Raw genomic sequence first — 72,089 nt, forward strand, 5'->3', positions numbered from 1 at the left:
CGGTACCAACTAGAGAGCATTGGAAATTGATAGCCGATCGTTTTGAGTCAATTTGGAATCTCCCAAACTGCATTGGAGCTCTGGACGGGAAGCATGTACGAATAGAGAAATTTCCCAACGCAGGTTCACAAAATTATAACTATAAATCATACCATTCTGTCGTTTTAATGGCATGCTGCGATGCAGATGGTTTATTCACGATGATAGAATCGGGATACGCGGGAAGAAACAGTGATGGAGGCATTTTTAAAGCTAGTGCAATGAAGTATTGGATTACCCACGGAGGTTTCGACATCCCTTCACCTTCCCCGTTAACATATGATGAGACAAATAGTCCATTTCCATACTACTTTGCAGCTGATGAAGCATTCCCGTTATCGCAGTATTTATTGAGGCCTTATTCCAAAAGGACATTAGACAATGTTAAAAGAATATTCAACTATAGGTTAAGCCGTGGACGGAAAACTATTGAATGCGCCTTTGGCATGGCGGCAGAAAAGTTTCAAGTACTAAATAGTCCCATACGATGTCGAAAAGTAGAATCAGTGAATGACATTATTAACCCTTAACTTGGTATTGTATCCTATGAGATACACTCACTTTTATCATTTTTAAATAATTTAAATATTTATTTTTTCTTTATACATTTTAACGTTGTTAATAATGCTACACTGTTTGATTACTATCATATTTTTATTTCCCGCACAAATGTTATCATACTTTTTCTGTTAAGCATTACAAATCGAGTATTACCCTGTTATCAAATATACAAGGATTCGCATATTCGAAATTGTCAAAAATCGTTATTTGTTAGACAAATGCACGAAAGAAGGTTGAAAAACTATTAAAGGAAGTATTTATGATATGATTACATATATTTATTTGATTAAAATATTGTATAAATAGTTTTAAATGTCATTTGAATCTTATGTATCCTATAAGATACATTGCTACAACGCCTGTAAGTTTATACATGTATCTCAGAAGACACATTACCACAACGCCTATAAGTTTATACATGTATCTCAGAAGACACATTGCCACAACGTCTATAAGTTTATACGTGTATCTCAAAAGACACATTCCTAGTATTTTTGTATTATTAATAGACGATTTTCGGAATAAAGGAAGATAACCAATTCATAATATTAAATTATTTTATTTTATATTATTAAACTATTATTATAAATTATTCGAAATGGGCTCCACGTGGAGCCTTATTGATTAATTTCATCACATTGGCCAATGAAATAATAATATTATGTTTAGTTATGTGTCGTTTTTCTTGGATAAACACGTCTTTATTTCTGTACAATTATTATAGGTATTATAATATATTACCGTTCTGTGCGATACAAATATGTACCTCACCGGACAGTCGCCCGGTTCAACTCGTGCTGCAATCAACGCGTTAATACATATTATAAATTATTTTATAAATACCTACGTGTTTAGATTTTAGAAATGTTTTCTAGAACTAGAAAAATGATGGCTTTGGCCTTACCTCCGCTAGATAGTGGATCTAGTTCGGAGTCGGAAATAGATGAACAAAATATACCAGAGATTGACAGGCTCTTGGCAGAATTTGAAGAAGAGAATGAAAACAATGTAGGTTTCTTTTAATTATTGTATTTTACTATATTTATATTTTATATAAATAATATAAAATAAATATAAATATGTTATATTATAGAAAATAATATATAATCAAAATTATAATATATATAAATTAATTATATAAATGTATAATAAATAAATTACATTTATATTTTATTATATTATATAATATAGGATTGGAATGAAGAAGTGTTTGAAGAATTTGACGCTCAGATAGTACCAGAAGAAACTGAGATGTTAAGAGATGAAGCTGTTTCAGAAATAAGTATTCATTTACCATCTCCAAATCAAGTACCAAGTCCTGCAACACCTCTTCCAACAGCATCATTATCTGTAACACCCGTAAGTTCATCATCACGGCGTTCAGCTCGAGTTCATAAAAAAACAGTAATTGAAACTCCGGTCATCACTCCTGTTCACCATCCAAAAAAAAAAGTGCCGTTGAAACATATAGATTTCAATTGGAAATCAATAAATAAATTTAATTTTGGTGTTGAGGCTCCAGTTGAACAAAACTATATTATTAACGATACTATTTTAACGCCCTTAGATTACTTTATGAAAATTTTTTCTAATGAGGTAATCAAATTGTTAGTTGAACAGTCTAATTTGTTTTCAATCCAAAAATTTTCGAAACCTCTTTCTACAACTCCTGAAGAAATGAAAGATTTATTAAGTATTAAATTATGGATGGGTATAGTTAAAATGCCGTCATATATTGATTATTGGGCACAAGGCACTAGATTTGGACCCATCGCAGATATTATGCCACTAAAAAAATATCAACATATATTACGATGCTTACACCTAACAAATAATGAATATGATAACAACACCGATCGATTTTTTAAAGCAAGGGAATTCATTGAAAAAATTCGTATTAACTGTTTAAATATTTCTCAAGGAAATAAGTTTTCAATAGATGAAATGATGGTGCCATACAAGGGCAAAAAGGCTGGTTCACGTAGGCAATATATGAAAAATAAACCGAAGAAGTGGGGCTTTAAACTATTTGTCCGTGCTGGAATCGATGGAATGGTGTATGATTTTTTCCCATACTCTGGCGAAAATACATTCCAGAATGTACAGTTTTCCGATTATGAAAATAGTTATTTCGGTTTAGGACCAAAAGTAGTTATTGTATTATGTAAAACTATCCCTAATAAACCACTCAGTACGGTTTTTTTTGATAATTTTTTTACAACACCAGAGCTTATTCATTATTTAAGACATGAATATGGCATTCTTAGTCTTGGAACATTAAGAAAACAACATTTACGTGGATGTGATATAGACGATAAGAAATTAAGTAAAATGCCACGGGGTACCTTCTTTAGCCAGTGTGATAAAAAAAATAAAGTAATTATTGTTAAATGGTTGGATAATAAAATTGTTAGTTTGGCAAGCTCTTATGCAGGGGAAGAACCCGTACAAACAATTCAAAGATATTCAAAAACCGAAAAAAAAAAGTGCCTGTCCCTTATCCTAAAATAGTACAGGAATATAATACTCATATGGGTGGTGTTGATCTTGCAGATATGTTTATAGCGCTTTACCAAACTAACATGAAAACACACAAATGGTATATGGCATTATTTTCGCAGATGTTAGATTTATCTGTAAATAACGCCTGGTTATTGTATAGAAGAGATTGCAAAAATGAAAAAAACACGATGAGGTTAAAAGAATTTAGAAAAGATATTGCTATTGCGTTGGCTTGTAAAAATAGGCCAAGAGTTGGTCGTCCTTCTTCTTCGATAACAAAAGAAAAACAAAAAGTAAAAATAGTTCAAACACCGGTTACACCAAGGCCTCCACAAGAAGTGATTCAAGATAAATTAGACCATTGTCCAGCATTTACTACAAAAGGCAGATGTAGGTATTGCAAATCAGGCCAAACTTCTGTTATATGTCTTAAATGTAAAACTCGTCTTTGTTTTGTGGAAGGAAGAAATTGTTTCCAAAACTTTCACTACACAAAATAATTGTATATATTTTTATCTATTGTTTTGTTTCGATTGAAACTCATTAAGTAATAATAACATTAAAGGAAGTTCCTATACATTTATTTTTTATTAAAAAATTGTTTATTTATATTTTAAATGTGTTAAAGTTATGGTTTTATTTTATATAATATTAAATATACTATTATGAATTAATTTTTTTGTATTTCCTGAATCACTGCCGACGGTTCAAATTATACACATGTTCTTGGTAATGTATCTCCCTAGAAGCAACTCTTATAATACGAGCTTATGGCAATGTATCTCATAAGATACACAGTGCATATCATAAGAATATGGCAATGTATCTCACCAGATACATAGTACATATTATGAGGTTATGGCAATGTATCTCATAGGATACATCTTATAACTTAAAAAGTTTAAGTCCTAAAATTTATTTTTTTATTTTTTTGGGATCAGTGGCCTCAAAATATAAAGAATAACCAAACTTCATAATTTTCACACCAATAATGTACACTTGCCAAATTAAGGGTTAAAGCGGTTTGCATTCTACACAATTATGTACGTAAACGAGAGGGTATCGTCTATAAGCCCACAGACACGCAAGAAGATCATGAAATAGCCGCAGTAGGAATAGACACAATAATACCAAGACAGGTAACAATAAATGAAAGATCTTCAGCGAATACTATTAGAAATTATTTATCTAATTATTTTCTTTCTCCTCGTGCATCTCTACCATGGCAATGGAAATACACTGTACCAGAAATAAGAAATACGATACGCTATGATACGACAACATGATTATTATTATATTATTATTATGTAATTATACTTATAATTATAATTTATAAATAAAATCAAAGTACAATGTAGTACAATAGTACATAAACAGCTAGTATATCATGTTATTTTTAGACACTTTATTATTAATATAGCTTGGATAAAGATAAATACAATCCGTATAGGGAAATATTATTTTTAGAACAGCTGAAACGTAATAATTCATATTGAATATACTATTAATATATAATATTGAAATGTGGGAACAAAATAATAATAATATTGTAATATAATATAATAATTATAATATTATATTACGACTTAAGAGTGTATTGTCATTGTTCAGTCTTGGCGATACTGTAATCGGTCGCCACAAAAGACAGATAAGCACGCTGGACGCGCTGCGTTGATTAAAGGACACATTATTAATTTTAGTCTGCCGACAACTGCGACCGAATACAGTGTCAATCGCCAAGGTTTCTAAGTGCGACAAGTCAGAACCAATTATAAAAAATATATTTCAAATTGTACGTTTAATAAATAATTCAAAATTTAACCTAGTTTGATTTATATTTATTTTTCTAAACATAAATAATAATATTAAAAACCGTTCAAATTACCGTGCGTTCGATTGTGCAACAAATTACAATTGCCGTACGACCCGAACAGTCATTAATGTGTTTGTATTTGTATACTTGTAATATACATTTATAACCAGCAGATTATTAAATTTAGTATTAATAGTTTCGAATGATTTATTTATATGAATATAACGGTATTAGGTATGTAAAAGGCGGCATTTTAAAATCTTCCCCCAGGCGGCATATTCGTTAACCCGGCACTGAGTGTATATAGTTACATAATTATTATATAGTTTATATAATTTACAAATTATATTAATTACATTTTTTACATAGATACCTGTCATGTTTACTTTGGCTGCTATCTCGTGCCATGCTTTTTCTGTCAGGTCTCTTCTTGAGTATCCAGAAAGATTATAATTATATAAAAGTTCGTGTTTTTCTACCTCCTCGACAAATTTAATGTTTGCCAACTGCTCATTCATTGTGAATGAATTATCAATTTATCAAAATATAATATTCAGGTATTATATAATAATTATAATAATAAAATAATAATTTTAATACATTCTAAGTAATAAATTAATCATTTATTACAATGCAATCACGCAACTGAAACCGAAATTCGACCTGCAAGCACAGTTGCACGCGACCAGTTGGAAACTGATTACAAACCGATTAGGTTTTGGTCGACAAGTGTGCGGTTTCCTATTATGCTAGACAAGCAAAATCGCCAAACGGTTGCTCGCGCAACTGATTTGAGATTCTCATTGCAAAACAGTTTTACCGTGTGCGGAGGGCCTTAGGGTTATTAATAGGTTCACATTTATGTTGTGCGCAAACGAGTCGTCCGTTTCAGATTAATGACGGTATTCGTTGTGCGCAAACGAGTTGCACCGATTCGGCGACCGACGTTCGCATTTCGCATTTTGCACAGAATAAAATCGCATTTATTTTAATTTATTTGAAATTGTTTAACGATTTGTTGGTAATCTTAAATCTATTCTGTATTTTATACCATTCTGTGCTTCTATGATTACTTCAATAGTTCAATAATGCCTGTTACTTGTTCTGCACGTGGCTGCAAAAATCGTGCTCAAGTAGGCTCTGGTTTACATTTTTTCAGGTAAGCATTTATAAGGTATGTAAAGGGCGGCATTTTAAAATCTGCCCCCAGGCGGCATATTCGTTAACCCGGCACTGGATCAACATAAATTAGAATTGTGGGTTAAGGCAGTTGGCCGTAAAGGTTTTATACCCAATAAAAATAGTCGGTTATGTCATGAACATTTCAAGACTTCAGATTTTTATGAAAATCCTGGTGGAAGCTACAAATTGATATTGAAAAGTGATAGTGTTCCATCAATTTTTCAATTGTCAATTCCTTCAACATTAATTCCTACAAAACTGTTTTGTAATGGACTACCACTAAAAAAAAAAGAAAACAGATAATCCTGCGACAGAATTGTGTACTATGAGTGATGAAACATGTGAGTAATTTAGTACTCATTTTTGAACTGAGTTTTTAAGCATTAATTGTTTGTTACTTATTATTATATAAATATTGTTTAAGTTGAATGAAAACATAATTTATTATTCTTATTATCTTAAAGATATAAAAACTGAAGATCTAGTTGTTGAAGAAATAATTGTTGACAATGATTTTGAATTTGAACAAACTATACCACTGTTAACAACAGTGGCGTAATTGTGAGGGTGCAAGAGGGAGCACTTGCCCCCCCTGACAATTTTTTGAAAGCTAAAGGTATATATTTTAACCGGGGGGAGGGGTGTCAGGGTTTTGATAATAATAAATATATTACATTCATTATACATTGCCCCCCCTAGATTTTTTCCCAGTTACGCCATTGGTTAACAACATCATGTTATACAGCTTCATGTTCTCTCATTAAGAGGACGCCACACTAAAAGTGAAACGTATACAACGGCCGAGAGAATGCGCTGTTAAGTGTTTTCGCGATCCGCATGCACGCGACGTTTTAACCACGCCCACTACTAGTAGTCGGCGGCCTGGTTACGATTGTGTTTATACGGGAGCGATATTTATTATTATATGAACCTTCGTCTATGACGGATCGCGCGTAAATATACACGTAAATGGGTATATTATGCAGCTGTAATATTTTTAATATCCGCGGGTACCTACGTGATTTGTATTTAATACGTTATTAGATACTTACTTCATAAAATATTTATTCATTAAATAATACCTAATTTATAACAATAATCTAAACTAATATTATCTAAATATCTATAAATATTAATTTTGTAGTATAGTTATATACTTAGGTAAATGTACCTATTGCGTATACATTTTACGTTATACTTTAGTTCATGAACCTGTTGCCACTAACATATTTTTTTGGTAATTCAAAGAAAAATAGAATATTGACTATTGAGCACAATAACCTGTACCTACTTACTTACACACACTTAAAAATTAAATACATTATTTTATGTAGTTATGTAGGTAGGTATAAAGAGTTAAAACGATCTAAAACTAAAAACATAAAAAGATTAGCCCACCAAATTCAAGATTACAATAAGAAATTAATATGTATAAAGATTAGTAGTATAATAGTATAGATATTTACAATATAATATAATAATATATTATACTATAGTATAGTATATTAGTATACCTAGTCGCTAGTCTACTTATTGCAGGTATATAGGTGGTACATTTATATTTTATTTAATTGTTAGTCGCTCGTTTATTTTTTCTTTTATATAAGTGGGTTCTCTTATGTCTGATATAAGAAGTCTTTTCCCATACAGTGGATCAACAATTTCGGGTAAAATACATTCAGTGTAAAACCTAAAAACATACATTTATAATTTTTTCATGATACAAATACATTTAACTCGATAAAATTTGAAATTCCTTACAAATTTAACTTTTTGATCATTTTTTCTTCCCAAAATGTTTTGTCGTAATAAATATGTTCCACACTTATCCATTTTTTGGCGTAAACAACAAAATAACATACATTTCTACGTGTTATATGAAGTTGACCCATAACTTGATAATAATACTGATGATCATTTTTTAACTGAAGTTTATTTTCTTGTGTTATATTACAATATGACAACTAAATAAAAAAGGGTTCATTCTTATGATACATATTACATATAAATATTTACACGATTTTATATGTATAAATATAATAGTATAGTACTATAATTAAAACACATAGATATAGCTTACAAGTTTATTATTTACGGCATCAACACTGTTTTCGCTATCTTTTGCTGTGTATGGGCATTTTATTTCTACAATAGCATGATCCCCAACCAAACCATCTAAAACAAACAAATGAAAAATATTATAATATAATGTTATTCATTATTGATATTATTATTAATTATATAGGTAAATGTGTAATTTTTATCGGTACTAAATGAATACTTAATTAATTTACGACATTTTTAATAACAAAAAATAACCTGGACTTGCTGCTAAATATGGAAAATTAGTATCTATAACAAGCCCGCTTAATTGAACGTCCAGCTTAATGATCTCCTCTAGTTTTTTTCTAGCTTCATGTTCCATATTATGCCCATAACTCATTTGTTTAGATGTAACAGGAGGCTTATACAGTATGTTATGGACTTTGGTCTTGCAGCTGGTGTTTGGTCGCATTTTGCAAATTTCACCAAATCGTGAAGCTGTCAACCTAATTTTTCGTTCTTGAAACCAATTGGGATTCAAGTTTTGATCCCTCGTATCGATTTCAATTTTTTTTAAGTCAACTGTATGTAGATATTGAATAAATGAATTTTTCTTTTTTCGTAGTTCATCTTCATCTAAAGTATCCATTAGAGGTTCAGCTAACCCATAATGACTGTCAGGACCTTTTGATCGGGCACTAACCATTTTCTTCCTATGGATTTTTTTACTATTGTACAATTTCCGTCGGTTTATAGTATTTAGTCTTATTCGATCAGTATTTTTCATGAACTTTTTACCAATTGTTCCTAAAATTTATGTAATACAAATATATATAAGTATGAAGACTATAATTAGTGTTTTGTATAATAAATATTAAATTGTGTACAATTTATTTTACTCTCCAAAGTGTTATCATAAAACCAAAATAAAATGGAGTATATAGGTCACTATAATGTGTGTATTAAATTTTAATGAAATGATAGGTATCATTGTATACGAAAAACGATTATGAACGGAGATGATTTGTCAGTCTAGTATATATTATATTTAAATTAAATATTGTTATATATTTTATTTTATTAAAAGTAATTTATTTTTCAATTAGGACGGTTTGGCGATTGCATAATATGGCATATGGTTAATCAATTTTTTCCCAAAAATATTGCATGTAGTTATCATAATATTATTTATATTATCATAGGTATACTATATAGTATCATAAAGTTACTGTAGAGAAAAGTCTAAAAATCGAAGCACTTTTACAGTTTTACCGCTCAAAAATGTGCCGTCAGGCGTCAGACGAAAAATAAAAATTATAACACTGACTCTTCATTCTCCTTCTAAAATCGAGCCTCGTTTCCATAAAACAAATTAATATTTATTGTATATTGTAATGTTTTAAAGGGTTCGTCCCGTAATGTAAATGTAAAATAAAATAAAAATAATAAAAAAAAAAACACAAATCATTTAAAATCAATACATTCATCATTCCTTCAGATTTCAGAATCTAAAATAAAATAGTTATTATTGAATGATAAATAATATAAAATATGTTTATTTATAATGCATTTAAATTTAAATACTTTCACATAAATAGGTACAATAGCATAAAAGAATGTATATATATGGTTATTGGTTAATTACCTGGACTAAAATTCATAATTTTCTTATGGATTGTGCTTAAATATGCTTTAGAATTAAAGGAAATAATAGCTGCTTTTATTCTGGTCGAATAATTATTACTTTGCGAAAAATTTATTCTTTTTCCACCCACGTATTTATTGATAATTGAGTTAAATTGCTCGCATATATTGTTATCTAGATCTTCAATTAAGCTGGAGCTATTATTTACTAAACGAGATGTAATTTTGTCTATTTCTAGTAAAATACCACATCGTAATGCTTCTGGTACCATGTTGATTTCACCTATTTTTGACCCTTTACAAAAATAAGAATTACATTCTTGGTGCTGTCCAAATCTATGATAAGGTGCATTCTTCAAATCGTTTTTAAGATCTGAAAACATTTTTATAACGTTAGTATGATTAATTTTAAAACGCACACAACTATATTATATACGAATTACCTGCAATTTTTTGATTCTTTGATTTATCCAATATATCTTTTTGATAACTAATTGCTTTAGTAACATCAGATCGAAATCTTAGGATATTAGTCACGATAAACTTTCGTATTGTTACTGGATATTCAGTTTTTGTAGCCAGCATTTTAAGTTTACTTATATAATTGCGCAGCAAGTGATTTCGACACTCGATCTTTTGTATCATGAATCTAGGGCCATATGGTAAAATCTCATTTAGTCGTTTCACAACACTACTGTCTCCGTCCCCTATTACAAAAATCATAAGAATATTGTTTAAAATGTCAGTATACTAAAACTAAACCATACTTATTGTATAAAATCAAAAACGATTTCTGAGCGGAGACTGAGCCTATACGTTTGTAAAAATGTTTGCGATTTTGACTTAGTTTTTAATAATTATTAATTTGAACTCTAAACGCTTATCTAGACTGTCTAGATAAAAAAAAAATCGAAATATTTTGAAAACTTTATCGTGTATATTGTATATATATTATATATATAAAGCTAATATTAACATTTAGTAAAAATGTCAAGTACAAACAGTTTTTCACTTTTGAGTTACAGCAAACCTTGCAGAATAACGCATTTTCAAGCTTTTTTACTCACAAATAAAAAAACTGTCTCTTATATATTTTAAAATATTGTTAATTTATATCAAAAACGGGTTTTGCATAAATTTTCTTGTTTATTTTATTTTTCCCGAATATTTATAAAATTAATAGCAACTTATTTTGATGGTCTGCCCTCCACACATAAACTAGTAATAATAATTATAAATAAAAACACATATATAATTGGAAAACCAATTGCTAAGCTCAGAATTCAAAAGCTTAGGAAAATAATTGTAATTCATTACATGGTAAGTTAAAATAATATATAATATTACCAATAAGCTTATTAAATTTGAGTCCATGCATTTCAACGCTTTTTGAAAAACCTTCCACTATACCACCGGCCTCCATTGCAGTGGACGCTTGTTTCCAATTAAGAAAACAATTATGTTTTGGAATTTCTTGGCTTAGAGATTTCGATCTCTGGCACACTGCACAGTACCGATTTTTAATGCCGACAAATAAAACTTTACCAGTTTTGTACCCAATTATTGTAGCCTAAAATTGAATTTTGTATAATATATTATTCCTACATATCATTGCACAAATTATGGTTATTATCTTACCGCTCCTGATAATGCATCGTACTTAGTTTTGTAGCTGCGTTTAGACCACTGGCCATCCGCAACTACAGTGCACATTGGTGTACCATCAACGTCAGTATTTCCGCATTCTAAAGCTAATTGTCTCTCTTCGTTCCCAGCTTTAATCATTTCATCCCATGCTGTATCCTGAACAGCATTTCCAACTTTTACTTGATATTTTGAAAAAGAAGTAGCTGAGAGGCAAGGTATTTCGAGGGAAGCCGAAAGTTCATTTAATTGAGTAAATCCAATCCCTATTTTTTTTTTAAATTTTAGTAAAATTATTCAAATACTATGTACTACGTTCCAAATACTAAACAATAAATATTTGCAGTTAAGCTTTGATGTTTTGTAGAAAACGGATTCAAAAGGACTAAATTGTCCCCAGCGGATCAAAATGTCCCCGAATCAATAAGTCCCGTAACCAAAAATATTGATAAAATTATAAACTTTTTAAAATATGCATCTAATAGTATAAAATGAAAGAAATACGCCCTAAAATCAAAAATAATTCGAAATATAAAATAAAAAAAAAAAAAAAAAATACAAAATAAAATTTCAAAAATAGCTTTGTGAAAGCATGAAACACATTTGTTTCATACTTTGCTTTTTTGTGATTGGCAAAACAAAAATACAAATACTAAAAGTTCTTTACCCTTGTAATAATATTTAAATAATTTAAAAATGTCACTCTACAGATTATTATTTATTGCTTTTCTTTACATACCAATAGATAAACTTCCACTAACTACCGCTTTATTTATTGGTAAGTAATTATTTTCTGGTACATCTTTTTCCGTAGTAATTGAACTACTTTTACAACACATTTTACATTTAAATATAAAAACCGATTTATATCCTCTTCTACATTCCGACTGAAATTGCATATCTATAAAAGTACAGCCAAATGCTGAATCGTGAACGGTGTTTTTAATTTGATCGAATAAGTGAGATATGTCTACTATTCTTCTGCCTTCAAGAGTGCTATAAAATAATTAATATAATTCTACGTAATTAATTAATTATACGTTGTTACGTTAATAATAAATAAAAAGAAAATATAAATTTAGTAAATAATATTATATATTTTTTTATTTATTATAAAATATAGTGATGATAGTGTACATAACATAAATTTAATATACTTAGAAATCACTGTATCGGCATCAGATGACGAATCTACACATAATTCATGATTTTCAACATCAGTCACATTACATAAGGGTACACCGAACATTAAACTATTTCCTGTTTCTGTAATATCTAATGAAGATCTAATAGGTTCTCTATAGGTAAAAAAAATATTAATATAATAATCATTTAATTTAATAAATAATATTATGTTATTTTATATTTATAAATTGATTAAAGGTAAATAGTGACAATAGTGCACACTCTACAGTCTACACAGTACACAACATAAATTTTATATACTTAGAAATCACTGTATCAGCATCAGATGACAAATCTACAGATAATTGATGATTTTCGACACCAGACACATGAAAGGGTATACCGTTTACTAAACTACTTCCTATTTCTGTATCCAATGAAGACGTTTTAGGGCAATGTGTCATAGAATCGAATTTTGGCGTACTAGTTAGCATCGGTTCTCTATAGATAAAATAATAAAACGTTATGGTTTTTTATTTTTTTAAATAAAAATATATGTAGTTAATCTATTTTAACTTGCATAAACGATAACGATGGTAAAGATCCTATTTCATCAGTTCCTAATAAGTGAATCGATGATGTGCTAGGTTCCGCTTCCCTGTTTAAAGTATACCTACGTATTTCAACTGTACTAAAATATGATAATTAAATAATTATACTTACCATGTCACTGTTTTTTTCTTAAAATTATTAAGTCTACCTAAATTTTTTTTTTTTATACTTGTACATCTCGACGGTGCTAGACGCTTCTTTTTGTCATTCCGACGGTCATCCATTTTTATTAAATGCACAAAAATCAAATAAGTAATAATTTTCGGATATAGCTAATAAACGCTGATGACCGATTGAAATTAAATAGTAAATTGATTACTGAAGTCTGGATTAAGTGTTCCCCCCGGCGCAGCGCCCGCAGTCTAACAAAACTATTTTGATTCAAAATATTATAATTTATATATTATATTAGTAGTAGACGATTCTTAGAATTTGTCGTATATAAGACAGATATAACTGATGGTGATACCATAGATCTCTATGTGTATACTGTATAATTTTTATAACCCATACAACGAAAATTTAATTGTATTATTGTAGATGTAGTATGTATTATGTATACGTATTTTCATAATTCAACGCAAACCACCGGGCGTATAGACATAGAGTTACCACAGATACTCAGACGCAGGAGTCCAAAACCAAATTATAATAATAAATAATTAGGTATATTATATTATTATTATTATTATTATTGCTCGACCCAATACGGGATCGTAGAGACGAGTAGACGACGTTATCGCTAATTTATATTCCGGCAGGCGGCAGTGCTATTTTTATTAGTACACACTACACAGAACGGACTGGTCTGGTTGTGTCATAGAGTGGGGCAGCGCCGCCGCCGCTAGAATTCACTGCAATGAAGCAGCCGCTAGGTGCGCCAGTGGACGGTGTAAGGAATTATACATTTTTTTTGGAAACAATGGAAACCCTTCTACGTACTTCAAATGCTACGAAGTCTTCAATGATCGTAGACTCATAAAAAATATACTGTTAGAAAGGCTATAATTTTTTCTATGTTTTGTTGGAAACCGATTTCTGGAATTTGCATTAACAAGCGAGCGTAACAGCATAACAAAATATCGTTTTATAAAAACGAATTTGCTTGTATTTTAGAAAATAAATTATATTTTAAATATCTGATTCCAACAAAACATAGTAAAAACTGTCACCTTTTAAACAGTGTATTACTTATGGGTCTACGACCATTATTTACTTCGTAGCATTTGAAATACGAATGCATTATTTTTGATGCAAAAAGACGGGTGTGGCGTCCTCTTAATGATACAAGTAAGTCACCGAGTATTCTTGATCCATCTATTATTATTATTTTTCTTTCCTATAGAAATCTAACTAATCTTGATTTTTTCTAATCAATGAATCATTATTGCAAATTATGATTTAATATTTTTCATCTCTAAGTTTAATATTTATTTATAAAAATGAAAAAAGAATGTATTATTTTTATCATAGGTAGTTACTAGCTGTTGATATAAATTAATTTATTATAAGGTATATAAATAATTAAATTAAAATAAAATATTTATATTATTCTTATTATCTTAAAGATCTAACAAGTGAAGATCAAGATTTAGTTATTTAAGAATTTGTTGATGATGCTTTTGAACAAACTAAAGTTTTATTAAGAACACCATCTAAATATAAATGTAAAAATAGAATGATGTACACAGCATCTCCACAAAAATATATTGCTAAGTCAACTCCTACCAAGTAATTTAAGAAAATTAAGTTATTGCAGCAAAAAGTTAGGAGACAAAACAAAGTTATTAATAACTTAAAAGACTTATTAAAAAATTTAACAAATAAAGGTATCCCTTATCATATTCAGAATATGAAGATATTTTGTTAGATAAGTTTGGTGGAATGTCGGCAGAACTATTTAAGAACCAGCTTAAAAACTTAGAGTGTAAGGCTAAAGGTCGACACTATAGTACTGTTATAAAAGAATTTGCACTTACGCTTCATTATTATTCGCCTAAAGCTTATGAATTTTGCCGGTTAGTTGGTAACACACTGCTTAGTACTTATTATAGTAAAATAATATATATTATTAATTCATAATTATTGTATTATTGTATATTTATATGTATTTTCTAGATCCATCCTAAGATTGCCTCATATATCAGCTATACGAAACTGGACCAGCTCAATCAATGGAAACCCTAGATTTTTAAGTCAAGTTTTGTCATGTCTTAAAAATTTGCCAACAGTTGATAAAGATTGCAATTTAGTGTTTGATGCAATGGCCATAAAGAAACAAATTGTATCGGATAAAAAACTTGATACATTTGTTGGTTTCTCTGATTATGGAAATGAATTAGATTTGGAAGGAAATAATACGCCAGCAACTGAGGTCCTAGTTTTCATTTTGGTCAGCTTGAAATGCTTGAATGGGAAATGGAAATGTCCTGTAGGTTATTTTTTTCAAAATAAAATAAATAATTCAACTCAAGCAGAGCTTATAAAAACAGCTTTAACAGTTACACATGATGCCGGTCTAAGAGTTTGGGGTATAACATGTGATGGGGCATTTGTTAATTTTTTAACAATGAAAATTTTAGGATGTGAGTTTGAAAATATAGATACCTATGATAATATAAAATGTTAGCCAGAAACACTCTGGGAAATGCGAGATTATTATTATCTGCCGAAGGAGCAATTAATTGGAATTATTTTGAAAAATTATACGAAGTTCAAACAAATCTTACATTAAAGTTAGCCAATAAAATAAACCAAAATCATATTATGTGGCATCAGAATAAAATGAAGGTTAAGTTAGCAACACAAATGTTAAGTAGTTCTACAGCAGACGCATTACTTTTTTTAAAAGATATTCGTATGCAAGGGTTTCAAAATATAGATGCAACAGTTAAATTTTGTCGCACTATAGATCATATTTTTGATTTTTTAAACTCCAGAAATCCTTTTGGTAAAGGAGTTAAAACCCCCATTACCACTTCAAGCATTTCAAATTTAGAGTCTGTTATTATACCATTAGTCAACTATCTATTTACGTTAAAAGTAAAAAATAAAAATAACACTATAAGTTTTATATACTAAACTGCTAAAAAATCATTTATAATTGGTTTTGCAGTAGCCATTAAGTCATTATTTTCAATAACTAAGTTAATATTTAATCAAAATCCACTTTATAGATATATATTAACTTATAAGTGCTCACAGGATCATATTGAAATTTTATTTGCTCGATTCAGACAAAGATTTGGAGCGAATAATAATCCTAACGTATTACAATTTAAATTTGCCCTCAAACAAATACTTTTAAAAAATGCAATAAAATGTAAAACAAATGGTAACTGTAATAGTTTCGATGATGATGTTTTTGGGGCACTGCTTGAGTTTAAATGGAATAAAAAAAAAGATAATACCAGTGAATTAAATTTTGAAACTATCGATGAAATTGATCAGGAAACATTGAATAGAAATATCCTACTTAATTGTACTAATTCGTCCATGAGTGAGGCTAAACAAAACATTCTTTATTACAGGGTATGTAGTTCGTAAAATTTCAAAACATATTGATTGTGTTAGTTGCATCCAATCACTACTTTTAAGTCAAACTTCTATTGACCATAATTATCCTATACCTCAGTTGTATACTAAATTAACTTCTTTCAAAAATTTTGGTGGCTTATTTTTATCTTCAAAGAGTTCATATAAAGTTATTATAGAGACAGAGAAATACTATTTGTATTTAACTAATAACTTAACAAAGATCAATGTACCCAATTTACAAAAAAAAAAAATATTTTTTATGTTATTAATAAATTTGCATTGGATTTTAATATTTTTAATAGCTTAAATTGTGAAAATGTAGGTTTATTAGACAGACCTCATAAAATATTTTTAATCACCCATCTTGTAAAGAGATTTTTAAGCGTTAGATTGCAATCATACGGTAAGCAATTTTCTAGTGACGTTTTAAATACGGTCAGTCAAAGACAGAAATTAACAAAAACAATATTATTTTATAATCAGTAATGTATATTGTAGTATATATTATATATTATTATATTTTTTATATTATAATTACTAATTATAAATCATGTGTATACCACCATTAACGTTGACTTAACATTACATAATATATTAATTTAATAATAATATGTATTGTATATTTGTATACTTGTTCAATGCTATTTTATGCAATATTTTTTACTTTGTTTTACTTTGGTTTGTAATTCTGTTGTTATTTAATAAAATATACAAAAATATGCATTTTTTTTAATATTGACATAATAACCATTAGCCAGAATATTATATAAAAGTGTTTTATATTATATTTTGTGGTGATAATATAATATTATATTATAATTATTATAATTTATAAATCAAATACCATAAGATTGTTATCTTGTTGTGTTGATAAGACAATTATGTAAACATTGACCTACAGTCTACACGCATATGGCGGCTAACTAGTTCTGTTTGTACAAACCTTGACATTTTGCATACACACGTCTGCTTAATATTTTTTTGTAGACATTATCTTTTTCAGCATCTTGGATGTCAGTAGTTGCAATCAGATTTAAGGTATGCACAGCACACCTCTGATGTTGAGGTAATGTCACATTAAACAAATCACCCACTCCATTTTCAAGTACATTTGATAATATATTAATTGGTCTTATTATGTTCTTTCTTGATCTTAAAAAAATATATAATACTTATGTACCTATAAAAACTATAAAATTGTAAAATAACTTTACTAAACTTACTTTTAGTATCATTACTGTTAACGAAAGGTATGGTAGCATTTTCATTCAATTCTTTTTTATTGTAGACTCTACAAATTCAACATATCAACATATTATAAAAATAATATTCAATATTGTAGTTGGGTTCTATTAATTGTGTAAAAAATATAATATAATGATTATAATGTAACAAGCACCACCCCAAATTACCATACCATATTAAATTATAGGTTGGTATAATAATAGATTAACTATCCTTAAAGTATATGGTGAAAAGATGTATTTTATTTTACGAAATTTAATCATTATAGAATGCAATTCAACTGTTTAACTGTTTGTATATTAAATGGATATTCCATTTAAGGTTACAGTAAAATAAAAGTCCCAAATATTTTATCATTTTCACTTTATTGAGTTACAAAAAGATGCGTTTGAACAATCGTGTAAAGTGACTTCATCAAACAGATGTAAAATTAAAAATATTATTTATTGAAAAAATCATAAACATTGTTTTGTTAATATTTAAAGAAAGTTTTATATTAATTTTATTTAATTATTTGATAATTAACTAGAGATGGAAAGTCTAGTTCAATTTGAAGAAAAGTTCATTAGTTCACAGTTCATTGAAGTGAATAGTTCAAATGAACTATTCAATAGTTCATATAGTTCACTAAGTTCATTGATTTAAATGATTCATACGGACATATGGTAACGGTATGATTTCACACAACCGAAACGAACTTTTCTCTTACCACTACAAATAGATTATACAAAAAGACAATTAAAATTTAAATGAAAAATACGAGATTACGAGAATAAAAGTATAAAACTATAAAAGAAAGAAAAAGCCGTGAAAGTGGACAGGTCTAATCTGGTCTAACTTAAGTCCCCTAAATTGGTGTTTTTTGTATTAATTATTAACTAATAGTACACTTGGTACAGAAATAGTCACAGTGTTGCACTATTCTATGAACATTGTGTTTGCTTATGCCTATGCTAATAATAAGAATAGTGTGTTCAGAAATTTTAAATTTTTATTAAGTTAAATTTATTTTTCATAGTTAATCCTCTTATACACTTAATTAGAAATTAAAATTGTATTTTATTAATTTAATATAATGGCCCCTCGTAAAAGAAGTGAAACGTGGAATCATTTTAGTGAGTTGGACAACAATAAAGCCAAATGTGGGTATTGCAGTAAAATATTAAGTACTGCTGGTGGATCTTTTGGTAATTTGAATCGTCATTTAAAAACGGTTCATCCTGCTGTACTTTTTTCAAAAGCAAAAGAGATAATGGACCTTGATGAAAATCTTGTAGATGATCCTGCTAGTCATGGTATATTTTATTCAGTTTTACTATTATTTTCCTATTATATATTTCTATGTACCAATTTGAGTTAAACTCCTTTATGTGGTAGTACATGAATACATAAGCAGAAACTCCAGTAGAAGCACTAAATGTTCCTGATTCGAGTGTTAATAATATTTTATCAAATACTACCCGCATCCAAAGTAACATTATGAGTTTTATGCAAAGTAAAAAACCTATCTCAATGAGTAGATCTAAGGAAATTGATGAACAAGTGACAAAAATGATAGTAAAAGGGTAACTAACTATATTTATTTAGAATTTATTATAATTATATATAAATACATGTTAAGAAACAAAAAGCAAATAATTATAATAACAATAATAATTATAAAAAGGGAGTCAAGTGGATGTCGCTCTGCTGTACAGTAGATTACAAGTAGGTAATGATTGACCCTGAGCTTTTATTATCTTGACATTTTACATTAATATGTAACTATAATAAATTCACATTAAAATACCAATAACTAAAATAAATTAATATATTTATGTATTATACAAAGTACAATATTTATTAATTATCAGTGAACTAAGCAATTTAATGAAAGTCAAAAATACATACTTATTTTTCTTATTTTATGATCTAGATTTTATCCATTTTCTATGGTGGATGACAAAGAATTTAGAAAACTATTAAAAATGTTGAACCCTCGATATGAGATTCCTTGCCGACAAACTATATCTAAGAATTTGATCCCAAAATTATACAATTTAACTTTAGAAAATTTAAAAAAAAAAGTTGAAACTGCAAAAGCAGTTTCGTTGACAACAGATGGTTGGACTTGTGTAAATAATAAAAGTTATGTTGCAGTAACAGCTCATTTTATTGATAAAGATAAAATGGTGTCTGTTTGCCTTGGTTGTGAACATTTTCCTCTACAGCACACAGCAATTAATCTAGCAGAGTATTTAAAAAATATAACAATTGAATGGAAAATCAATAATAAAGTTGTGGCTGTTGTAACGGACAATGCAGCAAATATGGTTTCAGCAGTACGTCAGTTACATTTTCGACACATAGGATGTTTTGCTCATTCCATCAATCTTGTTGTTCAAAACTCACTAGAAAACATTTCAGAAATAGTTTCAAAAGTAAAAAAAATAGTCGAATTTTTCAAACGCAGCAGTAACGCATTAACAAAACTCCAATCAACACAAGCTCAAATGGGTTTACCTTTATTAAAATTGAAGCAAGATTGTGTGACGAGATGGAACTCGACATTTGATATGTTGAAGAGAATTATTTGTAAAAAAGATGCTGTAATTTCAACATTAGCCCTATTACAAAGTAGTATTGATACTTTGACTCCAGAAGAATGGGATATAGTTGATAAAGCCATTCTTATATTACAAATTTTTAATGAGGTTACAATAGAAGTTAGCTCAGAAAAAACTGTATCTTTATCAAAAAAAATAGTTTTAGTTAGTTCCACGACAGCAACTGTAAATACTTATGTTGACGATATATCTTTGCCTCATGCAGTTCATCAAATGGCAGTTTCACTGAAAAATGAACTACAAAAACGGTTTAAAGACATTGAAGAGACTGAAATTGTGGCACAAGCATCAATCTTGGACCCTCGATTTAAAAAGTATGGTTTCACTGATGAAGTAAAATATAAAAACGCCTATACAAATTTAAGAACACGAATAGGAAACATTCGATTACCGTCAACACCATCTAACAACCTCGAACAAGCACCAACAACTTCAACATCACAACCTCCAGTATCTTTGTTATGGAAAATTTATGAAGATAAAGTTGAGAAATTCAAATCCACAGTGTCATCAACTGCAGCAGGAATAATAGAGTTAGATAAATACCTCGGAGAAACATTAATTGACCGTAAAGATGATCCGTTAAAATGGTGGTATGAACGAAAACATATTTATCCTCATCTATATGAATTTGCTATGAAGCGCCTCTGTGTGACAGCAACTAGTGTTCCTTGCGAGAGAATATTTTCAGAAGCTGGACAAATTATTACGCAAAAAAGAAATCGCTTGAACACAAAAAAAGCTTCACAGTTAATATTTTTACACAATAATCTTTCTTAAACCTTTTATTATAAAAAAGTTGTATTCTTCTTCTTTCTCTCTGGGCTTTTACAGGCCCTTAAGGCCCATCGCCGCAACAACATATTGTTTCCATTCTTCTCTATCATTTGCACTTTCTTCTGCGTTTCTTACGTTCAGGAGTTTCAAGTCTTCCTTTACTCTATCCACCCATCTTTGTCTGGGGCGTCCTCGAGGCCTCTTAGTGTCGGTTAAAATTGTATTATCAAAACTGTATTTAAGGTGAAAAAAAGCAATTATTTATAGTTATTATTTTTATTTCTGTAATATGTAACTAGTAACCACTAACTTACTAAATAAACTATCTAGTTGATGTTTTATTTTTCTTTGACAAAAATAACTTCCATTACGGATTATAGGTACTAAAAGTACTAAAAGTACTAAAGGTACTAAGGTACTAAAAGTATTTCATCTGATGACCATTGGTCACGGTATCACAAGTTAATATAATATTTTAAGAAATAAATTACATTAAGTTCAAATTATTACTGTTTGTTCAAATAACAATGTGTAGTTAACAAGCACAATTTTCAAATATCATATCAAATTATCAAGTATCAAGTATCAACTATTTTTTTTTTTTAATATTATCAAAATCACCTAATCAGTAACTATAGCAGTCATGTACAGCTGTTTTTGAGATTTTGGACGTGAACTAAATATTATTATCTGAAGTTCACGATATCACGATATCACGATCACGAACTATTTTACAATTTACAGTGAACAGTGAACACAATGTGACCAATTTATTTTATGAACTGTGAACTATTAGGTTACATGTACTGAAATAGTTCGGAATAGTTCATCAAAGTGAATAGTTCAAATGAACTATTCGTTCACGAACTTAACATCTCTATAATTAACTACTAAAAAAAATTAGAAAAAATATCAATTACTATAGTCATTTATAATTTTAAAAAAATAATAATAATTAATAGATACTTAAAATAATAATAAATAGATATAAGTTATATTTTATGTATTTAATTTATAGCAAATTAAATAGCAAATGCTAAATAAACAGTAATATACTAATATAGTAATATAAAATTTAAATAATATATTTATATATATATATAAATCATTTGTAAAAATCAAAATAGAATTTTAAATTTTAAATTTATGAAATTTATATTGGGGAAAAATAAATTAATTAACGTGACTGTAAAATAAATTAATTTGTTAAATTAGAAGTTACTTAAAAAAAAAAGAAACTCGTTAAGTAACTTAACTTTAATTTTTTAACTCGTTAATGCCCAGTCTTAAGTCAATAGGTATATTTATCGCTACACTCAGAATCTAAAAATAGTAATTTAAATTACTCCTATAAAGTGTTTAATTAAAAAAATATGTCATTGTAAAATGTATTCATAATTATTATTAATTAAAAATTATCATTCAGAATCAGAAAAATTAAGTACCTAGGTATTTTTATAATAACAGTCCAAAAAAATTATTATTATTTAAATACTACGTTTTTAAAATAATATTTATTTATTAATAAAAAAATATTAGGTACATTTGAATTAGTTAAGCTGGATAACTAAATTATATAAATGAGTTATAATTTATAATAAATAATAAATATAATATAAATAATATGTCCCATAGTATATCAATCATGCCGAGAAAAATGAGTATACCGTTTGATGATATAGTTGAAGCCCTCAATATACAAAAATACAATTTTTGACGGACATAAAATGGTAGTTGGTCCAACGCATCCAATTTGGGCAGATATAAAACAAAAGTTAAATGGAGAAATATCAGAGAAATCTCTATACACTATACTAAAGTGTACCTAATAGAAACGACGTGTTAAACAAAATGCATATAAAACCACGCGATGATGCTATGATGAAGAATGATACAAAAATGACATTAATGAATAACGATTCAAGTGATTTTCAAATTGAAAACAGCTTTGACAATGATATTGAAAATATTAATTTTAAAATAACTTTGAGCAAAGAAGAATGGGCAGATATATATGGTGAAAAAAAGTATCAGGCAAATAATTCAAGTTACCTAAATCGTAACTAAAACTTTGAATCCTGGAAATGGACATAAATAGTTCACAGCCATTTTTGGGAACAAACCAAAATTGCTTGCACAATCGTTTATAAAAGGGCTAAAATTTACGATTCTGGACTTCATTTCTGTGTATTTTACGGTAAATGTAAGTTATGTCACAGTGAATTAAAAGGGATATTAAATGTAAAACCACCAGTTGATAATAGAGCTATATTCTACTGTACTTATAAAGGAAATTTTCAACAATGTCACGAAAATCGAAAACGTCGAACCCCCTCTGAAAAAAAACAATATTATACTAATAAATTAGTGAACGAGAAAATGTCAGCTGATATGCTACGTAGATGTGAAGCGAATAATTTAATGGAGTTTGGTGATGATGAAACCAGTCATTTACCAACAGAAAATGCACTGAGGATATTAAAATGCCGAGTAATAAATCAACAGCAAGTGGACGATGATCCAGTTTTAGCACGATGCAAAATGAAGCATATGCATAATGCATCCATACTTAAATATAATTAAAGACATTAGATATGATCGATTTTTCGTTCATTATTGGACCGCTCTTGAAATTAATGTGTATAGACAGTATACAAAACATAACAAAATAACTACAGTATGCATCGACGCAACCGACAGTTTGGTGAAAAAACCGACGTCAGTAACCAATAGAACCACTAAAAGTATTTTATTGTATGAAACTATGAAATAACTGTGCATGATAAAAATATAATAAAACAGTATTCGGTGAGTCACATGCTTTCGGAGAGACATGACAATAATTCAATATATTATTGGCTTATAGAGTGGATTCGAGATGGAGCTCCGTGTCCTAAATAAGTAGTAACTGACATGTCTTTAGCCCTAATGGTAGCTGTAGTAAGAGCATTTACACAATAAAATAATTTAAAGAATTATATATCTGCATGTTTCAAAGTTTTGAAGAACGATGAGGAAGATTTGCCAATAAATTTTGTTAGATGTGATGTTGCACATGTAATAAAACTTGTGACAACTTGGAAGCCTCTTCAGTTAGTTGACAAAAGAGTAAAAGATTTTATAATCCGCTCAATAGCACAAATGATACTATCGGACAATTGATGATATGAAACAGCTTTTACAAAGTTTCTTTTGTCTGATTTTCGGTAAGACTGATGGTTGCTTAGAACAGCGGTTCCCAAACTTTTAGGATCACGGAACCCTTAGGAAATAGTTTGTGTTTTGCGGAACCCTAATGTCTTTACTTCCAACTCAACCCCATTTTTTTCTAAAAAAAAAACAGTACTACAAAAAATATTTTAATGATATTGTTAATGATTATTGTTTATTACAATTCGTTAAAAAACAATTTTCAATTAAAATTTTATTTATTTAAATAAAAAACATTTATTATTTAATTATCACAAATATTTATTTAAAAAAAATTATAATTAATTGGATTTTAAAATATACATACTATTAATATTTTTAGTGAGAAGAATGGAACTGTTTCATTGTTTAATTTACAATATTTTTAAAATTAGGTTTTATATCTGAAACTTGAATTCGTAGGTCTGGAGCGGCATTCAATTTATTTCTGTATTTATTTTTTGTATACGCAGAAGAGGAAAAACCAGCCTCACAACGGTAGGTTGTTACAAACGGTAATAGAGTAAAAATAGCTTTTTCAACTAGAGATGGGTACTCGTCCTTAAGTTCAATCCAAAATTCGTTTAAAGATCCAGATTCAAATTTCTGTTTTAAATATGACATGCTTTTAATTTCAATTAACTGCTCATATTCGAGCATGGATAACATTGCAGGTTTTTTTTGGTTCACAAAAGGGTTTTGTATCCAATCAACGTCATTATTAGTAGCAAGAAAATACTGAAACAATGATTTTTCGAGGTTTTCCAAATGTTCGATAACAATTTTTTTAATATTAGTTGTTAGTTGCAATTCGTTTTCCTTTAAAAAAATCCATCAAGAGAGGAAAGCATTCAAAATTTTTCTCATTTACACATGATATCCAAAAGTTAAGTTTGTTTCTAAATGCTATATTTTTGTCTCTGACCACGAATGTTGTTATTGTTTTTCCTTGCAAAGACTTATTAACTTCATTCAGTTTACTGAATATGTCTGCGAGATAAGCTAATTTTATAAGCCATTGGCCATCATGTAATAACTCGAAATAACTCATAGATATAAATAGATTTTGTCCCGAAAAAAAATATCTTTAAATCATCGCGCAGTTCAAACAATCTATTTAGAACCTTTCCTCTTGAAAGCCATCTGACTTCAGTGTGAAGAAGAAGTGAATAATGCTGACTACCCATTTCTTCACATATTTTTTTAAAAAGTCTAGACTGGAGTGGACGACTCTTAATATAGTTTACAATACATACAGCCTCATTAAGAACTTGTTTTAACTCCAATGGCATTTTCTTACTAACAAGAGCGTGGCGATGTAAAACGCAATGACTACTGTGACATTTTGGTGCGACATTTTTTATCCTTGTTATGGTTCCTTTAATTTTTCCAACCATAGCTGCAGCTCCATCACTACATATATCGATACATTTAACCCAATCAACCTGATGTTTATTCATATAACTATCGATGACTTTAAAAATTTCTCCACCGGTGGTATTTGTGTCCAAAGGAGTACAAAGCAATAAATCTTCTTCGATAGATGTTTCAAAAATATACCTCACGAAAACAAGCAGTATTGAAAGTCCAGCAACGTCAGTACTTTTGTCAAGTTGAATAGCAAACATGTTACAACTTTTCAACCTGTTTATTAGTTGATCTTCAATATGGTCCGATATTTTATGTATATCCGATCAGATATAGTGTTGTTGGAGCATTGAACAGTTGCAATTTTCTTAGCAGCCTCTTCTCCAATCATGCAGCGAACTATTTCAGTCATACATGGTTTAATTAGAGATTCAGCAATTGTATGTGGTTTACCAGCACGAGCAATGCTGTAACTCAAAATAAATTATGCTTCTGTTGCATTTTCACTGTCGTTTTTCGCGTATTTATGTAAGGCAGACAAGCTGCTATTATGTTTTTCTTTACGGTTTTTAAAATAGCCCATTTCCTTGTTCATCAAATTTGGATGGTTGGTTTCGAGGTGTCATTTAAGTTTTGCAGGTGCTAAAGAACTGTTCTGAAGAATTACCTTACAAATAACACATTGTCCATCAGGCCTTTCTACAGTATCAACAGGAATAAATCCAAATTGAAGGTAGGATTCATCGTATTTTCTCTTTTTCGAAGGTTTTAACTCAATAATTTCAGGTACAACTATACTTTTTCCGAAATATTACTATGAGAATTATTTTCAATGACATTAGTAATCTAAAATAAATTAAATAATAATAATGACAATATAATATTATACTATATAATTATAATGATTATAATAACAAGACTGGAAACGACTAAAAATTAACTAATTTTATTCAAATTTCTTACCGAACAACTAGGAATAGCATCTTTCAATATAACTTGTTGAGATTTTGTTGATGAAGACGCCACAGTCTCATCAATATTATTAATTGTTGTTTTGGCCAACAACCATCCTGTTCTAAGCCAATTATGCATGGCAAACTTTTTATTTGTAGTTATGTTGTATTTATAATAAATAATAATTAATAACGCAGTAACAACGTACACGAAGTATGTCGTATGACCAGTGGCGTATTTATGGGTGGGGGAAACCCCCCCCCCCCCCCAAAAAAAGAATTATTGAATGCGTCTGGAGACCTTAAATTTTAAATATATCAATAATATAATAATAATTATAGTAAATTATAATAATAAAGAAAAAAAATGTCACATTTAATTGAGTGTTCAATTTTATTTATTTATTATTATATAAAACTATTTAGTTTAAAACTTTTAATAAAACCAGTGTACAATAATATTAGGGTTTTCGGCTATGACAAGTTGAAATACGGGCAAATTATAAAGAAAAAAGATTACTAAATACTAATCATTTTTATTATTATTAGGCCCGGATCACACTATGTATTTTATCGGTTGTATACGTTTCCGCAAATTGGGCCCCGATAACGCGTTTTATATTATATTATAGATGTTGCAGATTTTATCTGTGTATTATTATGTTATTCGTGACGAATGAGTGACACACAACGTGTGGTTTTATTTTGATTTTATATTTGGTAGTTAATACTTACGGTTACCAATTTATACAGTGAAATGGAGCCATTAAAAAAAAAAATAAAGACTTTAGATGAACCGATTTTACTGACTTTAGTCAGACCGATGAAATTATTGATGAATTGGCAAAGAAAAAAAGAAAACTAGATTTTATAATATAATTTGTGATTTTTAATTTTAATTCTAAAATAACTATAGTTAATATAAAAATAAGTTGAATTGAGTTTAAGTATTTTATACTTTCTAATTTATAAATTATTTCATTATGATATGACACCCCCCCCCCCTAAAAAAATTGTAAATACGCCACTGCGTATGACAACTATATGCCAACTGAGTAATAATCTCTTAATTTTAACTCATTACGATTACGGATATAATGTATCAATCGTATCGAACGCGAACGCGTGTACATAAGTTATTTTTATAAGTTATCGCATAATTTACTGGCAATCGCGTTGACACGCTTATCTAAATTCTATAAATCTACGTCGTTAATGACAACGTCTATAGGTACATGAGTGTTATAATTTTATTCTGTTCAATTTCAAGTTATTTGAACCTGAGCCTTTGTTGCGCCTGTGACAAACAGTGTGTCTGTTTGACACCTGTCTTGTCACCCCGCTGACTATCCGACGCCGACGTGCGCTTGCGCGAACTTTGGCGACCGGCGTCGCTGACCACCGGTTGTCCATCGCCTGTTTTTTGTCTTTTACACACCGCCGTCCGGGATTGTTCGCCGTGACCGCGGGTGTTGGTCGTTGCATATACCACGTTGTTGTCGTGGTCGACCAGAACTTTGGCCGTACATTTGTTCCGATCGCCGAACCCCTTTTGCTATATTGTTGTTGTGTGTGCGGGGGTGATTCGCAGACATCACCCGTTGCGTGCTAGTTGCACGTGTCCACATTTTTCGTCTACGTCTGTTTCACGTCGCGGCGTTGTGACGAGTCTTGCGGGAGGTCGGCGACCTGTCCACTGCACAGTTGTTTCGGGACCTGTTTTTGGAGACATCGCGGAAATCGTCGTGGGATCCCGACGCCAACCAGCTGTGATCGGCGGTATCGTTTAATCCATTATATTATTATTATTTATATTTAGTAATCCATATTGCACATCTGTTGTGCCTTTTTATGTTTTAATATTTAATCTTATTGTATATTATTATTATTATTATTTATATTGCAAGCGTTCGAAGAGACGTCTTCGGCGTTGTAACATTTTATATTCTTTATATTGTGTGGTGACATTTCACTTGATTATTATATATATTCTTTGTACCACAATCCATTTTTGCTTGTTCTAATTTTGCTCCCACACATCCGCGAGTCGTTCAGCAAACTGCTTATGTAAGTGCTGACGGCGCAACACAAGTACATACAACAAATATTTAATAACGATATTATACTATAATAACTATTATTTAAATTTTAGGTGAACTTTTTTTAAATAATATAAAATAATATTTTTTATATAAATAATCCATATATAATATAAAATAATTTTCTCAGCATCACATACATCTGACGGAACCCTTGAGATAGTCCGGCGGAATCCTAGGGTTCCGCGGAACACTCATTGGGAAACGCTGCACTAAGGAACACTCAGTTCCAACTACTGCCGTAGTCAAATTGGCTCCCCGCAGAGGAATCACCTCAAGTCAGAAGTCAGCGTAAAGGTAAGAGTTTTATTCACGCTGACACATACCTCGGGAAGATGCTTATTATATTAGTATTAAGTTATTTTAGCCAGGTCTGTGTTTTCCGGTTAGCTAGGATTCCCGAGTTAGAATTACGTAAGAAGTATTCTGGTACGTCGTACGTAAGGGGAATTCCGTCGCGACCGCGATAACCGTGAACGGCTGTGGGAAGTAATTATAATATAACGTTATATAACACTACCCCATCAAACACTTGTCTTTCGTCCCGTGACACTACCGCAGATAACAGCGCAGCGTACAGGTGAGAATACTCAAACCGGTACCGCTGCCGTCATCGTAAGCCGCCGCTGTCATCAGCCGCCACCGTGCACCACCGTTGTCAACCGCCGCCGCACGCTGCCGTTTGCGATGCCGGGCGGCATATAAGCATTCCGTACATGAGCTCAGCACCTGTATTAAAATCATGCTCTACGATTGGTTTATTTTAAAATACCGCCAAATAGTCAATAATATTATTATCATACCTACTCTAATCATATTCTAATAGATTGACTTTATATATATATATATATAATACCTAACAATATAATCAATTTAAACTCATTTATTTATTTTTAAACATAAATATGCATCACAGATTTTTAATCTTACTAAGAGTTACCTATATATTATAAAGAGTAATAGTAGATATTAATTATGTAGGTTTTAATCCTAGAAATAGTATAAATATGCCATATGGTATACGAGTGTTTACCTATTACCACCAATAATATTTGCCATTTTTTATGTTTGTTTTACATTCATCTTAATTAAAATATATTAGAAACCAGTGAATTGATAAGTATAATTATTAATTAATTATTTCATACTCTATATATATTTTAAAATAGGTCCTAGTCACCTAATAATTATTTAAATTTTAACTTGGTTATATAAATTATTAAATTAACATTATTATTAGGCATAAGTGAACATGGAAGTAATGCAAATCTAATACTAATCAATAGTTTAAAAATCACAATACTGCATTATAAATTATAATAATTTTGTTTAAAACAACGCAGATCACCTTTTAATAATTGATAGAAGGAAAAATACACATATCTATTTAGGTATATCAAGTCTACTAACTACAAACAAATTATAATAATACACTTTTGTTTAATTTTTAGAAAAAAGCTAGGTATCAAGTATATTATTTTGTTAGGATACTACATTAAAATAAAGTAACCTACAATTTAATTGGATTCAAATGTTTATGCTTTATAAAATTAAATAGATAATTTATACTTAAACTTTGTGTAATACCTATATTAAAATAGTTAAGTAAAATATATAAAAATAGGTAGGTACCTATTATTATAAAGAGTAATAGTAGGTATAATATATAATATTATATATATATACATATTATTTAAATATTCTTACTTAAGATTTATTAAAACCAGTAAAATATGAAAGATAAATAAACAGTTATGATAACTACACATATTAATCCTAAGTAGTAAGTATAGAACTGTTATGGGTATGAACAAATAGAGCTGAAATATGGAGTAAATTTATAAAAATAAAAATAATAAAGGAAAACAAAATAGTGATTGTCAGGCAAAAATTAAAATGTTATATCTATAATATTTATAGGAAAGTACACTGTTTATTCAAGTAATATTGTAAAATAGATAGTTATTACTTTTTACAATTACTACCTATTGTTGACAATGTAATTAAACATTTAATCTAAAATCTAACTACTAATTGTTAATTGTAATTAATCAGTATAATACTATAATAGTATTAATGTTATCATGGTGCATACTGTAAAACCAGTAAATGAAAGATAAATAAACAGTTATGAAAATTTTTAATATAAGTAATAAGAATTTTAAACATATTATTGACAAGTGTAACTATAAACTTAGGTAATTACTAGTTGTTAATTAAAATTTAACCAATTATATCTTTAATGATTAGTCCCATGTGATTTAGCGTTAGGTATATTTAAGTTGACATTCTCTTGAAGATTTCTTTTTCTTTTTACTATCTTTTTCTTTTTTATACTGTTTACTGGTCTTCCAACTGGTAATCTTTGACTTCCTCTAGTGATACCAGGTTTTCTTCTACTTAATGTTGTAGGTTGAACTCTAATTGAAGCACGACTTCTGTGTCTTAAAGAAATAGAACTTCCAGCAGTTGCCAAAAAACTATCCCAACCAGTTGCAGTTTTAACATTTTCCAACCTTTGAATACATTTAGAAAGAATAGGTAATGATGTAGATTGATATTTTGAAAAATTATTAGAAATTAAGCTACAAATCTTTTCTTTATACTTCTTGGCTAAATCTTTATTTTGAATAATTTCTGAACTGGTGTTAGTATTATTGTTTATGAAATTATTAGTATCATCAGGGAATTCTATTGTATTAGATGTAGATGGCAAACAATTAAATGTAATCTCTGAAGTTGCACTAAAATTGTGTGTAATATCAGGTACTAATGGTAAATAAAATTCTTTTTCTTGTACCACATCACCAAATGCTAACTTTGCTAATAAATACCTAGATTCAGCACTTATAGCAGGTAAATTTGGCATTTTATCTTTATAAAAATTAAAAACTGCTGCTTGATGCTTACAGAATGACCCATATTTTCCTTTAATACATGAACAATATCCAACTGTAGTATTCACTTCATAAAAATCTGACAATCCATGTTCTTTTATTACTTTATATAAATTATCTCCAATTGACTCAATATGATCTTTTGTAATATTAGCTGATCGACTCAGTTGGTCTTCAAATAGTAATCTAGTAGCATCATACCGACCATTGACAAAATTTCTAAGACGCCTAGTGTAGTACTCTTCCATGCTTGTGCATATAAAGTCAACCAGAGCCACTGCATTGTAGGCTTTATTCCGTGAAAGAACAATATCTTTAAAAATTCTTACATTTACCTCACTAAAATTATTTGTATGATGTCCATGCATTGACTCATCTCTAAATGCAATACACCAAAGTTCCTTTCTTTTCCAATAATTATTCATATAGTTTATCCACTGAGGATATTTAGTGACTATATTATTAGTATCATTACCACTCAGAATTCCTGTCACAATTTTGAATGCCATTTTGGCTTCTTCTATGGTTGGAGCCTGTAAACAGGCTTGAAATTTTCCATATAATATTTTTCTATCTTCAGTATCAATATTGTGTTTTTTTTCAAATAACCAACGCCAAACTGATTGACATATATGAAATCTACATAATAGTGACTTAGAATTTGGCCATACGTATTGAAGGGCCTGCCTTTCAGCCTCACTATCGTCTGTTATAAATTGTAATGGATATCCTTGTGAACAAAACGCTAATGGTACTGCCTCTTTTAGTAATTTAAACACGGCAATATAATCATCTAAAGATTGGCCTTTAGTGATCATAACTGCTAAAGGTACTGCACCTATACCACAGGCAGTAAGCATAAATGTAACCGAATGACCTTGTGAATCACATGATGCTGTGCTATCGACAAATGCAATATCTTTAGCAAAATTTAAATTATGTGCACGTTGCATAATGGGAGTTATTATTGTTATCGCAAAGGGATCCTCTTGAAATTTTACTATAATATTATTTTTTTCATATTCATGCATTTTTTCCTCCAATTTCTGTAAACCAAATCATATGATAACTTAATAATGCTTTAATTTAACTGAAATAATATATTTAATTTGCGATTGATCTATTCATTTATATAATACAAACAATTTTGGAATTAATAATATATACCTATGTTATTATTATAAGTATTACAATTTACAAATATCAAAAGTAATGAGCTAATAAACCTAAACTAAATCAAGAACAATAAAATCCAAAATAAGATTATATATCATACCTACTATTACTCATCATAATAATAGTTAGGTACCTAATTATATTTAAAGTATATTTGAATTATATTAATTAATATAAATTAGGTGTATATATATTTTTTAAACATAACACTTTTTATACCATTGATATTTTGGGACATGGGTTAATTTTATTTTTAAATAAAAACCTATTATAATAATTTGTATAACTGTACTTTACAAACTAACAAAAACTAATCAAATAGTGACCAACCCTTTATTAGATGTAATTAGTAAATTACTTGATTTGATTAATAACATTTTACAGTTTAGTAAAGTAGATTAAAAATATTGCTTGAATGAATATAAGTATTTCTCCTTCTATCAGTTCTATCAATTGTTATAATGTGATCATTATTGTTTTAAACATATTATAATGCAGACACACAGTATTATGACTTATAAACAATTGATTAAAATCAATGACCAAACATAAAATATCTAAGGAAAAATCATTCTGCATTAGAATTAGAATTTTAAATTAAAAATAACAATCACACAATTAAAATTTAACATATTAAAATAAAATGAAGAGAGTTTGAATTTTTTTCAATTCAAAATAAATAATTTTATATTATATTTCTTTTACTAAAAATTGCTATGAAAATTAATATACCTTATTAACTCCGATTCCACTATGTGGACCTAGATTTAATTTTTTCCACTCATCATACCAATATCTAACAGTTCTATACTTAGGATTAATATGAGCATTTGCGAGTTCAGTTGAATTTATTCCATGTTTCAGTTCAATATTTTCTTCATGAATCCTAATGGATTCACTTATGCCTAATAATAATGTAATTAACAAGGTATTATTATTTTTTAATAGGTAGAATCCTAAAGTAATAATTAAATTCTAAATCCTAAATTAAAATAATTAACTATATGAAATACAATTCTAAAGTTATTAATAGTACCAATAATAATTTTAAAAAACAATAACTAACCAAGACCACTGTTAAAGTACTCTTCAAATTTGATATTTACATCTTTTGTTGGTCTTAAATAAGATAATGCCTCTCCAGAAACAACTGTATGGTTATGATCATTTTGAATTGAAATAACCGCTGGTAGTCCATCCTAAAATGTTGTATTTTAACAATCTAAGATAAATGAGTTTGGATTTTGGATGAAATTTAACTAGGTATAATAATATATTATATATATTATATTATATTATATTGTACCAAATATTATGTATCTATTTTAAAATATTACACAAGTTACAAATTAACAATGCATTATATATTTATATGTAATAATATTTACCTTAACATACACATCTTTTTTTTTTGTATCCTTAGTAGAAAGTTTAATTAAAATTTCAATTTTTGCCTGGCAATCACTATTTTTTGATTTTCCTTTATTATTTTCTTTTGGTGTTTTTTTATGAAAGGAACTATGATGACATTTAAATATTTTCCTACGTTCATATAAAAATATTATATAATATTAATGTAGACATCATTATCATTATCACATTGCTATAATTTAATAAATAGTTACTTACCGACAAACAAATCTAGTTGACACTTTACTACTTACTACACACCAACTAGTATTTGTTTTCAAACTGAATGATTTAATATATTCATTTATATCAAATTCATTTACTAAATTGCCACGAAATGTACCTGGTTTAATTTCTATCAAATCAAACATATTTGTAATTTACAGAAATCTAGAATTATAATACAACTTTTAATTATAATATAGAACTTTTTCAATAGTTAAAAATGATAAGAGATTCAAAAGTTCTATGATAATAATATTTATATTGTAATTATTGTATTTAAATATATTATAAAACAATACACAGTATGCACCATGATAACATTAATACTATTATAGTATTATACTGATTAATTACAATTAACAATTAGTAGTTAGATTTTAGATTAAATGTTTAATTACATTGTCAACAATAGGTAGTAATTGTAAAAAGTAATAACTATCTATTTTACAATATTACTTGAATAAACAGTGTACTTTCCTATAAATATTATAGATATAACATTTTAATTTTTGCCTGACAATCACTATTTTGTTTTCCTTTATTATTTTTATTTTTATAAATTTACTCCATATTTCAGCTCTATTTGTTCATACCCATAACAGTTCTATACTTACTACTTAGGATTAATATGTGTAGTTATCATAACTGTTTATTTATCTTTCATATTTTACTGGTTTTAATAAATCTTAAGTAAGAATATTTAAATAATATGTATATATATATAATATTATATATTATACCTACTATTACTCTTTATAATAATAGGTACCTACCTATTTTTATATATTTTACTTAACTATTTTAATATAGGTATTACACAAAGTTTAAGTATAAATTATCTATTTAATTTTATAAAGCATAAACATTTGAATCCAATTAAATTGTAGGTTACTTTATTTTAATGTAGTATCCTAACAAAATAATATACTTGATACCTAGCTTTTTTCTAAAAATTAAACAAAAGTGTATTATTATAATTTGTTTGTAGTTAGTAGACTTGATATACCTAAATAGATATGTGTATTTTTCCTTCTATCAATTATTAAAAGGTGATCTGCGTTGTTTTAAACAAAATTATTATAATTTATAATGCAGTATTGTGATTTTTAAACTATTGATTAGTATTAGATTTGCATTACTTCCATGTTCACTTATGCCTAATAATAATGTTAATTTAATAATTTATATAACCAAGTTAAAATTTAAATAATTATTAGGTGACTAGGACCTATTTTAAAATATATATAGAGTATGAAATAATTAATTAATAATTATACTTATCAATTCACTGGTTTCTAATATATTTTAATTAAGATGAATGTAAAACAAACATAAAAAATGGCAAATATTATTGGTGGTAATAGGTAAACACTCGTATACCATATGGCATATTTATACTATTTCTAGGATTAAAACCTACATAATTAATATCTACTATTACTCTTTATAATATATAGGTAACTCTTAGTAAGATTAAAAATCTGTGATGCATATTTATGTTTAAAAATAAATAAATGAGTTTAAATTGATTATATTGTTAGGTATTATATATATATATATATAAAGTCAATCTATTAGAATATGATTAGAGTAGGTATGATAATAATATTATTGACTATTTGGCGGTATTTTAAAATAAACCAATCGTAGAGCATGATTTTAATACAGGTGCTGAGCTCATGTACGGAATGCTTATATGCTGCCGGGCGGCCGGTACTCGTCCGGGCCGACCTGTCTTCCCGTCCCGCCCTACCCCTTTGAAGGTGGGAGAGTTGACTATGTCGGACCGACTTTGCCCGTAGTGGTGGTTGATAAGGTGCAGACCGGTCGTTGCGGTGCCTGTACTTTGTACTGGCAACCGTAACGTACCGTGTCATAACTATAGTCTATTCAGAATAAGACCGGACCTCGGCGGCCGAGTTGTGCGCATGGGCGTGGCTTATTTCTGCGGCTCGGCCTGACACATTTTATATACACATTTTCTGCTTTTTTTCCTAACTGTGTTTAATCATGTTTACGTGTACTACGTGTGGACTACAATATAATTCAAAATCAGGTTTTTATAAACACATGAGGACTAAACACGAAAAAGAAAAAAAGATATATAAAAAAAAAAAAAATTAGATCTCATAAAACATATAATACATGAAATGCAAATTAACACTTTGAAGCACGAACTAAGATATACAGGACTGGAAACGATATGGTTGGAGGGTGTGAGAGGTAAATCCTCCTTGATTTATAAATCTTTATAAATCTCCCGCCTTTTTCATGCTTCGTAATATATATAATTATACAATATTATAATATATTTTATACCTACCTAACATATTATAATTATAATTCATAATTTAATTGTGTCTATGTTTATCTTGATTTTGATGACTAGATGTTCAACATTTTTAAGATAGGTTCATGCTGAATATTTTTTATGATTTTAATTTTATTCTGTTTATCTTAAATTACACACAACTATGGTAAGGTGTTGTGTAATAAATTGTCTTTCACATAATGAAAAAAATTAAAAAGTTTCATTATTTACGTTACCACGTTACTTTAGTGTGTGTGTGTGTGGGGGGGGGGGGGGGGGTAGGGGATGGCTAAGCTTATTTTCTACCCCCTCCCCACCATCACTACCCAATTTATTTTATAATTATTTATTTATCTAATATTTTAGTTATTATTATATGAAAGAGGATATAAAAAAATAGACATTTAATCAGTACCAAAATTTTCGTAAGACTGGTTCATCTCAACTGAATTTGAAGCCTTAAGGCCTAGTTACACCTATCTCTATGACAATATATTCTCTTTAAACAATTGAACAAAAAGTTCAATTAGCCACTATATGATTGAATTTTTTATTACAAAATATATTTTATAAACGCTAATAAACAAACCAAAAAGAATATACATTAAATTAAGCTTTTATAATTAATTTTATATTATAAATATAAATAATAAGTTATGACATTTTAAAGACATGTTGAAAGAAGCTACTCTTTTATGACAATAAATCAATTATTTGATAATTATCAATATTTATTAAATTTATTTTTCAACTAACATTAGTCAGAGGCGGACTGGGGATAGATCAGCCCAGGGAGATTTGAAAAAGTAGCAGCCCATTGCCCACGTGTTCTTTAATACACGAACTTGTAATAACAACACTCCTATACAATTCTGGTCTATATAATTTTTTAAAACAATGATTCAAGTAATTTAACTTATCTCTGTATATTAACGTATTATTGACAATTGGTAGAAATCAAGGGAGATTTTGAGAACCAAAGCTCTTCAACATGTTCACTAAGCCCTTGGTAAACAGCAGCTATAATATAGGTATATACATGGTAAAAACTGAATTAGTTTATATTATCAAATATTTTTTTTTATTTCTTTATTTAATTAACTTTATAATTTGCACATTAACGAGGAACTTTGCTTCACATATTGTAATATTTCTTGAAAATCTACTTCTTCTAACAACTCTTTCTCTACACTCATCAACATAAATGCCTCTAATTTTCCATTTCCAATTGATGAACGCAATCTACTTTTAATAATTTTTAGCTTACTGAAACTTCTCTCACAGTTCACCCGAGTAAAAGACAAAGTTAAAATGAATTCATATGCTAAGTATAAATTAGTAAATGCCACCGAATGCATATTAAATTTAAATAATAGCTTAAAACAACAAATTAAACAACCAGAACATTTGCTTTGTTTTCCAGTAGCTGACTTTTTTTTATGCATAGTAAACTTGTAGCTTAACCCATTATCGACATCTGTTGAATAAAGTAAACACAAATAAAAATATATCAAGTTATTAATTAAATATTGCTAACTTCACATACCTAAATTATCCATAGTTGCATTTGGAGTTGTGTCATTTGCTTCATCAATTGATCAATCGTCAACTAAATTACTTTCATATATTTCTTCAGCTCTTTGAGAAAGAGTTCCATTCATTGATGGATATATTTTAGAAAATGCTACAAGTTCCTCTACCAATGTATTGTGAGGAATATTTACTAAATTAGCTATCTTTAGTAAACAATTTTTCGGAAAGTTTGTAAGATTTTCGTCAAAACTAGATGGATGTAATAACTGTGCATCGGTAATCAAATTTATATTGGATGAAAACCTTTCATTTAAACTCATGTTTATTTGATCGATTATTGTCTGGAAAGTTTCTACCCTGTAATGATCAATCGGTGTTGTTAATGCTTCGTCCTCAGTTGTTTCATCAAATTTTTTTTTTTCTTAAACGACGACCTTCTGGAAGTTTTTCTTCCACTAAAATATGTTCAGGCAATTTTGAGTTATTAAGTTTTTCATTAGTTTCAATTGCAAATTGTTTTGCTTTTATAATGATCTGTTCAAATGATATTTGTTTTATATCATTCTTAGTGTTTTCCACCATTCTCCAAGCTGATAAAAAATCTAACTGTTTTGTTTGTAAGTAATCGGAAGTTGGTCGTACATAACTAAAAATGTTCAAAAAAAATATGTGCAGTTAATATAACTTTGAACTCACATAAATTTTTTAGTAATGAAAGTGCTTCAGATGTAGAATTATTATCAAATGAACTATCAGTTGAAATAATATGCAATGCACTGTAGGAAATAAACAATCTGTTCCTTTAAACACCCATTCTAATGCCTTATGTCTCGACCACCATCTTGTATTAGATTCAGCTACCTTATGTAATTTTCTCAACTTATCTTGTCCAATTTTGCTGTTTTTAGTATTTTTACTTGTCCAAGTATTCATTCTCTTATAAAAACTACCAAAAAACGTTGCTAAACGGTTTAAAAGACCAAACAAAGATTTTGAATCAATGTTTTTACATATATCAACCATACATAAATTTAAGATATGGCTGTAACACCATATGAAGATGCTATTCTCATTTTAAAATTTTATAAAAGACTGAAGACCAGAAAATTGACCACTCATGTTATTGGCTCCATCAAATAACTCACTAATTATATTACTAAATTTAAGCCCATGTTCAAAAAAACAATCTTTTAGTAATTTATAAAGTTCTTCACCTTTAGAACTCTTTACTTGGACAACTGCAAAAAGTCTTTCTTTTATATCACCATCATTGATATAGCGAACACAAATAGATGCTTGGTCTATAACACCAACATCTTGGGTGCTATCCATTTGTATACTGAAGTTTTGATCACCAAGTTCATTTTTAATTTTATTTCTTATAGCCTTTAAAATTCCTGAAATTACTTTATTAACAGTTGTTTTCGATAAAAATGTAACAAGTGAACCTCGCCCTTTTGAATTCAAATTTTTATTTTTCTCTAACCTCTCCTTCCTTAGTTTACTATTTTTAATAGCTTGACGTAAATATTCATACAAAATGGTATCTTTTTTGGATGCAAATTGAACCATTTCCAGAAAATTACCTTTATTTATTAAAATATCATCAAAGTTTGATAATGTTTCATTGGAAGCAGATCCCCTGTACGGTAAATTTTGACGGCCGAGGAACTTGATAATTTCAAAAACTTCTTTAAGCACATGAATATTATTTTCTGTTTCTTGCCTTTTAACAGCCATCATATTTTTATTTATAAGATAATCCATAGACATTTCTTTAGAAGCTTGAAAATAGTTCTCAACTGCATTAGTATGTATATTTGATTTTTCATGTCGTTCAATAGCTGAGTACATTGATTTTAAATTTGTACAGCCACTGCTACTTGAAAAATTACTTATTCCAGAACCAAATGCAATACAAATTGAACAAAACATTGACTTGAAATCATTGTCTTCGACTAAAATAGATAACCAAGTTCTATGAATTTTTTTCCCAGAAACGATTCTATAGTAAATTTTATTAACATCATAGTTTATATTTCCAGTGTGGGTCGGTTGAATTGGATGTTTTTTAATAAAATCTAACTTTTAAGTTACAGTTGCATTATAATTTAGATTAAAATTAGAATTTGCATTAGTACTCTCAAAGCATTGTTCACCAATAATATCACTAGCATCTTCTGAGGTTTTTGAATGATTTAAGTTAATCTAATTTAAATAAATGCAAATTAATAAGAATTAAGTGTTTAATTTATAGAAAAATTTCAGTTTAAAAATTATTAAAATTAAAAATCATGCAATTATAATAAAATTACAAACACATTTATATCAATTTTAAATAACAATGCATTATCATGCAATGGTTAATATAATACCTTTGAACATAAATCACATAGAGACGGCCCCGTGCGAATTTTAGAGACCACACTAATGTGATGATAACTAGCTAAATAGTTAAATTAAAAAAAAATACATTATAAAGAATTTACCTACTAAATCTGTTAAAAAAAACTGTATAATTTAAAAATTTTCAGTACCAACATCTTTGACTAGGATAATTTCTAAATTATAATGAGTATAATTAATGTAGTACCTAGGAAAACTATAAAAATGGGCATTAACTTCTTAAAAAGTTAAAGTTAAGTTAAGAAGTTATATTTTTTTTTAACTTTTAAACTTAATTAGTTAATTATTTTTGTTTTAACTTATTAACTAATGCAGTTAAATTAATTTTTTTTCTCATCATGCAGAACAGCAGAACCAACTGACAAATGTTTGTGTAAATCAAAATACTAGGCCAATTTATAACTCATGAATATTGTTGCTTGAAAAAAATTTAATTTCACTTTATTTAATATACTTTTGTAAGTTTGTAACTATTACAATTATTAAAATGACTGATTTAGATACCAAATTAATTACATATTCCAATGCTAATGTTACTGATTCTTAAGTAAAAGTATAAAACAAGATTAGTCAACACAATACAACATAAATATATATTAGGAAATAACTAGTTACTTAAATATTTTAAAGTACTCACAGTAGTCACAATATTTAAATGGTCTGAATGATCATATTTATTATTAGAATCTGAGTAATCTGACTGTTTAAGATTATCTTCTTTGTGCTATAATTAATAAAAAAATTTAAAAAAATAATATAAAAATTGAATATAATAGTTAACTTTAACACAGATTAAACATTTTTTACTTCATTAAAACCATCATCTTCATTCTTTAAACATACAATTTGTTGCTATAATTTATTATTTATAAAGAAACTTTAAATAATACTAGATGATAGTTGAAATTAGTTTTTAAATTAAATTATAGTATTATGAAATATTCACATTATGTAATATTTTATTAACAAATGAATCATCTTCATTATTTAACTTTGGGCATGGGTTATCCTCATCCTTTAAAAATTATAAAGGTTACTATTTATCAAATAAAATATATAAATTACATTTAAATGTTTATTACTCCTGATAATGTTGTTTGATGTTGTTCAAATCCTTGTTCCTGTTCATTATGTATATCTAAGCTAGGTTTATTAATCTAAAATGAAATATATATATAATTACAATTATTATATTGCATTAATAATTACTTTATGTTGCTATATTGCATTTAATATGATTTTTTTAAATATCCAAATAGTTTTTTAATATTAAGTAGGATATTAAAATATACTTATTTTAGTAAAACTATTTAATAATATGATATGACCTTATAATTTGTATATTTGCTGATGTACCCCATTTAATGAAATTAGTTAGGAATCATTTAATTGATAGTGGATTTGTTTTGCCAAATAATAAGTACATTGGAAAACAAGTAATACAAGAGGTGGTTAGTCTAAATAAAGGGGATTTAAGCTGTGTACACAAAATTACTGATCGACATCTAAATGCTATTGGATCACAGCGACAAAATGTAAAATTGGCAACACAAGTTTTGTCAAATTCAATGGCAAAAGCAATATCTTATTTAGACCAAAAACATTTATTGCAGTTCACTAATTGGAAAGAAGTAAATATATACTAATTAACTATTAATATTCCTTCTATTTTCTAGAGATTTAAGTTGGAAAATGTTTGAATAAAATAAGAATATAAGACAATTATTCTGTATATCTTTTCAGAAATATTTAATTAAAATAATAATTATACTGTACTATAAAATTTAATAATATCTATCTAATTAATACATAGGCATCAACAGTGATTAAACTTTTTAATGATTGGTTTGATTTGTTAAACACACAACTACCTAAAGATAAATTTACATTAGCCTATGGACTTGACATTGAAAATCAAAATAAAATATTATCCGTAATGAATATGTTGATAGAAAATATGGGAGTTCACTCCAGAGGTAAACAAACTTCAAGTTTAAAGCCATTTCAAAAAGGTAATTATTGAATACATTTGTCCATATTATATACAAACACCAATTAAATATTATACATAAATAATAAATACAAAAATTAAAAAAAAATTATAGGAATATTAATAACAAACAAATCATTGAAGCTCATGTTTGAAGATTTGAAAGAAAGGTATCCTGACATTAAATTTATACTTACCAGAAGAATAAATCAGGATGTCCTTGAAAATTTATTTAGTGCTTTAAAAAGTATGATGGCATCAGCATATTGCATAACCCCTATAGAGTTCAAGTATTGGTTAGTATAACTTTAATTATCATTGAGTAATCAACTATACAACCTAAATAAAAACATGTATTAGTTTACGATGGTATATCTTGGGATAGTATTCTGACTCTATAATCATAGAAAATCGAAATACTGACTGTCCGAACAGTCTGTATTTTTTCTTCACGTGAAAAAAATATATATTTTTAAGAAAAAATGTTAAGCTAACGGCCGGATGTAGGTATTGTACACGCATTTATAGTTTTATACATATGAACAGATGGTATGCATTATTATTTCGTATGTTCGAAAATCGACCAACACGGCAACACAATAGGGTGTTATTTCAACACCAATATACTATAAGGAACATATTTTGGCGAAGTCTGCAGTGGCGTCGCAGAGACGACGTCTTTGTTAACATTCTGTATAGACGCCAATGGACATATTATTACAATTTATATAACAATAATAAGTAGGCGGGTGTCTTCTAATGTATTTTTTCGGTCAAAAATAATCAATAATGGACTTAATATAATACAATACGTACGAATGTGGTATCTTTTAAATCGCATGCCCTTATATGGTGAAAAAGAAAATGTACATTCGATTATATTATAAAGAGCGGAAATGCCTTCGTTTATTATACATAAAGTGTGGTTCGATGGGTACCACTATACCTACCCATATTGTAACAATTGTGGAATTATAATTTACCGCTCAGTCAGGGGTGATATATTTCGGGTAGGCATTCTTTTCTCACCAAAGGCGACCGCCAATTTCAACTGCGCATTTAAACTTTTGTGTATTATGTTTTGATGTAAAGAATACAGGTGCCCGCTGTTATAGGAATCCCGCGCACAATGATTGTGGTGTGGGGTGGTGTTTGTCACAGTCGGCCCCGTGTGTGTTTGTTCAAAATAAAAATAAATTTTTACGCTTATAATATACATACATATATACAACACTAATAATATCATATACGACGCAGTTTTTCGATTGAATTTCGAATTCCTATATTTTATAATTTTATATTTTATCTTATACCCGCGAGTACTTGTGTATCTGACATCTAAAGCATATAATTATTAAAATTAGTGACAAGATGATGCGATTCAAGCTAGGTATTAAACGTTATCGATAGTTTTTATTTCTTCATGTACGAAATATGTACCTATTATAATTACTTAACATTAAGATTTAGGAAAAAAACACTAAAAATATTTAGTATCAAAAAAGATGAAAACAGAAATATCATTAAAAAATATTTATAACAATTATTTAGCAAGCCATAATTAATAAAAAAACTACGGGTGACGTCATAATTTCGTTGCCTCCATATACTAAGTATACAATACACTTTATTACGTGAATATTACAATTCTCAGTTATAACTCAACTAAATAATTTATTAGTTTAGACCTATTTAACAATTTAAGGTTTGCAATATTACAATATCTTATTCATTGTTTTTGCGCTGTGCGCAATAAGCGCAAATCAAAATATTATTATAATTATTTTCATTAAACTAATATTATTATTAAATTATTATTTATCACATTATTCAAATGATGCGCTCATCGGGGATTGCATGTCTAGGGTTTCGTGCGTATGGTCAGTAACAGAACACGGCACCGGACGCGTACGGTCAGTCACAGAACACGGCACCGGCCGCCTGGTAATAATAACTAATAAGTCGAAGAATGAGAGCAATACGTGAGATTCGAACATTTTCTTGGCTTTACAGAAAAATAACCACCGTAACTCACTGCAGGCGACGAATGACGACCCATCTCAATATAAATTTCCTGCAGTTATAGTTTCATTTCAAAAACAACCGGTCAGTCACGAATTCTTAAGGGACCGTACGACACTGTAGAAAACATTGAAAGCAACAATAACACCTAAAATGCAATACGTATAAGAGCTATGGTACAAATACCACGCACAAAGAAAACGGTCACACGTCGTAGAATGAATATTGTTAAGTAGGACCTGCCTACCATTTTAAAAAGTTTCCATAAGAACGCATGTCGTCCAATGTTCACCGTAGAAAAAATCATTGTTGCCATCGTCTGAATACTGTAAAAGGTAAATTACAAAAATGGCATTTGTAGGTACATTGTTATTGTTGTACTTGGCGGGTCTACATAACATCGGGCACCAAGATTCTGTCGGTATACTGCACCATACAATATATTATTTAATATATGAGGTGTTTCTATACTTACCCACTGGAATAAAAGGACTGTTTTTGTATTTCTGCGGTAGTGATATTGTGTCATATGGTACTTAATACCATACTAAAAATTATACTAAATTTGCACATTTTGTTTAGCACTCAATTAAAAACTAAAAACGTTTGTAAATACACGTAAACACTTTATTAGTTCACAGTATATTACACATGCATTTATGTACTGTACACTAAAATAGGGACTGATTACGAACAAGCAAAACATATTAATACTTATGATATTTTATTAATACAATTAGTTTAATTTCTGGTATAAAACTTTTTATGGGTAAATAAATGTTTTGGATATTTTGAATGTGATATTAATATATTATTATAAACCAGTGGCGGTCAAATTTTTTTGGCCGCAATCTGTGTAACCGTGTATGTATATACGTATATAATAATAATTTAACATAATCCTATTATATAATATAATATATAATATTATAAACTAGAAAATTCGTGTGAACGCTGTACAGTCAGACGTCGAGAAGGGGTAAACGCGTTCCATTTTACGAAATATTATTGAAATATATGATTTCGAATACATCGTAAATTTTTATATTTGATATAGGTAGGTACTAGAGATCAGCACGGGCCGGGCCAGCCCGTGCCCGGCCCGACCTATACCGGGCTTGGTTCCGGCCGGGCCATAATTTAAATATTACGGGTTGGTTATAGGTGGGATCGTAATATTATTTATTGGGCCGGGTCGGGTCCGGGTCGGTCAAAAATAAAACTTATTAATTTAATTTGTAACACTATGTGATCTAGGTTATCTAAATTAATAATAATAATTGTATTCCCAGACTGTATGATATTTATAAATAGATCACTGTTAAAAACCAATAATACTATATACTAATACTTATCGCTATTGATGTGCGATTATGTTTTAATATTAATATATTACTAATATTTATCATGGTATGGCTTTATTTTTGTGCCCACCATTCAAAAAGCTGAGAATGGTCGAAAATATAGACGAAAGACAAAGTTATAATGTTAAACCTTAATGGTTTTTGGTGAATCCAGTTAATGAGTTAACTGAATTAGAAAAAGACTGCATTGAATATGTAACAAGTTATGTTGCAAGTCGTTATGTATATCCATGACTATGTAGTAAAGAAGTTTGTAGTTCTTCATGGATACAACATATTTCAAGAGGAAATTTAACAACTTCATCGCCAATCTTGTTAAAATGTTCAATGATTTTAGAGCATCTCTTCGACGATTTTCATGGCAAAGATTCTATAAATAAAGAACCAAAAGTAATGACCAAAGTCAACAATTTATTGGTGCATGAACTTCAAAAAGAAAATTTGCATTTACCAGTAAAAGTAGTCGAATGTTTAGTGAGAACACGTACTTTTATTAGATTGAATTATTTAAATAAAATTATTCTTTCATGGATGGCCAAACTGCGGCACGCGTGCCATTTGTGGCACATTTGTTGTTATGGAATGGCACACTAGAGTCAGATAAAATAATATATAATTTTTAAAAATAAGTATTATTAAATTAGACTATATTGCGATTATATTATCGCAGTGGAATTTTCCAATTATTATTCCGATACGAGAATTGTTACGGTACGTGTGTACTAGATTACTGCAATAAAGTTAGTCGTATTAGAATCGCCCGTGCCCGTGCGTTAACGAGTAGTTTGTACCGTTGTGTGTGTGTGATCGTGAAATGGCATCTAATAAACCAGGAACTTCAGGTTTAGGCGTCAAACGAAGTTATAAAGATGATATTTCTTCGCGAATTTTTAATACAGAATGGATAGAAAAATTTTGAGGTATAGAAGGGAAAAAATCTAGACCGACATGTTTAGTATGTAACTCTGTAATTGCAGTTCCAAAAAAATTCAATGTTCAACGGCACTATAATAATCACAATGATATTATTGAAAAATACCCCGAGGGTTCTGTAAAGAGGACAGAATATATTAAAAAGAAGACTAATTCATTTTTAACTCAGCAATCAATTTTTACTAAACAATCAAATGAAAAAAAAGACATGGTGTTAACTTCTTATGAAATCGCATTTTTGCTAGCCAAGTCTGGAAAACCTTATTCTGATGGCGAAATCATTAAAAAAAGTTTCGATATTTTTGCAAAAAATGCAAATGATTCAAAAATTTCTACGTACGTAAATGACATTTCTTTATCACGTAATACAATTATGAGAAGAATTGACGAAATTTCCTCAGATATTTCAAAACAAATTTCGTGTAGTACCACTAATTCTAAATATTTTTCTCTTGCGCTTGATGAAAGCTGTGATATTACGGACAATCCGCAATTAAGTATATTTATTCGGAGTGTGAATTCTAAGTTTGAAGTGACGGAAGAACTTTTAAGACTTGAAGTACTCGAAACATCGACAAAAGGTACAGATATAATTAATAAACTAAAATGTTGTGTCGAAACTTTGTTGTTAAAAAGTGACGATTTAATCTGGTCAAAACTTGAAAGTGTATTCACAGACGGTGCTCCATGTATGATAGGTAAAAATATTGGTTGTGTAACACTACTGGAGGAGTTTTTGAAAAGAAATTTAAATAAATATAACTGTATTATACACCTAGAAGCCTTATGCGCCAAAATTTTAAAATTTGATCATGTATTAAAACCAGTATCTCGATGTATAAACAAAATAAAAGCTCGGCCTTTAAATCATCGATTATTCAGAACTCTATTTGAAGACGCCATTAACGAATCTGGTGAACTATTATTATTTTGTGAAGTAAGATGGCTTGCAAAAGGAAAAGCATTAGAAAGATTTTGGAATCTAAAAGACGAAGTTATTGAATTTTTAGAAAAAAATAATGAATTGCCTGATGAATGTGAACTACTGAAAGATAAAAATTGGTTAATAAACCTTGCATTTTTAACTGATATTCTCGGACATTTAAATATTCTCAATAAACGACTCCAAGGTGAAGGAAATTTATTTCCAGCCCTTGTAGGTTCTATAAATTCTGTCATGTCTCGACTTTGTCTTTTCGAAAGTAATTTAGGAATGGAAAATTTATATCACTTTGTACGGTTAAAATCTATTTATCTACCGACATATATTCCATTGACGATTTTTAAAAATCATATTTCATCACTATATGATAATTTTCGAGAAAGATTCAGAAAATTTAAAGAAGAAGAAGATTCAAATAACTTATTTATTAATCCATTTATCATAGAGACACACGATCTCCAAAAATATAACCCTAATATGCAATTGGAAATTATTGAACTTCAAAGTTCAACAGTTTTAAAATGCAAATATAAAGAGTCATCTGAGATAATAGAATTTTGGAAATGCCTACCCGAGGAAGATTTTCCCGAATTACATAATGTAGCGGTGAAATTGGTTTGCAGATTTGGTTCTACATATTATATATGTGAGAAAAGTTTTTCACGGATGACTTTCATTAAAAATAAGTATAGAACCAAACTAACAAATTCTCATTTAAAAAATTTAATGCTTCTATCTTCAACTAAACTTAAACCAAATTATGAAGAGATAATATCCATGAAGCAAATTCAACATACCTAATCATTAAAAAAAACATTGCAATTGAACTGTAATAAATAAAAATAGTACCTATGAAAAAAATCTAAAATTTATATTTATGTAAACATTGTAAACTGTAAAGAAATAAATATTTTTTAAGGCACATTCTCAATTTTGTATACATTATTTGGCACAATATAAAAAAAGGTTGGCCACCCCTACACTGTAGACGAAGAAAAAATAAAGCTCAAAGAAGCATTACAGTTAGCGAATACAGTTAGGCGCAGCGCCCACCAAAGTAACATGACATGTGATATTACGAGTGACAAGACACGTGATGTGACGAGTGATATAACTTATGACACAAGTGCACTAATCGAAATGATAGTACAACTGATGTGATATTTTTCTTGCATGATATTTTTGCACTTTTTGCGCACACCAATAGTTCACTACTCAAGATGAGTTCAGACGAAGAAGACGCGTTATGTAAAAACTTGTTTTAAATTAGCAAATAATAAAAAAAATTTTCTTTTTTTTTTAAATAATAAAATAACTTTTTTTAGATTTTAAAAAATAATAGAAAATACTGTCTTAAAATAACATTAACTATATTTGTTCTTTATTGATACGACCAATTTTGGGAGTTGTTTTGATTCAACTGTAGACTGTTTGACTGTTGTACTAAATCCAGTGGAGGCGATACGGGCATTGATGTTGAAGGAGAGGATAAACTTGATGGAGTTATAGAGTAAATAATTCGATTTTCCATGTTCTGATATTCTCTATTAAATCCGGTATGGTAATAATTTTGTTCAGTCTGTATACGTCTAGGTTCAGTGTGTTCATCAAGCATGTTTCCCATTAAATTTAACACTCCAACTTTAAAACGCCTTTTTTGTTCGGGATTCATAAGTTTCATGTCTGGTATTAAACTTTTAAAAAAACACAAATCCACATCCTCTACAGGATGATCTGACTTCTTTTTTTAGAGAAAAAATCTAAAGCTGCCTTATTTACTTCATCTAATCCGGTTGTACGTTGTTTTTTTTGAAAAGAAGAACTTTTTGTATTTGAGGTCCATTGTTGTGGGTTTGGTTTAATGAAACTTGAACTTGTATAATTTGCGCTATTTTCAATTTGGTTATTGTCAGTGTTTTCTTCTTCACTTTCGGAAACATTACCAATACTTTCGTTTTGCTCACTACATTCATTATTTGGGAGCACTGAATCTGGCATATTACCTACAAAAAAAGATAAATCTTTTATTTTTAAATTGATCTTACAAATCATAATTTTAAATTATTATTATACTATGAAAAAATTATTAACCTGACTGTTTTCGTGATTTTGTAAAAGGTTCAAGAAAATGTAAAAACTCTGCTAAATAATAAGGTTTTTTGAACTTGGCAGCTGATCCCGACGGAGGTTTGGCTTTTAAATGTCTTGTAAAACAAGCTCTCAAATTTTTCCAGCGTTCTTTACAATCAGTCTCTATTTAAATACATAATAATTGAATAATATATTAATAAAATATATACGGTATATATAGGGTGTACTAGAAAGACCTGATGAAAACAAAAAAAAATTAATACTAATTAAGCGTAAATAATAAAAAGGTAAGTGGATAAAATGAATAATTACAATAAAATAACTTGGTTATTCTTGGTTATTCAATGTGTAATTTTTTTAAATTTTAACTTGAAATAATTATAAAAGAAATCTGCTGTTATGAATGTTTTTTAAATTTTTTGGCTATATAATTAAGCTCATATAGTGCTTTAAAAACTATTAAAAAAAAAAATGTTTAAATATTGATTATAACAAACGTTATTTAATTTTTCATGTTATTATAAAATATAAAACGTTGAATCTAAAGTTTTCTTTTTGCATAGATTTTTTTCTGGAGAAGCTTCAATGAGATCAATTTCATATTACTTTTTAAGAGGAGAAACTACCGTTCGTAATATCATAGAAACCACATCCAAAGCCTTATGGGAAGTTTTACAGTCTCTATACATGCCCATACCTGATCAAATAATCTGGAAAACTATTGCTGATCGATATAATGAACGATGGAATTTGCCAAACTGTGTTGGTAGCATAGATGGCAAGCATATACGAATTAAGGCACCAGCAAATTCAGGATCGTCATTTTTCAATTACAAAGGGTACTTCTCAATTGTTTTAATGGCTACAGCAGACGCCGATGGAAAGTTTATCACTATTGATGTAGGAGAATATGGTCGGGACAGTGACGGAAGAGTTTTTAAAGAATCTGCATTTGGACAATTATTATTAAAAAAAAACTCAATCTACCTGAAAATTCATGTTTGCCACACGAAGAAAACGATCCAGCATTTCCCTATTACTTCGTTGCAGACGAGGCATTTCCACTACTCGACAACGTTATGAGATCCTACCAAGACGTTCACTGACAAATAGAAAACGAATTTTTAATTACAGGTAATTTATTATTTTAAAGCAATTGATTATCTTTTCTGAGAATAATTATAAACAACATCGTTTTTTATCCTATCATTTTACCATTTCTGATAATTATTTATTAAATCAAATCCAAGATTAAAATACAAGTAATTTTCATATTTTTATATTATTAGATTATCAAGAGGTCGTAAGTCAGTGGAGTGTGCTTTTGGAATGATGGCATCTAAATTTAAAATATTGGAAAGACCCATCAATTTTAAAACCGAAAAAATTGAAATTGTGGTAAAAGCTATATGCGTTTGGTATAACTTTATTCGCGTGCATGATGGTACATATTCAATTCCACAAGAAATTCAGCAAAATAATGTTGACATATTATATGAAGATATTGAGGAAAATGTAGAAAACAATAGAACGAGACCTTCTTACTCATCGATGGAAATAAGGGAAAGACTTTGCCAGTATTTTGTGAAACCATACGCAGCATTACCTTGGCAAAATAAGTATATAATTTAAGAATTATTGTTTAATAGTAATCAGTAATCTAATTAATTAATAAAACTTACCTAAGCTTAATTTAACTTTTAACTTTTAAAATAAAGAAAATTTGTTTTATCATGTAATTAAATTTACCTATTCACTATATTACCTATACTGTAATATTACTTTATTATACATACTACAGTACTATACTAAGGACTTAAAAAAAACATCTCAATAATTTATGACAATTAATAATGATTAAAAATAATAATAATTTTTTTTCTTACTGCTGGCGTCAAATTTCTTTACAATTTCACCCCAAGCCTTATCTTGTGCATTTCTATTTGAATATTCTTTTGTTGTATGATCATACAAACAAGGAAACATTTGTACGGTTTGTACAAATTGTACATTTGTATCTGGGTCGTCTTTCATACTTCTATACATTTTTAATACATGAATATATTAATACATTTTACTAAATTTTACATTATACAATAATGTTTTTGGTTCTACAGCACTTAAGATAGGTATAGCATAAATAAATTGTATTATGTTGTAAAGTTATAAAATAATAATGTGTATATTTTAACGATTGATATTTAATATTAATTTATATTATATTATATAATATAAATAAAATAAATAATAAATAATAAATAATAAAATAGTAATTAATAAAAATAAAGTTTTATAATACATTAAATATAATTAAATACGTAATATATTATATTATATAGGTAAAAAAAAACTACTTACTTTTATGTACCTTGTATTACTCAAAATATATCTTTTTGAAATTAAATAACTAAATAAATATTAAATATTAAATATTAAATATGTATAATAACTTTGACTAGTAAATAACGAATGACAAAAGTAGTGCAAGCACCACTTTTGTCATTGACAAAAATCCAGACATGATTCAAAACTGACTCATGCTCTGACATGTTTGATCGGTGTACGGACATGCGTGATTTTTCCTATACTTCAATAACAAATTTTGGGAGTAACATGTTACTATAAAATCACTTGTCATATCACGTGTCAGATCATGCGTCATGTTACTTTGGTGGGCGCTGCGCCTTAGGCTGAAGACGTTATGTCTCAATAAGAATGACGCAGTTTCATTGTCACTAGTTAATCAACTCCAGTCCAATTTTGAGGCAATTGCAATACAAGAAAAAAAACAAACTAAAATTTCAGATTTTTTTTTCAATAAGTAATTTTGTATAACATATTTTATTACGTCTAGTTATAATAAATTATGTAATGATAAATAAATGTTTAAAAAGTCAATAATATTTAAATTTTCAGACATAAATACATACATTTTATTTTATCAATTTTTCCCAATAGTGGACAATTTGGTCGGTCCCGTGAGTGTCCGCTATTCAAAGGTTTTACTGTATTTATAATATGTAGGTATCTATATTGTTCACTAATACTTATAGAAAGTAATACTACTCTAAAATTATTATATTTTTTTTCTCAAATATATTTATAAAATAATATATTAATATTATCATAACCTCCATTGATAAGACCTAAACGCATGTTTAATTTAAATAATATTTCCATATTATTTACACCAGCGGCGTCATTTGTGGGATGCAAAGGTGTGCAAATGCATCCCAAGATCAAAATTATTGTTATTTATTTTGTTTTATACTATAATTTCTATAAAATAATCTACATTTACACAAGAAATGTGTTGAAAAAAAATCATGGAATGACTAGACCATGCGAATGACTGTTATTAGTAATATAAATGTAAATTGATATTTTATTTTATTATTATAAAACAAATAATAAACAGAGTGGTATTGAGGTTAAACATTAAAATATAAATGAAACTATGAGTTCAATTTAACATATTAAATATGTTGACAATGTTAATTTTTCTAGTCTTTTTAACCAAGAATTATTTTTTAAATTGTTGTAAGTCACAGACATAAGATCAACTATCAACTTTATTTCAGGTATTATTTTAATATAACCAAATTTAAAAAGTTGGTAATAGTCATTTATATGACTTCAATTCTATAATGTGCCTAAGTCTTGTCCGTTATTTTTATTAGATTTAGAAATAGCTACACAAATTCGACAAAATGCACCATTTTTCTTTTTTCGAGTATATCAACCAAGGGAATCTTAATAGCCATGAATATTAGAACTTTAAATATTGTATTATACATATGAGTATAAGGTTTATTATAATATTTATAATTAAACATATTATAACATAAACTTAAATTATTTTTTTAAATATAATTTTATACCAACTACCAACTAGTTTATTAGTACTCTAATAATATAATTTATAGTATTAATTATTATTTAGATGTATTAATTTGAAATCTGATCGGAATACATGTATAAAAAGTTGTATGCATGTATATATGCATTTTCTGTTTTAATAGATTTTCAAAATCGTGGAGAACTGATAAAATGCTCAATAGATGGTTAGGTTAGTATTTTAATATTTATTATACTTCTTTTCAGATTACTCTTGATTGAAATTGTTACCACAGTTTTATAGACACCAGAGCGCGCTCCTTTCCTATGAAGGCCGATGTTTTCATACTGTTAAATGTATAATGCCTTAGAAACGTTTAACTATGAATTAAAATGTTATTTTTCTTGGAGTTGGCTTATAATATTTAAAACATATATTAATATTTATAATAATTGGAGCCTGTAATTATAATTTACATTTGCATTTTTGTTTTAAATATTTTGTATCAAGTAGGTACACATCAATTATAAAATATAATGATATATACAATTTAGTCACTTTCTGGATACTTGCATCCTATTTGAAATCTTTAAATTAAAGAAAGAATAAGTTCAACTTTCAAGAAATTATACGTGTGTCGACGTGTCGTACAATATACAAGTGATACTTATCGAACACATATCGGACTCAGTCTTCGATACGAGTCAATATGTAACTATTCCAAACCGATACTGTAACGTAAGATGCATATTAAATAATTATAATAAATAAAAGTTAAACTCTAATCCTAGCATGTCGCGCCGCGCGCCTACAGTTACTCTGTTGATGCCGTTATCAAGCGCGAAGCCCTACGCGCGACGTGGCTGCTGGCAACTGCCGATATATTTAGAAAAAAAACCACTCCCGTTCCTTTGCTCTGACTAGATGGTCAGCAAGTACGCCCAATCTCAAATTCCAATCTAGGATTCCCGGCGGATATGCCGAGTAGGCAACAACGATGAGTGACGTGGTGTTCGTGTTTTTTGTTTGTAAATATATGTATTTTTATATCCGGCCGGTATGTGAGTACTACATTTTTCTATATAATAATAAAAAATTATACGTAATGAGTTATGATTGTAAATGTGTACCCTCGACGTCTACGAGCGTCGGGGCCTTCATGAGGTTTCTTAGAAATTATAAAATTATTATTAACATTATATGTTGCTAATATTATTATTTTTTAACTGTAACACTGAAAGCATCATGTATGGTAATTTAGTGAATTATCTCATACATTTTTTTGTAATAGGAAATTTAGAAATAATTGGAACAAATCTAGTTTACGGCCCAAGCTCGTTATTAAACTATAAATAATTGTATTTGAAAAAAGAAAGTATCTAAATTATTTAGTAATTTAATTTATTTGAGTTTTGTAAAAAAACAATTTACTGCTATATTAAAAAAATACAATACAATTTGAAGGAATACATTTTATTTTACTTAAGATTGATAACACATTAGTTATTATTAATAACTTATTAACAATATTTTATTTGTAATTACAAGAAAAAAGAATGTTATTTAGTACAATGTATAATAGGTACTATCTCGATTGAATTATATTTATTGATACTGTAACATGATTATTTATGGAAACATCCCCAATTCCTATATAAAACATTTTAAAAATCTCACCAAATAAATTTATTTTGTAATTTATATAAGATTAATTTATGTATATTTAAATAATAAACAAGCATATTAATTTATCATACCATCCGTAAATAATTATTACAGTGCAATTTATAAATTGAATATTTATTGTTAACAATGTTAACTGATGTATTAATAAAATATATTCCTACATTAAATCTGTATAACCTATATTGTTGTTTCACTATATACAAATAAAGTAGCATATTAACCTAAAGTATGTGTTACTTACAGTACTCGCATTTACGGTAATACTAACTTATAACTAAGTTGATATTAATTTATATATTAACCTAACCTTGGTATAAATTGTTATTATTATTATTCTTACTACAGTTACTAACATTGTTCACATGGAAATATTAAGTAGGACAAAATAATTTCATTCCACAATTTAATTCCATAAGTAATATATCAGGTATTATACATCATAACTCTATGAAAAATGTCTAACAAAAAAAAGTACCCGAAACATTAAAACATATTGTACAGAGTACAGAAACATATTTTTTATTTAACATAAATAGAGATTGGATATAGAAAATGTATATTAAACTAAAAAGAATAAATTAATTAAAAAGCATTGTGTTAAAGGCTTTTTACTAAAGTACTTAATATAAATACATTTAGTTACTAGTGTGAAAAAAAAGTATTTGATACTTTTACTCTAGGTAGTGCTTCATAAGACATTTTATAGTTAATAATGAAGTGTAATAAATTTAGAATTTTAATCATATAAATTATAAATTATTAATATTATTCAGTGACAAAAGTTCACCTCACATTCGATTATTTAAATACATAACAATATATCAGAATAATAGAATTGGGAGACTTATTGTGTCTTGTGCATAAAAAAAGTTATAAAATTATATATGTACAAAATAACTTATATTTTTTGTAAACGTTTTTGTTTATATTAGATTACATCTGGAAACTTGAATGTAATATTTTTGCTACAGGAACATTCCAACTAACCGATTAATTCACCAATGTACTTCAAGAATCAACTTGTCAGAGAGTTACCTACACAGAATATACAAAAAGTCAATATTATGCTATTTACACAAATAGTAGGTTTTTGAAATACAATTTAAGTAACCCTACATTTTTTTTCACATTATTTATGATGATGGCATCCATATTATACATACCTATATTGTATTGCTATATTTACATATTTTTTTTTCAGAAAATTAATTAATTAAATTTTTTTATAAATAATAAAGTATTTATATAGTACTCATACAGACAATTTATTAGGAATGGACATATCAGTTTGGCTATACAATGAAGCCGCATTCACAGTATTCAAAACTACATGGAATTCAGAAAATATTGTAGACTAAAAGACATATAAAATATACAACATTTATCCCAGATCATAATGAAAAGAGTAAATTAAAAAAACATTTGAAACATAAAAAAAATATACTTTCGACCGTACTGATACCGTAACTTTCTACTGATAATTTTGATAATTTAATTTTAATTCTATATCAATTGTATTACGAATAATTAAATATTTATAATATGAATAATATGTACTAATATAGATAACAATTGCTCTAAGATTAATCTATTTTATAAATTTTACCATTCTGGTGGTTGGCCCACATAAAAATTAAAATCTTCTGGCATTTCAGTTGTTGTTGTTGTTGTAGTTGTGGTTGTTGTTATTGCATTCTTCTTATCACTGTAAAATACATTATAATAAAATTGATTTTTAGACAATGAAAATAAAGATACCTATGTGTTATTTGAATACTATGTACATTCTGATAATAAAATGTTATATATATATTTCATTTATAAATTCCCAGTACTCATAGTGATTGTTTAATATTATAATTATTAATACTAATCAGAGAATCCCTCTACTATGTAAAAAGTATTACATGTACCTCGTTATTGTCTATTTAATTGCAATAGGTGTGTTAAATCTTTTAAATAGTTTCTTAATAAGAAGAAACATAAGTGGACAAATTATTATAATAAAACATTATAATTACTTATAAAAATAAACGTGATATCGAACTAATTTTTAATTTTTAGTAAAGAAACACAAGAAATTTTGAATTCAATTTTGAATTTTTTTACTCAAAAATTGTACAATACATAAATCGGAAATTTCAATGTAAAATCAACACATTAATCGCTCCGTTCAGAATCTAAAAAATGTATATACCTAACTGTCAAAAAAATTTAAAATTATGGTTTAAAAAACTGAATATTTTAAAACAAACATTATACTATTTGGCAGTTGAGACATTTTACAAATTTGCAATTTAACTAAATTATATTAAATTGTTAAAATAGTATTATAACCATTATTTAATATACCTTGAAGTTATTATAGGTTTCGTTGTAGTTGTTTGACGACTGGAAGGGTATTTAACGATTACGTCTTTCTTTTTAGGGGGTTCATCACGGGGTGGCTTTCCAACCAAATACAAATACATAGACCCATCAGGCCAAGTTCGCCGCCCCTCTGGAATCTCTGGTAGGTCATATTTTCCCATAGTTTTTGATAGACTTTGGCATTGACTTTTGTTAAATTGGCCTCGGCTTGGCGCGCTGATCGCCATCCGAATTATTTTTACTCCCTCAGCACGACCATCATGCACATCGTACACCTGTAGGCCGAACCGTAAAATATAATTAGAGAAATGTATAGTAAATCAATCGTAACTTAAAATATATTTAAATTCAGGTACACTGAAATTCATCCTCATCAACAGTTATCGACGAAGCTGAAATTTTGACCTACAGATTGGACAGTAATATTAAAGCTAAATACGAATAATATTAGTGTAAAGACAGCGATGAATAATTATCAAGATACCATTGGAATTTATCATTCCGTTTAAAATTTATTTTCTAAAAGGCATAGGGATAGTTATTGGTTGATGTTTGTTGACGATTATATGTATATCATATTAAACTTAACATATTATAATTATTTTGTATCTAAAAAAAACTAAACATAATTATTGTGTCGATGATGAAACCCGTGAATAGCATTTGTTTCATTTTTATGTAGGTATATATTATCCTATTAATTTCAAAAATTATAAATTAAAACATTTCAACAATGTTCATAGTTATTGTTTGCTAGTGGTACACATTTCTACTATTTTAATATATCCGGCTTCACTTTTTAAGTGAATTATAATAATATTATTATAATATTATTTTGCTTGTTTGTATCTATTTCTGTAATAATTTTGTACTCGCTGAAAAAATAAAATATATTTCTAACAATACGTATTATATCACGAATCACCCGTGAATAAATGAATAACCTACGTGATAAAAATGATCTCCGCATGTTCACCCCCAAGCCATTAATTAATAAATACAATTTACAAATAATATACTCACTGCACATCTGTATACCAGGTCGTTGTAATTTTTATTTGAGTTGGAATTAGTATGATCTAACAGAATTATATAAGTCCAGCCTTTATCAATCTCGTCATTCGTAGTCGGTACCCTTTTTGATACACACTCAAAAAGAAAGTGGTCCATATCTGATGGAGTACAAACACATTAGTTTGATAAATATTTTATTCAGAAATTATTATAGTTATGTTTATGTTTAACCTGTGTAGAGCAGTGAGCGCGATATCGCGCGTGTGTACATCCCACACGAGACGTATTACTGCCTAAGTGGTTTTGTATACGGGAGGATTATTGAGGATTATAATATTATAAGAGAAAGTTTATAAAAAAGCAACAATATTTTGATATTTGATATCGTTTAACTTATAACAACATTTTTGTGATTTAAAAATTATCTCTAGTTATATCTAGTTATGATAGTTATAATTGTCCGTAAGTGAGTAGTGGAGCGGGACGTTATCTATCTTGAGAGTACATTATTTCTCAAAATTTAGTAAGTAACATATTATATCTCTACAAATATTGGTATATCTTAAATCACGATTGTTATAAGTATCTTTAAAAAAACAATATAATATAGATATATAATAATTGTCAAGGACTTCATTGACGAAATTGCTTGCATCAATAATAATAATTCGTTATACGTACTATTAACATTTTTACAATGTCCATGTTTGCCGATTATCACAGGACGTTCAAGCCACAAATTAAATATTGGAGCTGAGCTTATACTCGTATTGCGCTCTAAGTAAGTGCATCCGAACAATTTCTTCGCTGCTTGTATAATAGCAATTTCAAATGGTACCCTTAATCCAAGTGGAGGACATAGATTGCCATTTAAACTGTTCTGGGCTGCAACACATATAAAGACAATTAATTCATTTAAGCGTGTTATACTTTTGTTTTCGTTTATTTTACATGCATATATAATTGTGTTAGTGAGATAATGTCACCACCTATGTTGTTACAATGATCAAAAAGTAGGTTATAACCAAAGTAGTAAAGTTATAATACATGGTAGTGTCACTTCACTATCGAAATAAAATGGTGAAACCAACCAGATAGGTTTATTATATTAGAAGCCAGTTAATATGCTTATCAAATTTTCAAAATCCCCCACCAAATCCTTTTTATACCCTTTATATTGTATACTATATTATCCGTATTATTATTATTATATGTTTGAGGATTAAAATTGTAAGATATTAATCAAATAATAATGAATTATAACAATCATGGTAGTAATAATTGTAAGTTAATTAATTTGGAACAAATCTATAGTTTACGCCCAATATCGTTTTCTAATTTTTTTTATTTCAAAATGTGTGTTTTAAGAGACTGAATTTGAATGTGTTTGAAAGAATTGTCGCTCTTTTATTACTGAAGTTATACCAAACTGGAAAACAATTGATTTTTTGAAGCAATCACATTTTGGCTATTGTACTTACTATTCATGATATACCAAAAATACAGGAAAACAATTGATTCTTTTTAAATATCGTGGTATCCTCGATTTTTTCCACATTTTTAAATTGTTGATTATTGAAAAAAAATTCCAGTATATTTCTGTGTTTTGAATACTCATACAGACAATCGTGTTGTTCACTGTTTAAAAAAAAAAAATTTTCCTCGATTTGCTATGCAAAACCACCTAAAATAAGTTACTGGGTAAAATCAAATGCATTTTGAGCGCATCTCGAAACTGTATTGAGTCAATCGCTCATTGCGATTACTCGCAAACAAATAAATTGTTTTCCTTCAAAAACTTCAGCGTACAAAAACACACTTTTTCCACAAAAAAATCAGTGAAAAATTTAGCTTTATATTATTTTTATCGAGTATACTACGATATTTAAAAAATTCAATTGTTTTCCAGTATTTTTGGTATATCATAAAAAGTAAGTACATTATCCAAAATGTGCAGATTGCTTCAAAAATTTCAACGTACAAAAACACACTTTAAAAAAAGTAGTTTTTTATTATTTTTATTGAGAATACCATGATATTTCAAAAAAAACATTGGTTTTCCGGTTTTTTGGTATAACTTCCGTAATAAAAAAGAGCGACAATTTTTTCAAACATATTCAAATTCGGTGCCTTAAAACACACATTTCGAAAAAAAAAATTGAAAACGAGCTTGGGCCGTAAACTAGATTTATAGCATAATTGTTATGATAAATTAAAACAAATATAAAATAATAATTATAATAATTAACATTTTTTTTTCGTTACAAATCTACGACGCCACGGAGTCTGAGTAATTATTATTTAATTGATACACATTGATTATTACTCACCTTCCTGTTTTATGTTCTCTGACAAAGGATCTTCGATCATCTCGACTGCTACCAAAGAGAATGTGATGAAAAAAAAAATGCACAATGATTTTTTTATGGACTTCATGATAACGCACAACGCAAAAGTGAATCGAAAAACGAACCGTGGTACACTGAGGGCGTGCCGCGCTCTTACATGCGTTTTATAAGCCACCTATAAAGTCTATACCACGAGAGAACGCATACGGCGGCCGACCAAAACTCGTCGTTTTCACGCATGAGCGTCCCCCTCCCTTAAGCAGTCTAAAGCCGAAACTCGTCGTTCGCTATCGGAGCTATTCGGTTTTCAGTTGGCGCACATGTATACAGACTGGTTGTTGTCAACAACGTAACTGACAACTGTTGATTCGTCGTTTACGCTACTGTCTTGTTTCTTTTTTACCGAGAATCTTGAATTATTTTAATTTTTTTTTTACGCCAGTGTTTGCATTCTGTTTTATTTTGACTGTCCGTTGTCTATTTTAATTTATTTTATGCAAAATGAGTCAACAAGGTAGTGATAACACGGCCATTCAAGGGGGAACTGCAGATTCACCAAAGAAAAGAAACCCCCGTGGAAAAGTAAGAATCATTTTAATTATTATGACTGTATTATATTATATTTTACTATTTTTTTTTATATATAATATACTATTCTATATTATATTATACTAATGCAACTGTTATTTTAGTTTGTTGGCTCTGGTCAAAAAATGATGATTGTCAATTTGTATAAAACCAAAATGGCGCAACAATCAACTGGACATGGGCCAAAATTGACGGCAAAAGAAGTCATAAAAAATATATCCGAAGAAAGTGGTGTCGGACAACGGACTGTGAGCGTTACTCTGTCAGAATATCGCAACAAAGGAATTGTAACATCACCAAACAAGACCAAAATCAGACCGAAGGTAACAGATAAAATTGACGAGTTCAACCAAAATGCTATCAGGCAAAAAGTGCATCAGTTTTGGCACAGCCGTGAAATCCCGACTTTAAATAAAATGTTAACAGTAATAAACGAAGATGACAGTTTACCGAATTTTTCAAAAATGTCCTTGTACAGAATTCTAAAACATCTGAATTTCGAGTATGTTCGTAAGTCTCGGAATAGCGCGTTAATTGAACGTAATGATATTGTCTGTTGGCGTCGAAGATATTTAGAAACTATTAAACATTACCGTCTGTTAGGTAGACCAATCTATTACTTAGATGAGACATGGGTAAATGCAGGCGAAACTACTACACGAACATGGGTGGACAAAACAGTCAAATCGACAAGGGACGCATTTCTTCGGGGCCTTTCAACTGGACAAAAGGAACCGTCTGGTAAGGGGAAGCGGCTCATTGTTGTGCACATCGGGTCATCAGACGGCTTTGTTGCTGGCGGTTTCTTTTGCTTCGAGTCAAAAAAAAATACCCAAGATTACCATGACGAAATGAACGGTGCCAATTTTTACGAGTGGTTCAACAATATTTTACCATTATTGAACGAAAATGCTGTGATCGTCATGGATAATGCGTCTTATCATTCGGTGAAGATGGATCCATGCCCTGTCATATCCTGGAAGAAGGTAGATATTATCAACTGGCTCGAAAATAAAGGTGAGATAGTTGATCACACAAAAGTCAAAGCTCAATTATTGGAACGTGTTCAAGAGTTAAAGCCACAGCACGATCTATATGTAATAGATGAATTAGCAAAGGCTGCCAATAAAACTGTGTTACGTTTACCCCCATATCATTGTGAATTAAACCCTATAGAGCTCGCGTGGGCATCTGTAAAAAATTATGTCCGTACGAATAATACGACAAACAAATTACAAGATGTTCGTAAACTATTGGAAGAAGGCGTAGAACAGGTTACTCCAGATATGTGGAAAAATTTTGTTGCCCATGTAATAAAAGAAGAAGATAAATTTTGTCAAATTGATGTTATATCTGATCAACTTCTGGACGATGAACAAGGATCACACGTCTTAACGATTACAGGTGACACAAGTTCAGACTTCGATTCCGATTAAATCATTTGACAATAAAAAACATTTATTGTAAAATGATTTAATTTTAATTTAATTTAATTTAGTTAATATTTTTTTTAAATTATGACTATGGCTTAAGTTGTAACCTATAGTACGATTTTGTACATTTATATTTTTTAATTATTATTTTTGACTATATTACTGCAGTATTATTTATTATTTGTATTTTTTATTGTTGTACATATTGTTTTGACAATGCAATTAATAAAATACTTATTTGCAATTTTATAACCGAAAAAATGTTTTTTTTATTGCTCGCGATAATAATATGAACCAATATTTTGTAATACGCATCAATTAATATGCGTGAATCCGTGATTGCACGAGCACGTAATATTTTAATTATTTGAGCCGCTGTATACACTAATCAGCTGATTGCCGTATGCGTTCTCTGGTGGTATGGTAGGGGAAATTTGGCCTTGGTACGACGGAGCGCAATCATTTGGATGCGCCAGCCGTATGCGTTCTCTCGTGGTACGGACTATAGTTGCTATGGCGGCGGTGGTGTTGGTTCTTACCACCGGTCGAAGGCATTACGACAATGCCTTATTATACTAACGTGGAATGCATATATATACAATATAGATGAGTGGCGAACGTACCTACACTGTTCAACGTTCAATGTTATCGTACGAAATTGGATTCTATCTGTAATAAATCTTACTCTTTTGCTTTTACTACACGTATTAACTCAAACACCCCATTGATCGTGGCTAAAACGACGTATGCGATCGGTGAAGGCACATACTTCGTATAGTGTACACCGTTATAAGTACTAGGGCCGCAATTAAGTATTTATCGATAGGTAGTCAGCATATATTGTATGCGATTCTAGTGAAAATATAATAATTTATAAATAATCAGTTTTAGATATTGTTCAACAATATAATATAATATTATGATATTTCGTGTGTTCTGAAATCAACTCTGTGGCATGCGGTAATTTCCTATGGAATGGGGAAATAATAAATAGATTTTAATCTTCAAAGTCGACATTCAACAAGATAGTTTATAAGTACGGTATCTAGCATACTATAAATCGTGCCTTTTCCTCTGTCCATTGTGTAAACGAGTAAACCCTATATTATTTACACTTTACAGGTACACATACTCCTAGCGTTGTCTAAAATGTGCTCGGTACCTATTCTTTAACAAAAATTAAATTTCTATTAGATTACAAAAGAAGGACTCCGTGTATATATATAGTGATTAGTTCTTGGGCCGAAATTACTATAATATGTCCATTATAATTTATTAAAACAATCGACAGCATAATGATAATGTAATGTGTAATGGCAGATTTACATAACAACATTTATAATTATATAAATCTATTTGCGTAATTAAGATGACCATAGAAGCGCGATGGTGACTGCAAGTTAGGAATTGTTTACCTTCTTGATAAACACCTAAATATAATTTTTTTTATTAAGTGTTTTAGGCAGTAAAAAATATGTACAACGTAACTTTACCGTCTATTTCTATGTAAGGAAACTGTTGGCGCCCGATACCTATTATTTTTGTAAATCATGGTAATACGTCGCCACCACCAATACACACACACATTCACTGTCAAGTGCCAATATTCAATTCGTTTTAATATTTTTGTTATAATTATTAGTGTTTAACGTGAGTTATATAATATGCGGCTTACGTATCGGCACGTTATCTATCGCCGCTGGCTCATCGTGCGCGCAGATTAACACAGCCACCATATTTGTCGTTGCGTCACCGTTTTAAAAAAGTCCATTAAATATTATATTTGTCATATTACATACAGGAATCGCTGTATTTTCTTAACTAATTGTTTATGTTATATTGTGTGGGTGTTAATCGCCATATTTTGTTGGTTATTTATATTTTATATACGTGTGAATGAAACGCAATGTTCATATTATATTATTATATATATATATATTTTACGTCACAATTATTTGTCTTGTTTTATTATTGATTTATATCATTGTAATTAATAATTATATATTTATTGAGTGTATAAGCATACTGCATAGGTAGCAGCTAGCCAGCAGTGCACCAACAAAGCTGTGAGTTTATTGCTATTTATTTTTATTTCTATTTATTCTGCAAGAAGATAATGGGCGCCACTATAAATGTGTTAGCTGCACGGCCCTTCTGGCCCAACAATACATCAAATAAATAAGTAACAGAAAGTAAATAAAAACTCCTAATTTTGTGGAGCGTAGTCTGGCTAGCTAGCGTTCTCCTATCCTAAATAATGTATAATTTCACATACACACACAATACACGAATTAAATAATAATATGAAGGTTGTAAATAAATAACAGTGGCGATTCACGCACACAATAATAATAATAATAGAATAAATAGCAATGGCGATTCGCACACAAAATAAAATAATAGAATAGCGGCGATTAGGGCTTTCGATATGGCAAAAAAAATATAATATAATAGCCCAAAAACAGCGATTCGTATAAACGTAATATTATTCGCAACGACAGGCGGAGAAAGACAAAATTACGACGGCCGTGTTACTTTACTTGCATCAGCGAGCTGGTGGCGGTAGATGACACACCGATACGTATTTCACATATCATTAACACAATAAAAAAATAAAAACAATAATATGAATTTACAACGATAATGTGTTTTGTGCGTGTGCCGGTTAGTGGCGGCGGAATGGTACGAGGGCGTTTACTAATATCCATTGCTTGGCTCGGACAATAATATTTATTAAATTATCATTTTTATTCGTCCCGTGAACAGTATTATACATTATTGTGTTATGTTCGACGATGTAGCCGTTTATTTTCAGATACCAAACAAAAGAAGAGAAATGATAGTCGGACGATCCGTGCAGGTGCAGACACAATATATTGTATACATACACACATGTGACCTTAGTATTGTGTAGGTAATAAAAATTATTTTTGTTCACAAAATCTAAGAATCTGGGTCCGAGCCACCCAACACCTGCTGTTTCGAATTCAACAGTTCGGCATTCCAAACGCGTTCACTTTAGGCGACCAGCTGCTATCGGCCGCCCTTGCTGCAAAACTAAATGTTTGTATTTGATTTATTTGGTTGTACTCGTGTTGTAATATCATTGATACCAACTGTTCACTTAATGGACTAATATTTTTATATGCGTTGTTTGCTTTTGGAAAATTTAATGTACAATGCACACTATAGCTGTAATCGAAAAATGTATGTATCTACTGAAATTTATCTAGTTCTTCTTCGTACATCAGTACTGTGCTTGAGTGTTTCCAAACTTTAAAGCCATATGTTGTAGTTAATAACGTCGTCAAATGGCAGGCCCATGGTAGATTCATCTTTTTTTAATTACAATTTGCTGGTAAAAGTAGTTTTTAGAATACACCAATAGTTAATATTTCAAAAAAATGAAAATACAATTATAAACAGTACACAAATAACAATTTTTTTGAATTATTGAGATAGACATTAGTGTCAATAAGTAATAGTATAAAAATATAATTATTACACTATACATTATAATAATATGGTATTGGCAGTCGACTCGATGTTATACAACATATTATTAATATGTAGCAACAAAAAATTCCCATGTATTAGATGAAGGTAATTTCTCTCATTATTTCGTGCTCGGATGAGTGCGACACTGCGGAGTGCGGACAGTTTCGACGGTGACTTTTTTTTTACGTTTTTTCTCTTTCAGCACTCAATGTATCTTGTGTTTATGTGCATGAAAGAGGGTGCGTGTGCTCTGACTATGCTACGGCAACCACCGGTGTAGTTGCACCCCCTGGCAATATATAGCAGGTGCAAAGATATGCGTTTGCACCGGCCGCGTATGGTTAGTAACAAAACACGGCACTGAGCGCGTGAGACACCGGCTGCATAATATATGTCAGTCACAGAACACGGCACCGGCCGCGTATGATCAGTAACAGAACACGGCACCGGCCGCGTAAAATTGGTAACAGATCGACCCGGTGTAATCGCTGATAAACCAGTTATAAAAGGCGTGGTGAACCCCCCCCCCACCACTGTTATTTATTCCCAGTCTTTCCGACTTCGTATAGTAAGACCCGCCCCGGGCAGACTTACCGGAATAGGAAAGACAACTTACCGGCGCACAATTTATTGGACGGTTTGTGAATCGGTCAATGTTGTAGTAGTCTGAATTATTGTGGCATTGCATCGATCAGTTCACCTGCCCTGTGGTGCAATAGCTAGAGTAATTCCGGTATTGCATTGGTTGACACACCATTTGATAAGTACCCTTCCCTGTCGTCTTGTCAGTGCACCTCATAAAACCTTTGTACACTTTGTGTAACATTATAAATTAAAGTTTTTTTCACTGTTCTAAATAAACTTGATATATCAAAAAATCTTAGTCGTCTTTTCATTCATCGTTTCGTCAATAATCCGTGTTAAATTTTATTTAAAATCATCATACTTCTATGATTTTATTGTCTACGGTTTTCTATAAAAAAAATCTAACAAAGTATTATAGTTTATTCAATGGGGTTTTATTATTATATGAATTATTACAAATAACAAAAAATCATAAATACACATTTACTACATTTATCTTTAATATTTTTAATTTTTTAACGTATATCTACGATATATTATATATAACTACATAAAAATCTTTGTACAGGGTAAACTCTGGAACTACTTTATCAAATATTTTTTTTAAACTAAAAAGTGAGTATATCACGGAAAAGGTTTCTATTGCAATAGCATTTCTCTAAGTTAAAAAACCTCAGAGTTATCTACTAATTAAAATAAACGTGTACATTTTATAAATTGTATACCTATAATTACACATATACATGTTTTCGATGCATTCCGAAACTACTCAACTGATTTTGATGAAATTATGATCAATGTGTGTAATTTTATCTCCGTCATAAGATAGAATAGTTTTTATCCCGATTAATGACCTCAATATATTACAGGTAGGGCTGTGCGATTATTTAATCGATTATTCGAATAATATATTATTTTTATAGCATCGTCGTGCAACCCCCGTATTTACGCCACTTGACACATTTTTATAAAATAAACGTAAAATATATTTTATTTTTTAGGGGGTTTTGTTCGATTTTGCGACCTAAACAATCTTGTCATTTACACGACATTGGCGTTGGACCATATTTCAATTTTGTGAAATTCCGTAATCCTATTGTCAGTGGCGACAGAAGGTACGTTTACTGAAATATATTTATACACTAAACTCCAAAATCGATTTATCTTACTATTATACTAACGAATGGAGATTTATCCGTTGATATTAATGTGTAGTTTTGTCGTACGGCCGTCCGGGTGTGCTATTGCAAGGCGTGTCAAATAAGTACTCGGAAAAGTAATGTTTATTATGTTTGCTTTAATAATACAAACGCAACAATAAGAAGAAATACAATTTCGTACAGCTGTAAGTTATTTCACATTTTATACGGAAAAAATAAACAAATAAGAACAGGGCGATATTATTTAAATTCGGTATGTCTGGACGAGTGAAATACGAACTAAATTTAAACAAGGTAGCTCAAACATTTGGAAACTGTATTTTTTCTTTTTTCCTAATGAACATTGTTGAATTTTAATTTTGGAATTTTGGAAACGTATACTTGAGAATAATTTTCAAAAACCTACCTCTCCTTCCTTATTATTTTACGTGTTTGGATATCAACTTGATTTTGTTCATTTGGATTTGTATGAAATAGTTTTAAGGTAAAATTACTGAACTCGTATAGTTGTATAGACAATATATATTAAACATATTATATTAGATTAGGTTTAATATGTAAATACCTATATATTTTTTATTACCTAAATGTTGTTACTTGTTTACAAAATTTGAATGTTGTTTTTATACATATTAAAAAACAAAAACCAGAATTTAGAATTCCCATTATTATTATACACTTTTATGACGGCGGGGAATAACATAACGTGTTTGCTATCAGAGTTATCAGACGCAGCCGCGGCCGCTGTGACTGTTGTATGTGCTATAACTGTTGTGTTCTCATTATCGGAGCGACTTACGTTACCGTTATTATTATTCGTTGATGTCGTCGTATTATTTGTATTTTCTCCGCTGTCTTTGCTTAAATTTAAATGTAGCATTGTATTATGGGCTTTATGGCATTTGAAACATTTCTTACCAAAACATTTTTTGTCGTTATGTGGACGTATACATATATTTTGCACAATTTTAATGCATTTACTTTTATTATTCTATCGGGTACCGCTAATGCTAAGAACGAAGGGTGTCCAGTAAAGTGCGCAACTTTTGAATCTTCCGCCATTTTTTAAATATTGTGTTTGCAGCCCTGTTTTATCGTTTCTAGTATCTATTTTTACTCCGATTTAATAATCAGTTGTTGTTTTCTGTATTGGTTCAGTCATCATGGAGCGGTTTACAAATAAACAACGTATTCAGATCGTGAAAACTTATTATCAAAATTATGAAAGTGGGACTGAGACGGTAAGGCGACTTCAGGCGATTTTCGGAAGAAATGAAGCACCCAATAAGTCTACAGTTTTGCGACTGATAAAAAAGTTCGAAACAACTGGTTCTGTTGCTACTGTGAAGTCACCTGGGCGAAATCGCACTCAACGCAATGCACAACAAATCGCAGTTGTGCAACAAAGTGTAACAGTGAGTCCAGGAAAATCAATTCGCCGACGGTCATAACAGTTGAGTATTCCACGCAGTTCATTGCAAAGAATATTAACTAAAGACCTCTGTATTTTTGGGGAACGAGAAATTAAGTATACAAAAATTGTTTTGTTTATTTCGTACGTTCGCACTTTTATAATTATATATAAAAATCCTTTGTTTATTACAAATTCCTTTATGGTGTAAAGGACTATTTATTATAATTAATAATAAATAAAGAGAATTATACAAATTAACAATTTAAGTGATATATATAATCAATTTAATACACTTTGATTCTGAGTATAAATTACGTCAATTTTGACGACGATTATTGACCGTTGATCGTCGCGGTCTCACGTATAACTGAAATTAAATCGAGATATCGACGAACAACGGCCGTATCGCATTTTGTTGTTATAATATGATATCTTAAATTTAATATTAGTTATCGGTGTTCCGAACATACCGCCCGACATTTTACACTCAATGTAAAATCACAAATACATAATTATAAATAAGAATATACATTTAAAATAAAAGTTAATAATAATAATAATTTACAAAAACATGATAATTATGTAAATACAATATAAGTACCATAAATATATTTATTTTTAATTTGTTAATCATATATAGGTAATGGGCATAGCATCCTTCCGGCTGGCTGTAATACTCCACGATCTGTCCTAACTTTAGCGACTCGAACGACTCCATCTTTGCCTGTGGATACCTCCATAACTCGCCCTAATTGCCAACGTAATGGTGGTAAATTGTCTTCCTTAAAAAGAACCAAAGCACCCACTTCTATTTTCGGACCTTTGGATTTAGGCCATCTTTGTCTGCCCTGTAGTTGTGAGAGGTACTCTTTACTCCAGCGCTGCCAAATTTGTTGAAACAACTGAGTGCTTCTTTGCCATCGATGGAGACGATTAGTCGGCATGTCTACTAAGTCAGGTTCCGGTAAACTTGTCAGTGATCTTCCGATAATGAAGTGACCTGGGGTAAGAGCACTTAGATCGGATGGATCGTTTGACAAAGGTGTAATAGGCCGCGAATTTAGACATGCCTCGATTCGAACTAATATTGTGTTCATTTCTTCATAAGTAAGAGATGCTGTTCCTAAAGTCTTTTGCAATTGCCCTTTTATAGATTTCACCGCTGCCTCCCATAACCCTCCAAAATGGGGAAAGAGAGGGGGGATGAATTTCCATTCTACTCCCACTTCGGCGGCGCACTGGTAAATCATATTTTTGTGTATTTCAGATGTAAATAAATCACGTAACTCTTTTAACCGTCTATTTGCTCCTACAAAATTTGTTCCGTTGTCAGAGTATATTATTTTACCAATACTACGCCTGGCCCAAAATCGCCGGAGTGCCGCCAAAAACGAGTTCGTTGTTAAGTCACCAACCAACTCAATGTGCACGGCTTTCGAGAACAACAGACAAACACGCATATATAACACTTCGACGTCGGTGCATTTCGTCTTAAACTATTTTTAATTAATGTCGGCCCAGCGAAGTCTACTCCACTCGTTAAAAAGGCGTGATTTGCCACTTCTATTCGCGGGGCAGGCAGATTGCCTAGGATAGGTTGATATGTAGCTGGCTTAGTGCGAAAACACGAGATACATTTATGCACTGTTGTTTTTGCAACATTTCGTCCACCTAACAGCCAATATTTTTCGCGTACGGATGCTAATAGTGCTTGTGGTCCCGCATGAAGTAATTTTATGTGTTCATGACTAAATACTAATTTTGTGAAATGAGTGTTGGCTGGAAGTACTATCGGATTTTTTTTATCCCGTTGCATATTTTCTGCATTATTTAATCTTCCACCAACTCTTATTATTTCATCTTGATCTAAAAAAGGGTTTAATAAATACAACTTGCTTTTATTTGATATACCTTT

At 29.1% G+C, this 72,089-nt stretch overlaps 7 protein-coding genes across 7 annotated transcripts; 2 read left to right on the forward strand and 5 right to left on the reverse strand.

Moving 5' to 3' along the window:
* Nucleotides 1–7,374: 7,374 nt before the first annotated feature.
* Nucleotides 7,375–12,533, reverse strand: LOC132931411 (uncharacterized). The gene is made up of 9 exons (XM_060997411.1): nt 12,168–12,533; nt 11,423–11,694; nt 11,132–11,354; nt 10,228–10,491; nt 9,786–10,157; nt 8,417–8,947; nt 8,178–8,272; nt 7,859–8,061; nt 7,375–7,787 (listed from the first exon to the last, which is right to left on the reverse strand). The coding sequence occupies exons 1-9, from the start codon at nt 12,325–12,327 to the stop codon at nt 7,661–7,663; spliced, it is 2,247 nt and encodes a 748-aa protein (XP_060853394.1). The 5' UTR covers nt 12,328–12,533; the 3' UTR covers nt 7,375–7,660.
* Nucleotides 12,534–20,115: 7,582 nt separating this feature from the next.
* Nucleotides 20,116–21,333, forward strand: LOC132931193 (E3 SUMO-protein ligase ZBED1-like). The gene has a single exon (XM_060997315.1). It carries the CDS (start codon nt 20,116–20,118, stop codon nt 21,331–21,333), a length of 1,218 nt encoding a protein of 405 aa, XP_060853298.1.
* Nucleotides 21,334–24,888: 3,555 nt separating this feature from the next.
* On the reverse strand, nt 24,889–26,147 carry LOC132931194 (zinc finger BED domain-containing protein 5-like). Its single transcript, XM_060997316.1, has 2 exons — nt 25,776–26,147; nt 24,889–25,338 (listed from the first exon to the last, which is right to left on the reverse strand). Exons 1-2 carry the CDS (start codon nt 26,145–26,147, stop codon nt 24,889–24,891), a joined length of 822 nt encoding a protein of 273 aa, XP_060853299.1.
* Nucleotides 26,148–31,178: 5,031 nt separating this feature from the next.
* Nucleotides 31,179–34,793, reverse strand: LOC132931195 (uncharacterized). The gene is made up of 5 exons (XM_060997317.1): nt 34,642–34,793; nt 34,401–34,554; nt 34,079–34,211; nt 33,745–33,917; nt 31,179–32,882 (listed from the first exon to the last, which is right to left on the reverse strand). The coding sequence occupies exons 1-5, from the start codon at nt 34,791–34,793 to the stop codon at nt 31,179–31,181; spliced, it is 2,316 nt and encodes a 771-aa protein (XP_060853300.1).
* Nucleotides 34,794–49,530: 14,737 nt separating this feature from the next.
* On the reverse strand, nt 49,531–52,274 carry LOC132931197 (uncharacterized). The gene is given in 4 exon segments (XM_060997318.1): nt 49,531–49,898; nt 49,901–50,152; nt 50,241–50,402; nt 52,127–52,274. Coding segments are annotated over 4 exon segments (930 nt in total).
* Nucleotides 52,275–57,366: 5,092 nt separating this feature from the next.
* Nucleotides 57,367–60,130, reverse strand: LOC132931198 (uncharacterized). Its single transcript, XM_060997319.1, has 4 exons — nt 59,830–60,130; nt 59,158–59,306; nt 58,117–58,409; nt 57,367–57,469 (listed from the first exon to the last, which is right to left on the reverse strand). The coding sequence occupies exons 2-4, from the start codon at nt 59,302–59,304 to the stop codon at nt 57,367–57,369; spliced, it is 543 nt and encodes a 180-aa protein (XP_060853302.1). The 5' UTR covers nt 59,305–59,306; nt 59,830–60,130.
* A 1,867-nt stretch (nt 60,131–61,997) lies between these two features.
* LOC132931199 (uncharacterized) lies at nt 61,998–63,520 on the forward strand. The gene is made up of 2 exons (XM_060997320.1): nt 61,998–62,078; nt 62,189–63,520. The coding sequence occupies exons 1-2, from the start codon at nt 61,998–62,000 to the stop codon at nt 63,518–63,520; spliced, it is 1,413 nt and encodes a 470-aa protein (XP_060853303.1).
* Nucleotides 63,521–72,089: the final 8,569 nt, after the last annotated feature.

This window comes from Rhopalosiphum padi, unplaced genomic scaffold, assembly GCF_020882245.1.
Source record: "Rhopalosiphum padi isolate XX-2018 unplaced genomic scaffold, ASM2088224v1 scaffold1, whole genome shotgun sequence".
NCBI lineage: Eukaryota > Metazoa > Arthropoda > Insecta > Hemiptera > Aphididae > Rhopalosiphum > Rhopalosiphum padi.

Coding starts and splice junctions, on each gene's coding strand:
- LOC132931411 (XM_060997411.1), bottom strand. CDS start 12,327: ATGCAATTTCAGTCGGAATGTAGAAGAGGATATAAATCGGTTTTTATA. Junction 10,158..10,227: donor AAAGAATCAAAAAATTGCAG/GTAATTCGTATA, acceptor AAATGTTTTCAG/ATCTTAAAAACGATTTGAAG. Junction 8,948..9,785: donor AATTATGAATTTTAGTCCAG/GTAATTAACCAA, acceptor CATAAATTTTAG/GAACAATTGGTAAAAAGTTC.
- LOC132931193 (XM_060997315.1), top strand. CDS start 20,116: ATGGTGTCTGTTTGCCTTGGTTGTGAACATTTTCCTCTACAGCACACA.
- LOC132931194 (XM_060997316.1), bottom strand. CDS start 26,147: ATGTTTGCTATTCAACTTGACAAAAGTACTGACGTTGCTGGACTTTCA. Junction 25,339..25,775: donor AACAAGTTCTTAATGAGGCT/GTATGTATTGTA, acceptor ATTTTTTTAAAG/GAAAACGAATTGCAACTAAC.
- LOC132931195 (XM_060997317.1), bottom strand. CDS start 34,793: ATGTTTGATTTGATAGAAATTAAACCAGGTACATTTCGTGGCAATTTA. Junction 34,555..34,641: donor TCAACTAGATTTGTTTGTCG/GTAAGTAACTAT, acceptor ATATGAACGTAG/GAAAATATTTAAATGTCATC. Junction 32,883..33,744: donor GTGGAATCGGAGTTAATAAG/GTATATTAATTT, acceptor TTTGGTTTACAG/AAATTGGAGGAAAAAATGCA.
- LOC132931198 (XM_060997319.1), bottom strand. CDS start 59,304: ATGGACCACTTTCTTTTTGAGTGTGTATCAAAAAGGGTACCGACTACG. Junction 58,410..59,157: donor ACCTGGTATACAGATGTGCA/GTGAGTATATTA, acceptor TTCGGCCTACAG/GTGTACGATGTGCATGATGG. Junction 57,470..58,116: donor AAACCTATAATAACTTCAAG/GTATATTAAATA, acceptor TGTATTTTACAG/TGATAAGAAGAATGCAATAA.
- LOC132931199 (XM_060997320.1), top strand. CDS start 61,998: ATGAGTCAACAAGGTAGTGATAACACGGCCATTCAAGGGGGAACTGCA. Junction 62,079..62,188: donor AAAGAAACCCCCGTGGAAAA/GTAAGAATCATT, acceptor CTGTTATTTTAG/TTTGTTGGCTCTGGTCAAAA.